The sequence below is a fragment of the Zonotrichia leucophrys genome, chromosome 14 (genome assembly GCF_028769735.1).
Source record: "Zonotrichia leucophrys gambelii isolate GWCS_2022_RI chromosome 14, RI_Zleu_2.0, whole genome shotgun sequence".
NCBI classification, from domain to species: Eukaryota; Metazoa; Chordata; class Aves; order Passeriformes; family Passerellidae; genus Zonotrichia; species Zonotrichia leucophrys.
Genome location: NC_088184.1, coordinates 10,364,752 through 10,436,840, shown reverse-complemented (window position 1 = coordinate 10,436,840; position 72,089 = coordinate 10,364,752). Strand labels below are relative to the sequence as shown.

Genomic DNA, 72,089 nt, shown 5'->3' with positions numbered 1-72,089 from the left:
GGAAGTGACCTTTGCTGAGACCTTGCCTCCTCTCCAGGCTGCAAGGGGGACAGCAGGACTGGAGCAGCTGTGGCTCCTTCAGATCAGGGAATGTGGTGGCAAAGAATGTGGCTGTTTTCTGCAATAGAATCTAAGCTCCAGTCCAGTGGGTTTTTAAAAGTATTATCAGAAGTGAAAGGCTACATTTAAAAATGTATAAGCAGGAACTTTCAGCACTGCATGCCTTCATTCATAATTCACCAGTGCTCGTTTCTAAAGAAGATTTGATATTTTTACAAGGTAAATGTACTTTAAAACCTTTCTTTACTTTGCAGTGAGTGTGCAATTAAGTGAACTTACTGAAAAGGAGAGGGAAGCAAGGTTTAGAATAGACTTGTCCCGATAGCCATGAAATTATTGTAATTTTCATGTAACTCAACCTTGATTGGGAAATGTTGCTGCATTCCTGTTCATAGTAAATGCCATGTTTGGGGCTGGTGAAACACCTTTTCTGACAAGATCTCCAAATCTGTGGCTGGTGGCTGTTATTACCTGCACCTTTATGCCCAAAGATCCGTGGTGGAGAGGACACAATTCTGAACTCACATCTCCCAACCCCACATTTCTGAAACATGTCCAGCAGCCTGGTGTGGCCTGGAAGTTGCACCTGCATGTCCCAACACCCAAAGCAGCTCCCAGGACCTGCTGGTATCTGTGGTGCTTGCCCAGAGCTGAGCTTGAGGAAGGATTGAAATGTTTATTTTGACAAGAGATCCCCACTGCTCCAGTCTCCACAGTAATTATGGGGGACAGAGCACTTTCCAAGCACCTTCCCTGCACCTTTCCTACAGGCACAGCGTGAGCTGCAGCCATTAATCAGACAAAGCTGCTGGAGATAACTGCTAATTAAGAGCAGCAGTGGCTCCCTGAAGTTCCCTCCCTCCTTCCATCCATGCCGAAAGATATTGTTCTTTGTGTTTTTGTTCTTTGTGCTGCTGCTCAGGAGCAGGTTGTGGTTGGACTCCTCTGCTGAGCAGGGTTGGGAGGAGGGACAGTGTTTATATAAAATACAGCCCATGTGTTTGTATCCACAGAGTGAGACCTGGGCATCCCCATTCCAGTTCTGCAAGAAGAGGGAAAATGGTGAGGCTGATAGGAAGCAATTGGAGAATCTCCATGGACATCTGACTGAACATCCAAATGGGTGGCCACCAGCATGAGAAGTGTTTGCAGCTGGTGCTGGAAAACTCAGTGAGGCTGTGTTGCAGTGCCCATCACATCAATGTAAGGAGGATATGTTTTTTGGACTAATTATCCTCTTAAAGCCAGAAAGCCACTGGTGGGGAAAAGTGCAGCTCAGCAGCAGAGCCCCTGAGCAGGACTTGCTGAGTTGACACAAAGCAATGAAGAAAAAACTGTAATCACAAATCTGTCTGGATAAATTAGGTGGAAAATTCATGGAAAACACTGAAGTTCCAGCACAGTGAAACCAGAGTTAAAGGAATCAGCCAAGCTCCATGTCCCAGATGTGCCACACCACACTCAGCAATCTCCAGACAAGGTCACTTTTACTTCAAACACTGTGGAACAGCACCTGCTGCTTTATTTTCTAGCCAAACCCAGCATTTCCACCCTCACTCTCATTTTCTGCTGATGGATCCATTGTTCCCTATCACGTTCAGATAAAAAGGGCTCTATTAAAAACCAGGTTAAGACAGGATGAACTACAAGGTACTTTTGATGTGGCACACCCCTCTTGGGCACTCTTGCCCTTCTCTTTGGGGCTGGCATCAGCAGTTTGGGCCCCTCCAGATGTGCAGGGTGGGACAGGGACAATCCCCTTCTTGCTTCTACAAGGGCATGGGGAACTACCACTGGCTGGATCCCAGAGAACTCTTTGTTCCTGTTGGAATTCAGGACATCCCTCTGGCTGTCCTGGATTGACTGAAACCCTGCCAGGGGGCTCAGAGACCCTGGCACAGAGCCCAAGACACCTGTGATTTTGATGATGACCCATGAAAAAAAAATTACCAACCTTATATGAGGATCTGCAAGCCACAAAAGTCTAAGTAGAATAATAGTTAGTTTGTCACAGGGTGAAAAATAGATTTTTTGGGGTTTTAGAATGGAGGTTCAGGAGTCAAGATAGAGGAATCTGGGCATGTCCAGCCTTTCTCCTTCTTCTTCTTGGCCTCCATCTTCTGCTGTGATGGTGGCACTTTTGGATTGGTTAAAGGTAGAAACTCACTGTCTGACATAGGTGATAGGTATTGGGAAGTTACTATAAATAATGTAAACATAGTTTTTAGTATAAAAAGATAACACCAGTGTGCCTCTGTCTGACCTGCTGAGCAGACCTTGGCAGGCCAGAGAAAGAATTTTATAGATAAAAAACAATAATCAGCCTTGAGAACAAGAATAGAAGAGTTCTGACTCCTTCTTCAACAGCTGGGCTGGGAAAAGAGAATTTCTAACACATCTCGGGGTCACTGTGACCAGCAGAAATCCCAAGATGTTCCTGCTTGGTTTTGTCCCTAACTCAATTTTATTATTGAAAGGAAGTCTTTCCAGGGGAAATGCAGGGGAAAAGTCTCTGTCCCTAACAGGGCCATTTGGGGACAGTCTCTGTCTAAGCTTGTTCCCACGTAACCCTCAGCTGGGTCTGGCTTTTTTCCCTTCACTGCTCTGTTCTTCATCCTTTAAGAGTTTCCCAGGATGTGGGGATGAAAGCCTGCCTCCTTCCCTCAAAGGATCAAATCATTAGGCCTGTTTTCCAACTTGATTGATGTTTATATCTATTAATTGTTTTCCCTCTCATTTTCTGATTTCCTACTGATATCACAGAAAACCCTGAAGAAAACAATCTTTGATGGAGAATAACATATTTCAGAAGACAACTTCCCACCTCCGGTGTTTGTGGGTAATTAGAAGATTGAATATAAATGGCTTGTGAAGCTGTTTATTAACATATTTTTCTTACCTAAAATAGTCCATTCCCCTGTGCATTTTGGACATCCCAGGACCTTTTCCATGCCAAAAGCAAAGGTCACTCCCTCTCTGCCTGTTGTCCATGTTCTGCCAGCTGTAATATGATAAAAATATCATATTTATCATATTTTTAGCATCTGCTGTGAGGTGACTCCTGGTGTTTACATGCTGCTCTATCTTCCACGTGCATTAGCAAGGGGGACCAGGCTTCCACACCCTTCCCAAGGGATGCAGCTCCTGCCAGGCTCCAGAGATGGACAAATGGAGGTGAAAAACCCAGTGACACCATGAGACCACAGGGGCAGTGCAGATGAACTCTGGAAATGGAGATTTTCCTCCGCAGTGACCCTTGGCTCCAGATGAAGGGATGCATTAATGATGGGGTGCGACCTTATCTAAGTAAGGTTAAGATTTTCAACTTTGAACAAAGACCAAGCTGGGAATTCAATGGAAAAATCTTTTGAGTCATAGTATATGGCAAATTCATATTCAGGACAGATGGTATTTTCTAAAAGTAGCTGTTTACTCCTAGAATTACTCTTCTTCCTTCCTGTGGCATTTTTTTCCCTCATTCTGTGGTTCTTCTGCCCACAAACTTGTCTTTTTCAGTAAATTTCTAGTGACAATTTTAACGATCTCCTAAAAAACCCAGCTATAAAAAACATCTCTCCCTGTCCATGTCTTCTAACCTTCATGACCCTCTGGGGCAATATCCTGCCCTAATTATGGATTAAAGTACAATATTTAGCTATTTTGGAAAATGTCTTTTGTCTTCATACAGGAGGTCTAATTAGAAGTTAAGTTCATCTTGCTTTTTTGTCCAGCTAAATGCCACACTCTATTTGTGTCGCTGCTGCTGCTCCCAACTAATTAGGGAAATTAGGAATAGATTGAAAAAAACTGCCAAAAACCAAAAAAACACCTATCTTGCTTTATTTTTTTTTTAGAAAACTGATTTCAGCTGCACTTTTGTTTCCTCCTTTCGCTCTTTGAGAAGGAGAGCAGATTGTTTCAGATTTCTGCCACCTTGATCTCTCCCCTCTGACAAATCCCCTCTGATTTGTGCCCAGGTCCAAATCCAGACAGAGCAGGACTTGGCCCAGCAGCCCCATCAGGAACCAAACACAGGGCCCTGGCACCAAATGGGGCAGAGCTAAATTAAATACCCAATTAATGCCCCAATTAAACACCTTGAAGCTGCAGCCTGTGTCAGCCTCATGGTCCTGTGGCAGGGCTGGGCTCTTGGATTTCCCAGGCACAGTCTTGAACGTTAGGTTTTCTGTTATTTAAGTAGTATTTTCTTTCATTTTGGACTGCAGCGGCTTTCCACTGGCACCACACTCATTAGAAGGCCTCTAAGTCCACAGCTGTATTCAGAAGTGTTGCTCATTAAACCTTGGAAAGCAGACAACCTTCCTCTTGTGTGATGGTGAGGATGAAAGATCTTATAAAAGTCTTCTTTGTAGAAATAAAAATAGTCCCAGAAGCACAGTTTTTGGGTTTTTTCCTTCCCATTCCACACAGGGTTCTCTGTTAACAATTGCAGCTAATTTTGTCTTCTGTTATTTCTGGATATATTTATGATAACCCCAGAATATTCTGACAGAGATTCTTCTCTTCACATAAGTAACCAGCATACTTGCTGTAGTGAATAACTGGTACCCATCACCCTGGTTTCAACACTCATTCCAGATATAAAATTAGAGACACAGATGCTGAATATTGTACTATTCAAAATGCTACATTTTGTTTGGTCTGCTTTTTTCTTTTAAGTTTGCTTCTCATTAAATTAAAGACATTCCAATTCTCAAATTATGGAGCTGCACTTATTTTAGGGATAATTAACAGCAAACATGGTCATTAACTTGTTTGCTTGAGGGAGGGAGAGAAAAGGTAAGAGAATTATTGTTGGACCAGCAAAAGAAATAGGAGAAAAAAATAGCTGGCTTCAGATTACACATAATATGTGACTGACAAAATGGAGCCAAGTGGGAACCTGCAACGCCAAACTCCAATTAATCCTGGCTCACCAAAGCTTGAAAAGCAGATTTTCAGCTGACATGAATTACACAGCACCTAGACTGGGCAGGCAGCAGCTCCCTTAGCTGTCTGCAAGGGCAGAATTTGTGTGTACAGGAGCAGAATTGGTGTGGGCAGGGCAGAATTGGTTTGAGCAGGGGCAGGAAGGGGCTGTGGAGATTCAGCCTGGTTGATGCTGCTGAGGCTCTGCCTGCTCCAGGGGAATCAGGGTAATGGCATCAGTTAAAACCAGATTAAAACAGCAGACAAAATCCACGCTTTGCTCAGTGCACAGTGCAGGGCTGGGTGTGGGATCAGATGTCACCTGTGCAGGGCAGCACCAGAGGGACCCCAAACACCCCAAAAGTGGCAGCAGCATCACTGCCAGGGCACCACAGCTGGGCAGGAGAGAACAGGATTTTCAGTTAAATTATTGTGAGGCCATGTGTTAGGAAAGAGTTCTGTTAATGAGCATTTTCAGCATCATCTTCTTGTTCTTACTAATTTTTCCCCTGTGGAAAAAAAGCTCTTTTCTTTACCATTCATCTGACTTTTGGTCTTTGAAGCCCTGTTTCTTGTAAGTTAAAAAAAAAAAAAAAAAAGAGTTAGGCTTTTCTAGATTGGCATTTAGGGAGATAAATCCTACTTTTACTGTCAATTGGAAAAAAAAATACTGTAGGATAACTCCTGCAGCTGAATTCCCATGGAAGACTTTGTCCATCTTCCTTGCCTGGGTGGGTCCGTTCTCCAGGACTCTTCCCAAAGTCCCTGTCCTTGTTTGGGTTTGGTTTTATACCTCCACCTCTGTTTTATGTTGCTGAATTGGAAGTGTGTACATTATGAAAGCAGCTGCCTTGGACCCAGTCAGGTTTTCCCCACCAGAGCCTGTTCATAAATCTGGGCATGCAGAATCTTTAAAGACAATATTGAATGCTACTGTAAGGGCAGGAAAGAGGAGCTCCTTTCATTGGCAAGCACCAAGCACATTTCTGCAGTCAGACACAGAGCAATGGGCTCATGAGCAACGCTTATTTCCACTATTGTTCATGCCCATGCCAAAGATTAATCTCTTTGCCCACAGCAGACTCCTTGTCTGATTTATTTGTGTGTATGAAAGGGACCCTGCCCGGGGCTCTGGCTCTGGGCAGTCATGGCAAGGACATCCAATTATCAGTTCATCATTTTATTTGGATTAAATGATAGTTGTGATGAACAGCCCCATTTGCATTGTGTCCTCCTTTGTGTGGCTATTAACACATGCCTGGCATGGCTGCACAAGAGAGCAGCCCTTGCCTGCATGCAAAGCCAGCTGGACTCAAAAAGAGCCTTTGTAGTCACTTCAGACAACCTTGGAGCCAGGCTCTGATGTAAAGTATCACAAGCTGGTAGTGATAATAATTTGCTTTTTTCAATCACAGGAAGCTCCATGCTTCTAGATGCAACCAGCTCAAATAAATACATATTCAATAGAGAACACACCATAGGTGGGAAGAGAAATATAATTGCACCCAATTTTGCAATTGCACTTGTCCTACAGGAGCTAAAATGAGATTTTTAATATACTTATTTTGAATATGTGCATCTGCTCTGTCATTTTTGCATAATGAGCACATGCCTGATACTTAAAGAATTAGCTTTCCCTCTTGCTAAGATATAGGCAAAATGAGCCATGCTGTTATTCATGGATTTATTTATTCATTCATTATTTCTTTTGCGTGAAGCACACTGGGCAATCCATCTTGTTCCCAGGAAAACCCCAGGGGCTATGGGGAAGGCTCAGCATTCAGCTCTGAACTCAATTATCACAAATCTCATCCTATAAATTAGAACAGGTTGCAGAGAAAGAAGAAAATGCAGCTCCCTGTAGTACATTCCCTGAAAGAGAGAGAAAGAAAGAAAATGCTTTTGGACAGATGCTTTGAGAAATTCAGGGAGGGAGTTTATCCCGTCACCCCCAGATCCATGCTGCAGCAAGGGAAGGGGCCCTTAGCTCTATTTTCAAATATGTTTTGCCATTTCATAGATGAGCAAAGTCCAAAGCACAGGGGTGGACAGCCCACAGCAGCCTCCACTCCAGGATGCATCCAGAGCTCAGGCATGATCCTTCCCTCAAAGGAAAGCAACTTTTCTTGCTCAAGTGAACCAAATAATGAGCTTTTATTTCCCCTTTTAATGACTCAGAGGATAGTTCTAAAAATACGTTATTTTCCCAGAGTAATTCAGATGCCAGAAACCCATCAGGAGAGCACCTACAGGATATTCCTGTGGTGGTAACTCCATGGTAGGTGACCCATGGAGCTCCCACAGACCCGCTCCACAGCTGCAGGATGTGCACCAACACCTCTGAATGCTGTGATTTAGAGGTGATTTCCAGAAAAAGCATCACCAGCTCCTGGGTTTTGACGTGCTTGTAGCACCAGTCTTGCTAACAGGTTGACAGAGAGGATATTTTCCTCCCAGTGACGTTGGTGAGAAGGTGTGATTCATAACCAGAATAATTGCTGGGGCCCTTCCATTGACTGCACTCCCAGCCAAAGCTGGACACCCACATGTGCCTGGGAACAGGGGAGCAGGGTGTGCCAGGCGTGCTGGTGAAGCTGTGGAAGGAGGAGCTGCTCTTTAAAACTCACTGATACTGGAGCATTGCTGACTTTATTTAAATAGCGCTCCTATTTAAGCATGTTTCCTTCTTTTATGTAACTTTTTAAACTTATTTAGGTTCTGAATTATCCTGAGCAGCTGCCATAGCCTTTGTGGCAGTGGGACATCACTGTCCCTACAGCTTTGCTCTGAAGGTGCCTCAGATGGCCAAGCAGCACAGACAACCCACAGCTCCATGTTGTGCTGGCTTTGTTGAATTGCTGCAAAGGGGCCTGAAGGCTGATGAATGAATAAGAATCTTTTTTGGCTGAAGCAGAGTCTAAACAGCCAGCTCACCACCATTCCTAGCACCAGAGGGGTCTGTGAAGCTCTCTCAGGCTGCTGTGGGATGCTGTCAGACAGGCAGCATCCCTGCAAACTGCCAGCACTCCTCATTGGAATCACTCAGTCTGGGGTGCAAAGTGTGGAGACCCGGTAAAAATAGTGTCTGAACCTCTCAAAATGCTAATCAACCATCACAGGCTTGAGGTAGGATGTCTAATAAGGGTGAGGATGTGTGAGATGTTGTCATAAATATGCAGCAGCCTGCCAGCTGGTTTGGAGACTGCACAGGATGGTGTTGTCCAGATTTTTTCTTTTGACTTCTTACCCTCCCTCCTTGGTAGGGAATATCTATTTTCTCCTGCTGCAAACTGAAACTCAGGTAAACAGCTATGGCATTACTCTTTAACCAGGAACCACATATACCAGCACCAGGTCAAATAAAACACTTGTAATTTTATCATCCCTATTTCCACGGTGTTTCTCAGAAGCTCAGGTGAGCAGCTCTGTATCACTGCAGCTGCTGTAGGCTGGATCCAAAGAAAATTGAAACAGCTGGGAAGGTTTCCATTAACTTCACTAGACTGGGTCCTGTAACAGGAAAATATTCCTAATTTCAGGCTTCATGGTATGGCTCTGCCATTGCCTCTTTAAAAGGTAAAAAAATGAACTGTGGGGACCACACATCCTGAACAGCACAAAACCAATTTTTCCACTAGAGCTATAGAATCACAGGAATGTTTAGGTTGGAAAAGACCTCTGAGATCATTGAGCCCAGCCATTAATGCAGCACTGCCAAGTCCACCAGTAAATCTTGTCCCTCAGAACCTCATCATTAAATCCCTCCAGGGATGGTGACTCAGCCACTGCCCTGCTCAGCCTGTTCCAGTGCTTGGCTATCACTGAAATGTGAGTCATGGCACGTTTTCTGACCTTATCTGAGCTTCTCCTGAAAGAAGAGCTTCCTTCCACCTCCTGCATCAAACCTGAAAAGTCCTGCAGGCTCCTGTGGTTTGCCCTGCTCTGAGGAGCTGCTGGAGCCCTCAGGACAGTGAGGAATCAGGAGAAAACCCCACACAAACTCTGGTGTTTGAGCAGTGATGGAAGTTCAGAACACCGGGTTCAGTGCAAGAGCCAAGACAACTGCTGGAGTCAGGAGGATCTGTGGGTGCTGAATCAATGAAACTGCATTATTTCTTGCACCAGACAAGGGGTTGCTTGTGCCAACAACATTTAAAGTCTCCCTCCTGATAAACTGAGGAAGGAACAAGTGATTTCACAGGAACTACAGAATCCTAGAATGGTTTGGGTTGGAAGGGATGTCCAAGATGATCTCGTTCCAACATCCCTAGACCACATTCCCCCAGACCAGGTTCCTAAAGTCCCATCCAAGCTGGCCTGGAGCACTTCCAGGGATTATCACTCAAGCTCCTGTTTCAGTCCACCAGACATGTCACATAGTGAAGGCACCATCACCATAAGGAAACTTGCTGCAAAATTAGAAACTAAAGTTCACTTCCAGCACTTAAAAAAAGCCCTAATTACAATGAAAAGAGTTGGCTATGGATGCCTCAAGTTATAAATAATGAATGTTGGTGTTTATTCAGGCAAAAACCACAACCATTAAATATGGAAATCCAGTGCAAATCAGTGAAGCAAACACCTAGAAATAGAGGGAAAAGATAAACAATAATAATAAATTATTAAAGCTTATAGCTAAGAAAGCCATGGGAATGTCAGAGAGACCATTCATCGGTAAATGGGGCAGTGAAAGAAGATAATGCACCTTAATTCTACATCTGTGAAACTCTCACTGACTTCACTGATTAGGAAGGAGTTGCTTAAAAAATCAGCAGAAAGGGTTCTGATTTGATCTAGAAAACAATACAAATTTCACTCAATGGATAAGCCAGAAATGCTTTTTATCATTGCTATTTATAAATGCTGCCTGTGACAAGGACTCCTGGTGCAAAAATTTGTTATGGTGAAGGACTACCAGGAAAAGCTACAAGGAAAGCACTTTGCAGTTTTGGATAGCCTGATTTGCTTAGTTTACAATCAATTTGTCCTCCATCTCCAAAGCTCAGACTGATCAGAGGAATAAGTGCTGCTCCTTAGGTGTTGGTGTTCACAAGAATGGATTTGACCATCAGCTTGCCTCTGTAATTTGTGGGTTGTTCCTTTCCCCCAGCTCCCTCAGCTGCATTCCTCACATTTTGCTTTCAGCTTTAGCTCTCATTTCTCACTTATGTGTGCATGAGGAGTCAGAAGATGCTGGCAGATTGTTGTCCTGCCTTGATTTATGGCACCTTCAGCAGCACCCAGGTGCTCCAGTGATCCAGGGTGCACAGGATCACCGTGTTCCAGGGACACAGGGTTGGTTCTGACACAGCCACAGCAGCTGGGGGGCTGAGATTGAAAATTTTCTGTCTTTAGGCACCCTGGGATGTATTTTAAAGTTTTGTCAAGATCAGCTAGCAGATGCTATAGGTGGTTTTGTGTGTGTGTCCATCAGCCAGCACCTTTCCAGAAGTGTCAGAGGAGTTTATGATGAGATCCTAATGAAATTCATGACTGTGGCCAAGGCACAACGCGACCCAGATTCCCACATTCACGGAAATGGAGAGTGCTCTGACCTGACATCTCCAATTTTGGGATGTTCTGCTTTGGTTCCAGCTGCTGATTCCATCTGCAAACTGCTGGGTTTGGGCCCATACCTGAGCAAGATTCAAGGTTTAACACATGTTATTTGTGACAGGGGATGGGGCTGATTGTGTAGTAAGGTCATTTGAAAGAGAGGAGCTGATCTCCCAAATCCTCACAGAGAAGATTGGATACAGATGTGAGCATTCCCCCCATCCTGCTCGCAACCCCCTTAGCTGGTCATCATAATTACATCAGAGTAGCATAAATAGAAAACCATGGAAAGTGTTGAATATGTCTAAAAATGTGGAGCAGCAGGTATTCCAGCAGCTCTTTTCTAGACACAAATCTTTGCCCTGCCCTTGCATTGGGGGAAGAGGAATTGGTGCTGCCAAATCAACAGCCTCCTTTTTGCTGATGCTTCATTCCTAACCATGGCCAGAACTTGGCTGACCTCAATTCTCGAGTCTTTTGACCCACCAAATTGAATTGCTTTTAATTTTTTTCTAGCCAGCCCCCAAAAGCATTGAAGTGGTACTTTACTGATGCAAATGGAGAAGGGAGCAGATAATTGAGTTTGATCTGGTCAGACAGAGTTAGGGCTGGAGGCTACCTATGAAGACTTTAAGCATAAAAATATTATTCTCAAGAAATCCAGCAGCTTCCAACTGGTAATAACTTGAAATTCCATGTGAAAACTCATCCCACAACACTCAAAATTTCCTCCAAACACTCAATTTACTTTCAAAAGAATTTTCCTTGTGCACAATTATTTCTGTGTATTGAGCCCCAAATAAACAACCATGGGCAAGAAACTCTGTGGAAACAACTGATAGCTGGAATAATTTCTGGAAAATGAACTTTGTGGTTATACAGTAAGTGCTAGAAGAAAACTTTTCTCCCTCAGGATGCAAATTATCAGCGCTCTAGTGTGTGTCCAGCTCTGAGCTGGACACTCAGCACTTTCAGGCTGGGGTCACAAGAGCCTTGCTGGCAGTCATTAGGTGTCCCCTGGATGTGCCAAGGGGACAAAGCCATTGCTGGACTCTTCTGTTTGCTAGAAATGCCCCAATGAAGGCAGGAATGATGCATCTGACTCCATGTTCTCAGAAGGCTAATTCATTATTTTATGATACTATATTATATTAAAGAATAATATTTTATATTAAAGAATTCTTTAATTCTTAATTGAAGAATTACTAACTAAAGAATGTTAGTGTAGTATAACATTCTTTAACATAATGTAGTAATACAACTACATTATGTTAAAGAATGTTATACTGTACTAAAAGTATAGTATACTAAAAAGTATACTATACTTTTTGACATTGAGTAAGTACTGTTTCCTATACAGAAAGGAAACTTACTAAATGCTAAAAAGTTAATGAAAACTCCTGACTCTTCCCAGAGTCCTGACAAAGCTTGGCCCCGATTGGCCAAAGAGTGAAAACAACTCACACCAGAATCCAATGAAACAATCACCTGTGGGTAAACAATCTCCAAACACATCCCACATGAGCAAAACACAGGAGAAGCAAATGAGATAAGAATTGTTTTCCTTTTTCTCTGAGTCTTCTCAGCTTCCCAGGAGACAAATTCTGGGCAAAGGAATTTTTCAGAGGATGTGAATGCCACAGTGCAGGGGACAGCAGGGTGTCCCCCTCGGACCTGCACCACGTTCAGGCCCAGCAGATGGAACCAGAACAGCCTTGGGATGCTCCTCCCTGGAACTCCCGCTGAAGTTCATGTTCAGTTCAGTGCCCAAGGGCAGCAGCCAGGCTGAAATCCCAGTTTCCCTCCTCCTACACAGCACATCTTGCTGCTGCTTACACTGCAATCTGCTCCAGGCTTCCAGCTTGTGTGTAAATCACGGCCTCTGCTGATCACAACACTGATACCCACTTCAAACAATGGGAGCTTTCTGCCTGCAATTTCCCTTTGATGCTTAAATAACAGAAAAACCACAAAAACAAATGAAGCTCTCCTCTGAATTACTCAGGAGAATACGGTAAACTATTCTGTGCTGTCAGATACTGTTGTAATTAGGTGCTTTTAGAAATATATTATCTATTTTTATCTGTTATTTATTGTGCATACTGTATTTATTGTGCTGAACACATTATGCCCCTGACAGGCTATCTCAGATTTCTCAGTGTGTTAATTGCCTGGGCCCTGCTGCTACACCAGCTTCTGAGATTCAGAGACAAACCAATTGAATTCTGACATTTATTTATCTTCCTACAGTGAACATTTTTGTCTGGTAAATATGTAGGGCTCCTAAAGAGATGTTACACCACGTCACACTAATCCTCCCCAGCTCCTGATTACTGACCAAACACACAATGACAGCCCTCTCAGAGCCAGACAGCAACATCCTCTGCCTAAAGGCAAACCCACGAGGTTTCCAGAAGGAATTTAGACCAGCTGTGTCTTGGGGCAATGCAGATGCACCCCAAAAGTGGGGGTTTGCCCCTCCCTGGGCTGTACAGAGCCATCCTCAGGGCTGTGTTACCCCAAGAACTGCAAGGCAGAACCCCAAGTTCACTCCCTGGCTGCAGTTTCCTGTCTCTCGTGCCCACTCACCCCTACCCACATAAAACTGGAATAGCAGAACAAGGCAATAATTCTTTTCCCTTCCCAAAATCCTAGAAAATGAACATGAGTCAAAGCTCCAGCTGCCTGGCAGCGGGAATGCAAACACACCAGAGCTTCCTGGTAGATACTGAGGAGTAACTGCACAGACTTTTAATTAATTAATTAATCATCCCTTCCAGCCCTGCAGCATCCTGCAGATGAGCTGTGTCCTCAGCTGCCCTGACCACAGGTGGGGTCTGGGCTCAGCTCTTGGCATCCATCTCCTGAGCAGCCTGCAGTGAATTCAGGCTTGCATGGCCCACGTGGGGCTCATTCACCCCATTTTCTCATCAGAGACACCAGGAAACCTCTCCTCCATGTGAGCCAGGGTCTCCATCCTCCCAAGGTATGTGCATGTCTCATGCCAAAGAAAAGCTTCCCCTTCAGCTTTTCTGTATGCTTGATTTAATACTAGAAATGAGAAGAATTTTCATGAGTCTAGAAAGCTGCAGCACAGAGCTTACAAGGGGGAGCATCAAAGTCCAGGAGAAGGAAACTGGAGGCCCTCAGAACTCTTTACAATGTGACAAGGATTAATGACCTTAAGTTCTTTACACCCTGTACAAACACTACCTATTCCTTACTTAGCAACATTTAATGTATAAAAACCTACTGATTTTGCTTGTAGAAATCCAGAACCAGGTCCATAACAGTAAGTTCATATCCCTGACAGCACCAGGCAGCCTTCTGCAGAGAGAGAAGCTTGAACCACCCTGGCAGCAGCCCCTGACCTACACCCAGCCCCTAAAGAGCCAAGACCTTCACTGATCTGATCCTCTTTGAACAAAGAGGCTGCCAAGTGCTGCTTTCCTAAAGCAAACCAGGTTTGCAGAGCTGAGCCCAGAAGGAGAGAGCAGAGCTGCCCTAGGAAGGTGATTCCATAGCTCCTCTGCTTCATGGTGAGAAGAAGCTGCACCTGCAGGAAAACCCCAGCCAGGCATTGAAGATAGACCAAGGATAATACTGCCCATTTCACCTTTTTATATTCCCATATTTTGATTTTTTTTTCTTTCTTTTTGACTAACGAGAAGGGAACATTGCAGTTCCAGTGCTGTGTTGCAGAGGAATCCTTGTCATTATAGGTGGGTCTTCAAAGGTGAAAAAAAGCCATGGAATAAACCAGAAAATTTCCAAGTTCATGAACAGCTGTACAATTTGAGATATTCTCTTGTCTTTGTATGCCATGTATGTGAGAACCATGGGAATTCGAAATGGGCAATAAAATACAAAATACATGTGTTTTTTAGTGATAATATATCAACCTAAGAAGTGAATGAGCTCATATAGCAGCTTTTTCTCTCATTCATAATTTTAATATGCAGAAATGTCTACATTTTTGTCTACCTGGCTTTTAAAGTATATGGTTATGAATCCCTGGGAAAAAAGACATCAAACGAAATAAATGGCAGCTTTGAATTAAAGTTGTGATGAACACTGTCACAATAAATTCTCTCCTCACCCAGAGGAGTGATGAGGGATTCCTGCTGTACCTCACCATGTTTTCACAAGTCAAATACAGCCACGTGTTCAATTTATAGCTTGCGTTTGGGCTGAGAGTCTCCACAAATCTTAAATGGACACAGCTGAGCATGATTCAAGGCTATTTGGATAAGAATACCATGTTTCCAGCTAATTTAGGCTGGGATTTTCTAGGTTGTGCAAAGGTTTTTGCAGCCCAAGTCAGAGGCAATGGTGTTTCTAAATCCTCTGGGCAGCATGTCAAGGCATAATCTTTGAGAGGTGTTGCTCCACATCTTGTTTCTACAGCCATAATTGCAAGAGGAAGGGATGCTGAAATGACAGTCAAAACAATGCTTTCATAGGAAAGATTTAACCCTTTTCAACACCCCAGCCCTTACTGGCATTGCAGTGTGCATTAATCACCAATTAATCACCAATTCCCTGCTCCAGCTCCATTTGCTGTTCTGCAAAAGGGGATGACAATTTAAACAACCACTTGGCTGGTGCACAGAGCTTTGCTATGAACAAGATGAATTAATCCATTTAGACAAGATGGCTACACATTTTGCATATCTTTATTGCACTTTTACCACGTTGCAAACAATTCCACAAAAATGCTGCAAAAGTAAGCCTAGAGCTGCTGAAAGCAGCTTTTTACCCATATATGTATATATTTACACAAAACTATCAAAAGCAAAATTGAAAAGTAGCAGCTCAGCTATGATAGTCTAGAAAGATAAGAGCTGCCACCTCCTTATGGACAAATAGTACAACTTGTCATTTTACATCACTTTGTAAAACCAACATTCAAGTATTCCTGTCAAAGCACAATTAGTGAAATTCCCTTCTGGTAACCCCTGTATTTATTATCATTATTATCATTATTATTATTATTTTTTGCCTTTAAAAGTTCATAATGCCTTAACCCTTTAAATGCTGAGTAGCTGGGGGGAAAATAAGCATTCAATTTAAATAAGATACAGTGGATTAGAGCACTTAAAGGGTTAACACAAAATACTAAGTGGACTGTCACCACAAATAAAGTGTGAGTCACAAAACTATGCTGTCCCTCTTAGTTAAATTTGGAAGGTAGGTCTGGGGTTTCATAGATATACCATATATAAATACAAAATATTAAGTAAAGGCCTCCTTTCTATACAAAAAGGACAGGAGGTGTTTTGCTATCAGACTGCTGTCTGTCCATGATTGAGTATTTTCTGAATCTTTTCATAATCTCTCTTCAGGAACTAATGAAAAGCATCACATTAGACTTATTTTTTCTTAATGAACTATTCCTTTGCAGAGTCTACACTTTACCTACTTTGGGAACAATTATATCTCATTTCTGAATTCACTGAATTCACAAAGTAGCATACACAGTCTTTTGCAAGACTTTTATTTTTTGTTGTTGTTGTTCTTTTGTTTCTTTTCCTTCTTTGAATCTTCTTGACTCGGCTGGTAAAAACGTAGTCTTGCCATTTCACTACCTCTCAGTGGCAACAGTGTTAACATCAGTGTTAAAGTCATTTTCCACCACGTTGTCATAGCCATCCTTCTCTATGCAGTCACTGACAGCCTTGAGCACAATCCGCAGCCGCCTGTCCATGGCCTCCAAGTGAGGCTGGTACAGGATTGGAGCTATTTTGTCTTTTAGCAAAGATTCTTTCATCAGGAGACTGAGTTTGTACTCCTCCTTGGCTAGCAGCTGTAATCGCAGATAGGTAGATTTCCTGATTCTAAGAAAAGGAGGAAAAAAAAATGCAAATCAGTTATTTCCACCACTGTTGATCTCAACAGTGCTAAAAGGCCAGAATTACAGTAATCGTGTAAGAGCTTATTCTGTGATCTGAACTGAGGAGAGCCAGGCACAGGCACTGTCACAGTCCTAGTGAGCAGCTGGCATTGTCACCTGTCACTGATCTTTGGGGGCCCCCAGAGGTGCAGAGGTTTTGGAGCACAGATCCACGCGGCAGAGCAGGCAGCCCTCACATCCCTCACCTGGAAAGGCACCAAGGGGAGCTGGTGCAGCATTCACAGGGCCGTGTCCACCTTGGAATGACACGTGTGACACACATGGCACTGAGCAGGAATGTGTGTGACAGCAGCAGGGGCTCCTCAGGCTCACCCTGCAAAGCTGAAACTCTGAATGTCACCCTCTGAAAACCCTGAACATGGGCACCAAGGAAAGCTGTTGAGAATCATGAGAACAAGGTAGGATTTTGTCACTTGACTTCCATGGCATCTTATTTTGTCTTAAAGCTTCTCTCCCAACATCTCACAGCCGTGTTCCTACAAGGTCCTGATCCCAAAGAGCATTTAATGTGGCAGTGCCAATGCTCAGGGCTAGCTGGGCAGGATCACTCCATCTCCTTCTCTCCACAGTGTGCAATGAAAGATTCAATCAAAAATTTTCAGTCCTCTTAGTGGAAACCATGGTACTAACCAAGAAATACCTCCAGAGGGAAAACATACCTGCAGCACTGGTTTAAAGGCACCAAAATGGAAAGTTCATCATGGGAATATTTTCCAAACCTATTTAAAGATAAGAGCAAGAATGTAACAAAGGCTGTTTTAAATACTGATTTTTTTTTTCCTTTAACCCCAGAAGGATTATTAAAGGTATTTACCCTCTTCCATTATCTAAGTGGATAATAAAAGTTTCATTTCCAAACTTCTCAAAGGTTTCATAGTGATGTCGATCCATGTTACCTATGGGACAAAGAGAAGAAAAACAACATTCTTACTTTGGCTTGAGCCTGCAGGTCAGGACAATGCAAAAGCCCAGTGCTGCCCAAAAACAGAGCAGAGAAAGCAGCAAACCTGCAGAGCTCCTACAGCAGACACTCCAAAGTGTGTGATACTGGAAGGGCTGTTAAACCTCTGGCAGCTTTTCAAATTCTCTGGGCCTTTTGTACTTGAGCTCTAAAAGGACCATCAGGAGGCAAAGCCAACCTTCCCCTCCTCCAGCAACCCCTCCTGGGGTACAGCAAGGAACCCCCTCTCCATCCCAAGAGATCTCAGCTGCCTGGGGAGCCTGGGCACCTGCAGGGCAGCTGTGCTCCTGCTGCTGCAGCCTGGGCTCAGCAGGGTGTGTGAGGCAGACATGGTACATTTCACACGTGCAAGGGTAGGAGAAAATGCCCCGCACTGAGCAGGGGTGTTAATCCTGATCACTTTGTTAATACTGCATTCAGCTTCCTGAACCCCAACCAAGCATCCTGGTTTTCCTCTGGTAAAAAGTTTGCCCCAGTTGCTGGGGAGCCAGAACAGATTCATGTTTGTGAAATATGGACCAGGATGGTGCTGATCTGCACAGCTGCACAGCTCTCCCTGTGTGAGCTGCTTTTTAAGGCCAATGTGCAGAGCACTGGTGCCAAGCTATGAATTTTGTCTCCCTGGCAGGGGTCTTGAGCTACTTATAGATGCCACATATGGCTCCTGTCACCTGGCCTCTCCTGCTGCAGCCCAGTGCAGCAATCTCAGTGGGGGCAATGGCACAGAATGTGTCCATGCTGGCATATGCCCAAGGATCAAAGATGTAGGTTGGCAACTTAGAGGTGTATTTGCTGCAGCAGCAAAGGTTTCATATGAGAATGAGAATTAGGCTTGGAATGGATCGCTAGTACCTGGCTGTAAATAATTATTTTATTGAGATCAGGTTACATAAACAGAAAAATTCCTGATACAATCCACAGCTGCCTTTGTGATATAGCAATGCCTCTTCCTCCCCAACTCTGACATTTTATAGAGAACACTCCTGCAGGATGAAAACAAAGCACCATAATGAGCAGTCTTTGCATGTGCATCCAGGAGCCATATATTATAGGGGCAAAGCACTCACTAAAGCAAACTGTGAAGCCCTTCACTGTTGTGAAGGAGACTGGCCTGACCTGCATTCATCACCACTCTGCATTTCTGAACATCTTTGTTCCTTTAATCTGCACTGATGGGAATACATAACCATGTAAATCTGCATTTTCCCATAATCATCTAGAAAAGCACATACAGTAAATGCAGCTTCAGCCACGCTTTAGCAAACTGCTGAGCTATGCAGAGCAGTGCAGAAAGAAATGGTTCTTATTCTAATTAAATGTTGCATTTAATTTTTGAAAGAGATGAAACATACCCATTAGGAAATCAAAAACTGTCATATCCATTATATCCAGAATTCTGGTCCCACTGTCATATGGGGGTGTTTGTTTAACCTCTTCACAATAATCTGGATCAACTTCCCATCTGGAAAAGGCAATATTTTGATATTTTATGAGACACACAGAGCTTACTGAAAATGACAAAAAAATGTTATTTTGCAAAGATCTACTTTTATTGTGTTCGATTAAGGGCAGGGTCAGGTAGAGGCAGCAAATTCCAGCAATGCAGGCAAGCAAGGAAGATTGTGACTGATGAAAAAGGGAGAAAAATCACAAGACTGAAAGCTATCTGCTTCAGGATTTAGGAGACTAGCTGCACCATCAGTGATATGGTGCAAACAGCTCAGGGCTGCTGAGATCAGTGCATCTTTATCCCTCTGACAGGACTCAGACAGGTCCCATTGCATCCTGTCCATGCCACTGGAGGTACCTGTCCCATGAGGGAGCTGTGCCACTGAATTTGGGTTCAGGAGCACAAACTGCAGCTCCTGGCATGTGAAATGCTCTGTCCCTTCCCAGGGGCCAGGACTGGGTTATTTCCCTGCCACCCTGTGCAGCTCTGCTCCCCACTACTCACTCTGCTTTCTTGCGCTTGTGGTAGGAACGCCTCCAGGGGTTTCTCCAGGTTTTCCTTTTTGCTAAGGACAAGTCAGGCAGGAAAGCAGCCAGGGACCCCTCGATCTGGTCTGGTTTCCCACACAGGGCGTGCTCTGTTGAGCAGTAGTAGGAGCACTCCCCGTAGAAGCAGATGTTGTTGGCTGGCAAAGAGAGGAAAAGAGCTTTAAAGCCTACACTCAAATTAGTATTGAGAATTCATAAAAGCACTGATGTATGTAGGAGCAGAAATAAATCCAAACCCCTGTTACCACACATAGTTTTCCTCCACTGAAAACACTAGAAAGACATTATTTCAGTGGCTGGGATCACGCCCTGTGCAAAGCTCTTTGTGACTATTTCCAGCCCATTTATATTCCCCAAACCCTCTTTTTTTTTTTTTTTTTTTTTTAATCCTGTCCTTTCTCTTTTGTTTTCCCAGACTGATACATTCCTTGAGAGCTATTTGCTACCCCAGGCTGGAACCCCAAATCCCACAGCTGAACAAGTGGCATGTGCCCAAGATTAAGTCACTTCTCAAAATCTTGGCTTGTTTCTTTAAGACCAGAGAACATTTCATTCATTTCCTTGCTGGTATGAGAAGAACTGGCAGTTTTTGCAAGGAGAATTATTTACCATCCAGAGTCCTGTGGGGGTGTGCATGGAAGGTGGAAATAGCACGGACATAACGCTGTCAGCACACATCTCAAACACTAATTCCTTCCTCCACACCTCACATTACTCCAACAACCACAGAAAAAGAATCTGCAGCAGGTTTTGGACCGTGTGTTACCTTAAAACCTCCCCAAAACTACCACCACATATTTCTGCACCAACAGGAACACCCACATCTTTACAAGAACATCCTGCCCACAGGAATTCACTGAAGGTGAGAGAGAGCAGCTCATCCCCAATGCCCACCAACACCAGACTGTGCACAGGAATAGGAGCACACTGCTGCTCTTGCCAGCATGCTACAACTCTTGTGACATTGCTTTATGCACATAAAATGTCATTAGAGGAAGGCTGTGCCTTTTCCTCATGGTAATGCATGAAGCTGAGAAGTCACATTGCTTCTTGATTCCCCACAAGGCCTCTAAATTCAAATATTGTTTCTGAGCTCCTCTCCCTCTGGGCAGGCTCAGTGCAAATGAGGCAGGAAGGGCTGGGAGTAGCAGGAGGTGATTTTCTGCCTGTCCCAGGAAGGTAGTGTGGGTTTGCATGGCAGTGGTGCCCTGCAGCACACAGCCCTGCATGTCACTGTGACATCCCACACCCAGCACAGTGCCCAGTGCAGATGGCACTGCCAGGGGAGATGGTGAGTCAGGAGGACAGGGACAACTCTGGGGATGACAGGAGGGAGGGAGGAACACAGCAAGGAACTGTGTTTGAGGAAGGAGAGGTAGGGGAACATGGAACAGCAAAAGGTCTCCTGATGCTTTTATTAATCAGCTGCATTGTCTGGGGCTGGCTGTTAAACCATGGAATTATACCAAATAACCACACTACAAGGCTGATGTGTTGCTACTTGACAACCTGTCCCAGCTTCCCACTGATGTCCCAGCTTTCTCTGTTGATAGCCACCTGATTTGCCCATGAAGTTGTGATTCCTTTACCCTAAAACAGCTCTTTTGCATCACCCTGCTCTGGCTGACTCACAAGGGCCACCCATCCATCCATGCTCAGGAACAACTTGCCCAAACTGTATATTTATATTTACAGGGCTGGATCATAGCAGTTAAATATATCCTGGCTAAGTCCATAAATATTTACTCTGTGGCCAAAAGGCTTGTTGACAATTACTCAAGGAAAAGAAAAGTACTTCAGGGAAGAGAAAAGGAAGAACAGAAATTACAAAAGGAAGGAAGGGATCACTCAAACATATCTGTACTTCTGAGTTTGCAATTTAAGTGTTTTAAGAGATATAAATGAAGAATAACCTCTCCTAAAAATTGTGTTTCTGCTGATTTGAAGCTGCAGTGGGCCTTGGGCTTTAATTCAGCTGTGTCAGCATCTCCCCCTCATCTTTGGAGGGAGGGAACCATGCAGATTTATCTTGACTGCCTGAGATAACTTATCTTCCAGGGTTTCTATGACCCGACTTCCACCTGGCAGCAGAAAGCCAGTGCTCATTTATCTCCTTCAGGATCAGTTTTGTAAAGAGCAAAAGTCCCAGCAAACACCCCCCACACCATCACAGCCTCTGCTGCTCACTATGTAAATCTGACCTTTCAAGAAAAAGGAGTTGTATTAAACACAGCATTTTGCTCACTGGGAAGATAAATACTCTGTTTAACAGTTTGCTTCTGCATTCAGCTTGGGGAACAATGAAACCCTGCTCTGTATTGTCAACGAAAGCAACTGGGGCTAATCAGTAATCACACTGGTATCCAGGTAAATCTTGAGGGGAGCTGGGGGCTTTGGTGTTTGCTGCTCTGCAAACAGGGCTGTGCAGTGAGCACATGTGCTGCCTGCCACTCATCCTGTCAGCATCTTCCAGCTATTGATCCTCCACAGAGCCCCATTGCCTGCTCCAGCATCCAGGGCCCTGAGCAATGGCAAGGTGTGTCCTGCCATTAAGACAGTGAACTTGCAGTAAAACCACAAGTGTATTTCTCACTGACAAGTTACATTTAATGGTAAATCCTTTTCTGCCATCAGTTATTCCCCCCATGGGCTCAGACCTGTGGTACCTACTCCCTGCAGCTCCCGTTCAATTTCTGGGGATAGCAGAGGTGAAAGGATGCTGAATCTCAAGCTAAAGAAATTAACTGCCTTGATTGATACAGAACAGACATCTTATTATGTCTGCCCTAGTCCTTACATACCAACAGTAAGACGAAGCAGCCTGAATTATCTGGGGAAACATTCATTTTTAAGGTTTCTTAAAAATGTAAGGAAAAAAAAAAAAAGAGGCACCAAATATAGAAAAGCACAGATCTCATTTAAGACTTCAAGGTGCTGTGGCAAGGCTCTTTGAAACCTAAGTAGGTGACCCACATTCTGCACAGCAGGCTGAGGGTGAAATTCCAGCTAGAGACACAAGCCCAGCGCTTCATGGCAATCCCACGCTGAGAGCAGGGTTTGGCTTCCCGAAGCAAAAACCAGAAAGAAAGGGGAGACGAGCTCCCCACTGGGGCACAGCCCTTCTCCTCTCACTGAAATTGCCCAAACCATATGTTCCTCTCATAGATAAAGGTGTTTCTTGCATAAGTACACCTGCAAAAGGAGCAACAGCCAGGAATTTGTGCTCCTGCAGGGTGGGCAGGAATGGCAACAACAGCAGTGCTGGCAAACCAGACAGGGAGGGATGTTTATACATGCTGGGATGTCCAAGTGCTGAGCATTTCCAACATGCAAAACACTTCTTCACTACAAACCAAAATTGTTTCCCCAAAGCACCAGAGAGACAAGAGAGCCCCGTGTTGCAGTGTCTGATTTTCATTATCTGAGGAGGAATGGATGTGGTTTGTAATGAAATGCAGGCAAAAATCATGGTCTGGTGATCGAAACTCCAACTAATTACAACAATTAAGAACCAGAGTGTCTGTGTACTCATCTGCAAATTCTCTGTGCATCCTCCTGATAGCTGAACAATAATTCTTCTCAGGAAGAAAAGGAACAAGGGGGGATACCTTGAAGCAAATTGCTCGACGGAGCAATTCTTTTATTCAGCTTTGCATGACTGTTAATAGAGAACATTTAGCAAGCATATGCAATTGGAGTACTGGGAAGAAGCCTGAATATTTACTACAGCAATGCATGAAAAGATCTTTCATTTACCTGCTCAAAATAATAGGTAATTCTGAACTCTATTGTATGCTGAGGGGGAAAAAAATCCATAATCCCTTGGAATTGGTTAATATGAACAAAAACATAGTGCTTACTAGCTGTGTAACATTGATTTCTTTAAGCTGCTGCCTCAATTACTTCCAAAATGAAGGCTGACATCATTAATATGTCTCTTTTTTCCTAGCAAATTACCATTCATTTGTAAAAGTAGCAGGGCTACTGCAGTCTGCCTTGCTGCAAAGGACGTAAAATTAATTTAAATAATTACTGACCTAATTCCATTTCTCATGTTTAAGTCCAAACTGCCTGAAAGTGCACTTTTCTGCAATCTGCTTTCTCTCTGAGAGCAGCCTAATGCATCCCCCGACCTGCCTGCTCACGGCCATTGTCACTTTTCCATGGGAGCAGGGATGCTGCTGTGCTCTGAAGCTGCCTGTGGCTCCCTGGCCCTGATTTCCACGCCTGATGGGACAAGGAAGGGGGCCCAGAAGTGGAAATGCAGTGAGGTTTCTTCCAACACATCCCCACACTGGTGTGGGAGATACCACAGTGCTCCTGGTGGGATGCTTGGGGTGCCCTGAGCAGGGCCAGGAGCAGGACTTGATGACCCTGATGGGCCCCCTCCAATTCAGTGAATTCCATGGTCCTGTGATTGATTAATATCATCAATAATCACCCTCTGAGGGTGCAAACCAAGGGCTCCCAGCCCAAGGGGAACATCTTCCTATAAAATCAATTTCACTTAGTGCTCGTTTAATTTTTAGAGCTGTGTATGTGTGCATGGAGAGGAATATTCTGCCAGCAGGCACCAAGTGTCCCCATGGCCATTAATTGGCACTGGTGGGGGTGGAGATGCAGCGACAGAGCCACCTGAAAGGCAGTCCCAGAGGGTCCTCCACGGGCTAATGTTGGTGCACAGCCTGGTTTGTGCATGTACCCAGAGGTCTCACCTCCATCTCTCCCTCAAAACCACCAGGGGTTTGGAGGGTCACACCTCAATTTCTCACATTTTGAGGCATCTCTCCCTCAAAACCAACACCCCCAGCTGCCCTTTATCTGCCAGAGGGACAAGTCAGCCCCTGAGCCTTCCTCAGGCTCCCTATTCCCTCTTCATCCTCACCCCCCAGACCATGAGTCTCTCCCCAGCACCTCCCTCTTCTCTTCCTTCCCTGCCCTCATTCTGCTGCCTGAGCTGCCTGCTGGCCTTGTGGAAGTTGCTCCTAAAAGCTTAATTTAGGTTCTTTGTTATTTTTTCATTAAGCATTAATTAATGCCTGCCTTTTAAGGTCAGTATGAAATACAAGACAGAGGTTGGGCATATGTTAATGAGAATCTGACTAATTAAGCTGGGGACTTGTAGGGAAGAACTCTGACAAGTAACCAACATGATTTAACCAAAGTATATTGATTCAGGAAATGTAAAATGGACAGAAAAATTAATTGCCTGAGCATTTTATTCTCCAGAAAAGCCTGATTCATAGTTAATCAAATATTTTAATTGAATTTATCTGAGACCTCTAAATAAATTTGAATAAAGGATTATGCTTGGATGTCTGGAATTTCATAATGGCAAGATAAAGATCTTCATCCAAACTGGCAGCCTTAACTCTGTATTGCCCTGCTCTGGCTGATTTAAGCTGCTCAGTACTTGAGAACAGTTTTGTAATTCTCAGAAATAATTCAAGTTCATCCCTAAGTCTTGAAATAGGAACACTAGGAACAAACAAAATCAAACAAACCTATTAATCCACATCTTACTTGCCAAAATAGGAATAAAATGGCTTATGTTCAAAATGAGCCAAAGCACCTTGTGCTCAGATAAAATATTTTTTGCCATTTTTTGCACGTATTTACCTACAAAAATCAAGCCAAAACCAAAAAAGAGTATAGAGAAACAAAGAAGGAGGGAAAGCAAGTAAGCAAATGCAGAAATGTTGTGTCCCCCAGGTTTGGTGAACATCTATTGTCACTGTAACTATGCATGTAAAATTGGAATGCTCATAATACTGGGTAGAATGAAACCTTCTGCAATTATGTAATGTAATTTACAAGTGAAGTTCCTGGAATAAATAACTGTCTGCTCAACTGTGTCCTGCAGAGCTGAACATAAATATGAAGCTAAAAGTAGCAGCTGTAATAATGACTTTATTGGGGATCAGAAAAGTGTGATAAACATTTTAAGAGCAAAAGCTCAGCAATGACAGGGCCCCGGTTTCTAGCTAACAGCAAAAAATTACAGTTACATTGGGAGAAACTGTAATTAAGTCTTTGGATCTCGACTTTAGGGATCGGGGATAAACAGCTCCTGGCCAATCACACACAGAGCAAGGGAGAGATCTCCAGAGGTTTCTGCTCCAGATTGCCTCTTACACAAACCACAGCCTCAGATCAGCAAAGCACACTTGCACACAGTTGAAAAAATATGAATTCAACTACTGGAACATGGCACTGTGCTTTAAATTGAACATACAACCTATAAATTCTATATGTAAGAACAAACTTAAATATTTCTGTGCCTTAACTCAGAGCCTTAATTTCTCCATCTCAGCATCCCAGATGTTAAATAAGAGATGCTACCACTTTTGTCCATTTTTCCCTATTCCAGTTGTATATTCTGGTGAGCAGGATAGGGTTTTATCCTGTGCTTGTAAAATTCCCACCCTGTGGAATGGTTGACCTGGTCCACAAAATGTTGTGAAAGGATGAGGAGTGGGTGGTATCACCTTCTGGGTCAGCCCTCGAAGAAAGAGCGAGCACTGGGAGCAATTCAGGTTACTTCAGCCCAACAGAGAATTTGAGCTGCAAGCAGGATATATTACAGATCTATTTCTTGATTTTTTTGTCCAAACTCCTGTTGTAATAAAACCTGAATGGCTCGGAGAAATTAGGTTTGATACTCCAGTCAAACCCACAAATAAATACATCTGACCAACAGAAGTGACAGATCACATTGCAATGGGGAAAAAAAAACCCCAACCTGAATAACTAATGAGCTGAGTAAATAAGCGTTTGGATAAACTGAGTACACCAGAAAAAATTGCATTAGAAACTGTTCTACATAAAACATTTTTTGAATACACTTTGGTGAACATAAAAGCCTCTCTCTGCAGATAATTTTTCAAGGGGAAAAGGCACTCAACTCAAAACAATAAAGTCTTCTTTGTAAGCTATGTCTCCACATTTATTTTTATTCAAAGCTCCAGAAGACAGTTTTATTAGAAATATCTGAGCAATTAAGCAATCTACACATCGTTTCCTTAAGTACGTGTTCAGCGGGATAGAGAGAACAGAGAGTTATTTCCAGGACTACCTGGTGAGATGAAGAATGTTCTCCACAGCTTCTTGTCACGAGTAACATCTCGAATTTCCCTGGTCATGTTCACCAGCCTGCCTGCCACCGGGGGCACGCGCCGGAAATCCAGGATCCTGCAGGAGGCACAGGAGACGCGGGTTATGGAAGGGATTAAAGTGTAATGAGAGTTACAAGTTTTAGGAAGCTTCATTACGCTCTGAAGGCACATTTATCTGTGGGCTTTAAGGAGTATAAAGCCCGTCACTTTAAACTGGATAATTCCTCATGTAGTGTATTATAAAATATGTCCTGAATGTGATGAGCTCTGCATTGCCTATGTAGTGTGGAGTAAAACACAAGAATAGTATGGAGAGCATTGTTCCATGTTAAAAATGAAGATACATGTGATTCCAAAGACCAGAGACAGCAACAATTTATTTTTTCACTTTGTGCTACTTCATGATTGTTATGACATGCATTTTTCTCACCAGTTTTTAAGTGAGTTGGGGAATGGGATTTCAGCCTCTTTCCTTCATAAACACCATGTAATTCTTTTTCTGACAGCCTTAGTATGTGTTTGATTTATTTCCTTCTGCTCCTCTCTGCTTTAATACCCTTATACCAACCTAAACAATCTCCTTGAGACCAAAAATCTTCCCACAGGCAAAGGCTGGGAGAAGAGCCTCTCCCTACCCCAAACTCCCCCTCCTTCATAGATCATAAAACCTCCCTGTGAAGCACTGCTATGAGATACAGGAAAAGAGCAAAGACCCCATACAAAGTCTCCCCATAGGCAGGATTTTTATATCCACTGTCTGCTGTTCAGATTTCCTTCATTGGGTAGCAACTGTTTTTCCTGCTTAGTGTGTGGATATTTAACACACCCCCCGCAGGAACTCCACTGATGTTTTTTTTCTACAGCACCATCTGCTTAAAATGGCAATATAAAATATAAAGCAGAAGGGATCAACACCAAGGTCAACAACAATGAAATAGAGAAGACCCTTGAAGGATATAGTCAGGATTGGAAAACCTACCCTGTGGCACCCAGTGACATGCTCCCATATCCCAGCCATCATTCCAGAAGGCAGCAATGCTACACAAACCCACAAATAATTTGTGGCCCCAAAGCTTTGTGCTTTTGAAGTGATGTTTCTTTGCCTTTCAGTGTGAAAGATGCTTCAGTGAAATGCCACAGTTTTCAGACATTCTGTTAATCACTAATTAGTAAATAAATCACTAATTCCACCCTTAATCTGGGCAGGCAGGGAGGGCTGCAGTCTTGGGGCATCCACCATGCTCTGCACTGACTCTGGAGGGGGGACATTTTCAGCAACAGGAGCATGAGATGACCCCCGCTGCCCTGTCCTTCCCACTAACTTGTGGCACAAATATGCTGCTGATGTGGGGCAGTCCCAGCTTTTTGCTGTGAATCCAGAACTCCCTTCCATCTCAAGGACTCCTCTCTGAATGCACCATTCCCCCTTTGGATCTCTGTGCCCTGGGGCTAATTGGGGTGAGCCAGGCTCCTGTCACACTAAAGTGACACATTCCCTGGGAGATGGGTCCTCTCCACATCTACTGCAAGATCACAAGGGAAATTAATTTCTCAGCTTCTCTTCAATATAAATTCTCTTTCTTTTTGAGAATTACTTATTGCCAGGTTTCTCATTCCCAGAGTAAGTCGCATTGCCTAATTATTAACTTACTCTTTCATCATCTGCCATTTCATTTATTCATGGCACTTGCCCACCTTTGTTCCACTTTCCCCTTTTAAAAAGTAATTCAGTTTCAGGAATGGCCAAGTGCAGCAACTTATCACAATATTTCCCCTTTTAATGTAAATCAGTTCCACTTGCCTGTCGAGATGAAATGCTGCTATTTCTGCATTATGTCTCTCATAGTCTGAGAAGTAAAAAAAGTCAGGCGGGGTTTCTTGTTCTCTGGTTTGCCTGCAAAGGAAAACAAGGGAAGTGTTTTAATGAAGGGTTAGCATTCCTAAGGAGCAGTGCTCAGTCATCAACATGCTGTTCAGGAGTTCAGTATTGTTTGCCTAATGGAAGACCTTTAAATACCTCATTTGTGCATTATTTGCCATGCAGCCTTCATTTAATCTTCTTTTTTGAGCTACTCTAACAAAAAAATAGGAATTCAAGACTTGTGCAGGCAGTGTGCTGTCACAAAGCTGTTCCACTCAAAACTCTCGCTCTATTTAACAAGATCTGTTTTATCACTCTCAAACATTTCATTAGCGATAGCGGTGAAGACAATGTCATTTCATTAAATTATCATTAACTGTAATTATGAAATTTCCAAAAGTAATAACATTTTTCTTTCATCTTTGGCAGCCATGCAGCTCCCATCTAGAATATGCCTCTCCCTTTGTATTACTTAGAGACAAAAGTGACATGTTTTTCTCATTTCAGAAGGAACAGGATCATTGCAGTTTGATGGCCACAACACTTGTCATGTTTCAAAGAACATTAACAAGAGTGTTCTTGAGAGAGGATGCAGAATTTGGTGTTTCTTCAGTTTAGGAACAAATAAAAAATGTCATTCTGATAGGAAGGCTAAAGCTTCCACACCACAGAACATGAAAAATACAAATCTCTGTGTAAGAGAGGATCAAATCTCTGTCTCACTTCAAGCACCTTCCAGTCCTTTTGGATGGAGCACAGCTCAAGAAGCTGACCAATGCAACCTCTACCTGTTCTGAAATCCTCAGAGGGAGATAGGCACAGCAAAGCTGCCTGCAGAGCATCTGCAAGGGAGGACAGCTCTCCAGAAGAGGAAAACAAAGCTCTTTCTCATTCCCTGCTGCCACAGGTGGCCCAGCTGACAGCTCGTGTGTCACTCGTGCTGCCTGCTGGCAAATAAAATACAGCTCCTGCATGGGACCTTGGTGCATGGGAGGCTTTGGGATCATGCTGGTGCAGAGCTCAAACCTCCCCTGAAGTCCTAATTTTGGGGTTGTTGGGGACCTGAAGCTGTGTCTGCCCACCACTGTGACTACCAGAGCTGCTGTCTGCCCACAAACCCACCTGGGGCTCTCCAAGCTGCTGGAGAAACCAGATAAGTGCTGTGGTTTTTGGCTGTATGAAGATTTTGCTGTGCACCCAGCAGGGTCTGAAAGCCTGACATCCTTCCTCAGACATTAACATCTTAGCAAGGTACTCTATCTTGCCCTAAATGATGAACAACATCAAGGTACTTGCGTCCAACAGAACCCAAGGTGAGAGTGACCTTAAACACCCCAGTGACGCTCTGGCAAAATGGCACTGACCATTGTCACAGCAGTGGCCATGGAGGTGACCAACACTTGGCAGAAGTCCTGCCAAGGACACAAAGAGTTCACAAGGACACAAGCTAAAAGAGAGCCTGGCATAAAATAAAAAATAGTATTTTGCTTGGAATAATAGTATTTTCCATAAGAAATGCAAAAGGGGAAGGAGCACACCCACAAAGAGGAATAGGGGAGAGCAGAACTTCTCGCTAAGCAGTCAAGACAAGAGTTAGGAGAGCTGCAAGTTCATTGTGCATATTCCCTTAAAAAATGAAGGAATGAGCCCTGAATATTATTTCAAAGAAAAAAGATTAACATATTTCTTCTGGCCTTAAAATTATACATTTGTATGTAACCTTCCCTCTCCAGGTTTTAAAAGAGTTGATTTCTTCAACAAATCCTCACCCCAAGATTTTGCAAACTTCACGCACATCAAGAACAACAGAGAAGGTGCAGAAAATATTACTAATTAGCTAATCAATGCCATCTGCTTTTTATCTCCTGGACACTTTAGAAGAAACCATGGCTGTTCCTTTATGAGAAAATCTTGCTGCAGAAAATCAGACTGAGCTGGGGGTTGGATCTCAGCCTGGCAAGCACAGCCCTGCCCTGCTCACTATGCTCCCTGCCACCCCAGCAAGGGCTGAGGATATTTTTCATTTGAGAATAAGTACAGCTGTCCTGCAGGCTCAGGCTTGTGTGTACATATTTTCCTACTGTCATAATGTATTATTAAGTGGTTGCACACCCTCCTAAGGAAATAATGGAAATTATTGCCCTAAAACCTTCAAAAAAATGGGCACCGAATCCACAGTGCAATACAGACAATGGAAATACCAGTGTTTTTTGAACCTGATGACACATCATGAAACAACTCCCAAGTTTCTTCAGTGCTTAAGGTGCTTCCCTCTACAAAAAGCCACTTTTCACATGGTCCATGCCCATGTCCAACACGTGGTACCCACTTCTCTGCCTCTTGAAAATACCATGTTATTCAGAATGTAGACGGCAAGGAGGATTTGCCAGCTCCCCAAGATGCTTTACATTCCTTATATTTCCCTGCAGAGCTCTCCAGAACTAAGATGCAGCAGATCCAAACATGAAACCCTCCCCTGAAACAACCTTGAAAAATCCTTTGTGCTGACTTACGCCAGTCTTCCACGGATATAACAGAAACCTGGTTTCTTGGATCTAATATTAACTAGGCAGGTTTTTACTCAAGCAGACATTTATTTTTAATTTGATGTCTGCAGCAGTACCTGAAGAGGTTCCTTGGGAATCCCCCAGGCAGAGCAAGCTGCCACAGCACCAGCAAACACTAACGTGTGTGTGGGTTGGAGCCCAAGAAACACAAGTGAACTCACAAAGCCACATCAGTCTGACAGAGCTCTGAACCAATTAACAGAGAATATGAGAATGGCTTCAAGTGTCAAAGGGCACCTACATCATAATCTAGAATGTTTACTTTGTCCAACTGCATTGATATATAATTTTATTTTATCCATGTTAAAAATTGCCTTTTTTTTTTAAATTGTGCACAATCTAATCAAGTCTGGTTTTTGCCTATTCTAATGATTTATTCTGATGGAAAAATATAGAGAGGTGGAAGATTAAACTTCTCTCAGCAAGTCCATTCAGTTAGATCATGGTAACTAGTCTTCAGCCCCTAAGTGACAGGCTGGGAAAGGGGAATGAACTCCCAGACCCTTCCAGGTCAAGTAAAACATCTTTTAAAACAACACTGGAACTGATCCACACCAATGCATGTTTTAAATCAGAATTGCATTTTAAAAGGGAAAAAACGCCTACCCCTACATACAAGTTAGTTTGATTTTATCTGATGGTTATTGAAGGTTATTGTCTAATAAAATGACACATATGATGAGATACTTGAGCCAAGAGACCACCACAACTTCTGAGGGACAATGAATTCCATTCTGAACTCCCCAGTGCCAGCAGTGCCATCCCACCCCGAGCAGGGACAGGTTCTGCACAGGTTGCAGACGGTGGGAGAGGATTTCTGGCAGTAGCTCTTATTTTGCAAACAGTTGGAATCTGGTGATCCTCTCTGTGGAGAAGGATTTGGCAGATATTTATAACGGCAGGCTGGAAAGCTCTGGAGGAGAGACAGATGGAGGTCTGTTGATACTGCACACAGTTAAAAATTACACGGTGGCACCAGCCCAATTACAGCATGAGGAAAAGACAAATCAGCACGGGAACACGTGTAGGGAAGAAGGAAGAACTAAGGGGAATCAAAGCCCATGAAGATTTTCCCACCATGGCACAACTCAGAGAACACATAGGAAGCAAAGAATGATTTTAAACAGGACAGGGACACGTTTGTGTTGACACAAGACAAGATGCAACTGTGATCTGATCTGGTGGCTATAGAAGTGAGTCATGCTTACAAACAGAAGAGAGAAAGCTGCTCTGATAAATGAACAGTCATGAATAAATCTGGTGAGTCAGCTCCTTTCTAGCAATGGTTGGGACCTGGTTGGGTGTTCAGTAGTATTTGGATAAATCAACATAGTCATTTGTGTTCAGAAATAATTGGAAATTATTTCTCAATCTTGAGAAATAATTATTCATATTTATATTTCAAGCTTCTCTTCAATGCCTCTGTAATTTTTTTTTTCTTTTATTTTTGCCAATTACTTGGTCCCCCAGCCTCAACATTAATAACTTCTCAGGAGTTTTCTTTTTGCTGTTCACGAACCAAATCACCACAGGGCAACTGCAGGCTCTGCAGACACTCTGGTATTTCAGAAAATAGCATTATAAAAACTAAACCTCTGCCATGGAAATCTGTATTTAGTTTCTAGGATCACTAACATACACCTGCCTAAACTACCAGGATTAATACCCACCAGGGCCGTGCATTACTCGAAAGAATCCTGCTCAGTGCCAGACTTCTTCTGCTCTGGAGGGGTTCTATTATCTGTACAGCAGCCAGAAAGCCAGAAAATAGGGCAAAGAGCCCAAAGTGAGCTAAGTGCTATCCTGACAGACACATGCTGTCCTCCCATGCTGCAGTCCAGAGCCATCTCTGAGACACCTCTTGTGTCAAACCCACATCCCTGAGCTGAGGAGAGGAAGTGCTGCTGCTTGGAAAACAGCTCCTTTTAAACAGGCTGCCCTCGTGTTCTGACACATAATCAGGGGAATCAGCTGCTGGGATTAGGGATGATTAGGGAGCACGACAAGGAGCTTTGCAGCGGCAGGGAGCAGGTTTGCTTGGGTCAGGCCATTTTGCAGACAGAGCCCCTGCCTGACCCAGCCAGGGGAATTGGGCAGCAGCAAACTCACTAAGAGATATAAACCAGTGAGGCTTTGTAATTGCATTGGCAGGGACAGGACTAACACTGATAGGAGCATAATTTGGCTATGGGAACAGATAACAGGAGATTAACTGGGTCCACCCACAGCTATAGGTTGCTATTCTTCTCCTTTGGAAAGCAGCTTTCCTCTCTTCCTGTGGAGCACTTAAATACCTGTCCTGAAGCCCAGTTGCAGGCTTAACATTTCATACACAGTGTTACCTAAATGATAAAACATAGCTAATACCAGACTAAAAGGATAGTTACTGCAAGGCTCAAAGGTGGCCACTCAGCAGTTTGCTGCAGTTTCAATGATTTTATGGCCTGGAATGGACTTGGGAAGTCACAAGCAGCCCCTTGATCCAGCACAGATGCTCCATCAATTCCAGAGAGCCTTTCTTCCAGCACAGACAGGCATGAAATCTCCCAAGCCCCCACTGATGAACTTCTTCTTTGTACTAATGGGAAACTCAGACTGAAAGTCCGGTGTCTGCTTGCAAGATTTTTTTCCCTCCCTCCCCTCCCCTCCATGCAACACTTATGTCAAATTGGATTGTGCAGCAGGGGGATCTAGAGTGCCCTGAGATCATCTAAAGCTTATTATTCTAAGTAAAGGAGGCAGCCCATGGGAAAAAAAAAAAAAAAAAGAAAAAAGAAATAAAAAGGTGTCTCTGAGGCAGCTGCAGTCCTTAGGAGGGCACTGAGATTTTGCATGCAGAGTTGTATCCTCTGGGAGGGTTTTCAATGCACTTGGCACCAGTTAGAACAGGTGGGAAAAACACCATTTAATTTTACAATACATTTTAATGGCTTAGAAAGTCCTTAGGACGAGAAATGATACGGCTAATGCAGCTACATCTCCAGCAGCAGAGATATCTGGTGCCTATTTCTGCCTCCTTATGGAGCCTTGGCAGCTGATGGCTCTGGCTTTATCAAAGCATTGTGCTACAAAGAGCACTCCCAGGGACCATAGGAGCTGTTTACAAGAGCAGAATATGGGCCAGAAAATGAGTGGCCAACGCAGGAATGCAAAGACATGCAATTTGAGTGGTACAGAAAGGATGTTTGGCCCCTTTCACTGCTATCAACCAAATGACAATATGGGCCCCTGCAGGATATTCAGGCTTCTCCAGTTTAAGTAGCAGCTCTGCAGCTTGGAAAAATGAGAGAATATTTACTGTGGCAGAGAGACAGAAATTCGAGCAGGGATGTGATAGCAATAGGAATAATTAGCAAACTGCCAAAAGGATAAATACCCAGATCATGCTCTTGTGTGCCAGCCCCAGAGCACTTTTCTCCTGAGCAGACGGAGAGAGCTTGACAACAGCACATGCTCAAGGACCAGTTAGCTTAATATAAACCATAAACTTATGCAGAGAATAACAATAAGCTTCTGAAAGCACATTTGTATGTATAAATATCTTGTTACCTGGCACAGAAGGACAGTGGGGAGAAGAGGGTATGAAAATCCACAGGGACACAGTGTATTGAGGTGGGTTTTCTTTCTGTTTCCAGTGGAAAAGCAAAAGGAGGCTCAGGAGGTCACCTAGCCCATCCCCTGGCCCCAGGGTGAGATCAGCTAGAGCTAAACCATTCTTGACAGACATTGCTTTAACATGATATTCAAAATGCACTTTTGTGATCACACAGCCACAGCCCTCCTGCGTGCTGGCCTCCCTCCCTGCTTATTTCCAGCCTTGCTCTTTCCCCTCATTCCATGATCAAGGCAAAACCACCCCAGGGACACCTGCTGCAGCTGATGTGAGTCCCTTTCTGAGGGGGGATCCATGTGACAAACACACCAAGGCAAATGGCTCCATTCCTGAAAAGAGCATCCCCAAGCCAGGACCTGGGAATGAACACCCTGCAGATTCCTCAGCTTAGAAGCCACTTCTTTACTAAGCACAATTAATTCATTTTTAACTCATTAAAAATCCAACCAACCCAGAGCCCTGAAAGCCTATTTTAGGCTTTACCATTAAAACCAGCACTGTTGCTAAAAGACCAAGAAGCAACTTCTAATTCCTCTACACTGGTCAGGACATTTGTAAAAAGGTTGTGAAAAGTCTGTCCCTTGCTAGGAGCAGCACCAGTGGAAGGTTCCCATGCACTAGATGTCTACATATAAAAATAAAATAAATAAATAAATAAATAAAAAAGGAGATTTTCACCTGAGCAAAACATTGAGTTACCACTCCTGCCTATACAGGCAGACACGATATGAAGGGAAGAATAATCCAGGCAAATAATGTGATCCAAGAATACGAAAAATTCATTTTATTCTCCACTAAAGTATAAAAATAATAACACACCTAGACATTTTCCTCTTTTTGGGGGCTTTTCTGTTTCTTTTAGTGGCATTAATATCTCAAAATGCACCTTCTCTATACTGCTGCCTTTACTGACATTGTGCTGACAGTAAAGTCAAGGCATAATCTCACCAATCATCATTTCATTGTCTACCAGCTCAGAAGAATAGCTCTTTTCTCATTCATTCTTTTGTGCTTTCAAATGCATGAGACATGAAGAGAATCTCTGATCAGCACAAAACACGTAAGAGTTTGATCAACTGGGAAAATTTCCCTCAGCAATTCAGAATATCACTTCCAGCTCTGCCCAGTAAGTAGGTGACTGTCACCAGGGGAAAAGCAAATGGAAAAAAATCTATTAGTGTAAGCACATTTGTCAGGATGTGTTCCCCACCTGTGCTTTTTGGTGTCACTGATCCCCTTCCTGTCCCCTGGGATGGTGGCTGAGGAGATGGGGTGAGATGGGTGCTGAGCTCAGATTCACAGGCTGTTGTGATTCTTATTCTTATTTATTCTAATTCTTATTCTTTTATTCTTTTTCTTGTTGTTGTTATTGTTTAGGAGGTGGCTGTAAATAAAGCCACATTAATGAAATGCTGTTACAGGGCAGGGAAGCCCTACAAAACCAGCGGGATGAGTTCTAGTGCTACCTAGCACTGGATGTACAGAGAGGCATTTAATGTATAATCCAGCACATACAGCAGTATCTCAGGGAGCTCAGCAGGAGGGTTTCACTCCATACTGGAGTGAATTGCACAGGAGGCAGCACACAGCCCCAGGAATCACAGGGGTGCAAAGGTGGGACTCACTGAAATTCATCTTTGTCTCCCTCCTTGAGATGCTGATGGGGAATAGGGAATGTAGAGAGCAGATGAACACTGATGCACAGTGGCTAAGTGGCAGTGCTTGTTGGGCAGAAATGTTTTTGCATCATCCAGAACAAGCAGGGCTTGCACAGAAAAACAAATGAGTCACGGTGTGAAAAGAGAGGCAAGCTCTGGGAAGCTCCTGTCACTAATTTACACTGCAGATAAAACAAAATTCTTGACCCAGAAATAAGGTTTGGTTCATCCTCGAGGTAGAAACCTGACTTGACATACAAGAATTGAAAGATTAAAAGGTACTTGACAGCACAACAAAAGAGTTCCCAGTGCCAATGTTAACATGGTCAATGCTGTTGTCACAGCAGGGAGAAAAAATCCTCACAGCAATTAAAAAAGCAGGAGATGTCCTTAATGAGGTGTTGCAGTGATATTTTGTGTCTTTTTAAAGATATCTTCATTAAGAAATTATACCACCATGAATATTTTCTGTCCCTGCATGGCCTAGATTCCTTTGTGCTCTTAAGCAAGTGGTGTGAGCATTTTTGCCATGCCAAGCCCATGCTATCTGTCATGTTTTATCCCTTTGAGGCTCCACTGTGCATTGTCTGCTCACCACAAATTGCAAACATGAAAAATGATACAGCTGCAAAAACTATTTTTGAAAAACTGTCAAGAGCAAACAGAGCTCCATGTGAGCCCAGTTACCTGCAGCCTCCCTTCAGGAAAAAGACTGCAGAGTATTTTCTACAGAGGTTTTTCAATATATAACACATCTAGAGGTCTGAGAGCACAGGAGGAAAAAAATATGTGTAAAATTAGAAGTCTGAAGCATTTCTTCAGCCCTGAGAATGTTATTTAATATGTCTGGGGTCATGAAGGGTAGGGATTTAATGGAACAATAACATTAAACATATTAGAAGCATAGCAGAGCTCAAGTTTCTTTCAGCTTTTTGTATTTTTTCTTCTCACTGTACGTGATGTATGTGCCCATTGAAATTCCTGGGTTCACAATAGGTTTATAGGTTGGAAAAAGTAATTATTGTGAGTCTGATATATTGATACATAATTTCTTCCTTTTTATTCATGAGTTTCCTTGCTATCATTATGAGAACCATGAATACTAGTAAGTTTGTCCTCAAAATCTCCCAGGAAAATCTTAGCCCCGTTTTTCAGCAAAAGCTGCAAAACCAAGGAGCTATTAAGGATTCAGCCCTGCCCTGAGCGAAGCACTCGAGCCTCATTAAGCACATGCTTAACTTTGGGCACACATCTAGCCAGTGAACTGTGTGTGTCCTTGACAGCCAAGCACAGAATTAATCCTTCCTCAGAGCTGTTTGTGCTCAGCACTTTGCAGGAAGGAGCCAGAGATCAGCACCAGATCCCTGCAGCAGCCCTGGCCACACAGCCCAGCCACTGCCACACTCAGAACTGATTCTCCTTCTCCTTCTCCTTCTCCTTCTCCTTCTCCTTCTCCTTCTCCTTCTCCTTCTCCTTCTCCTTCTCCTTCTCCTTCTCCTTCTCCTTCTCCTTCTCCTTCTCCTTCTCCTCCTTCTCCTCCTCCTTTCCACCCATGACAACAATTTCTTTGGGGAAAAATTCATTCCCCAAAAAGCTTTCTGCCAAAAGCACAAGTCAGTTTGGCCACAGGCTTTGGTAGGCCCCAAAGTCACCTTTGAGATTGGCCCTGAGGCCTGCAGTTCCCTGGTGGGATCAAGACTCCTTAAAAGTGAAAAAAGAGGCTCAAATCAAAGTTACAGTACAAAATGAGAAAACGGGATCAGAGCATCTTGTGCAACCTCCTGCTGCAAATCCCAGACCTTGTGAGTGCCAGCAGACAGCTCAGCCCCATTCTGATTTCCCTTGAGAATTGCCCCACAGAGGGGCCAGAGGATGCACTGGTGCCCCATCCTTCTGCCCATCAGAGGAGACTTTCACCCAGTTTTGCTTTTCAAGCTTGCTCCAATCCCAGATCCTGAGACTTTTCCATAATTGTGCCACTGAGGATGGCAGGCATGTGGTTCCTGCGAGATAATTGCTCCACAGGATTGTATCCAATTCCTGGGAGCTGTGAGTTCCCAGTAAAGCACACACACCCCTGAACTCGCCTTCCTGCTGCTGTTAACATTCCTTAACCTATGGCAAAGGGTGATGTGCCTCTCTGAGCTGGAAAGGAGGTGTAATTGCCTGCCTCAGACTCCTCCATGGTTCCAAAAGAAAAGGGAGCTGCTTTGATATAGTGTGGTTATTTCGTTGCTCTAATAAAGCAAACCATGCAACCTCTCTGTTTCCTCATTTATTTTATTTTAACTCCTGCCTCATTACCACTCCTGCCAGCAAACACAATCTCTGTGAAGAGTGCCCAACTTATTCTCTGCCCTCAGCTGCTTCTGCAGTTCGTGGGTAACCCCTCATTTTCTCATGTGTTTTCTTCCCAACCAGAATTTTGTCTAAACAAGGAATATGGGGCCATTTTGCTGCTGGCCATGCCCCAGCTGAGCTCTGGCACTGGCCCCATCCCACTGCAAAGCCCTGCAGGTGCTCAGTGCACCTCTGAGGCTGATTTCCCCTCACCCACACACCTCCCACCTGGGTTATTTCCATCTGCAGAGGGTTACATGTTTGGCAATGTGCTGATATCACCACTTTGAGCATTTCTCAGGGAGTTACTGCCTGCAGGCTGCCAAGGTGACTTACAAGTGCAAATATTCCTGGGTGCTCCTAAACCTCTCAACAATTTGGGAACAGCATTCCTCAGCCTCAGTCAGAGGATGCCTTAGCTTCTCAAGTAGAACAGAGTAGAAGTAGTGGATAATCTTGGTATTAACCCAAATGTTTCACTTCCTGGCTAAATTTGATGCAGTTAACTCCATCTTTCTCAGCCTTGGTTGTTCATTTATTGCATGAGAAAGAGCATACTGGGTTGGAAGGTTTTTCAGTAGCCTTTTCACAGAATAATCACACTGTTTTACAGACCTATAAAAAAAACCCTTTTCTTTCTCTCTAAACTTCTCCTTTTCCAGGCTGGAAACCTTCCCTGCTAATCCACACTTTATATTAAGGGCACCACATGAGTCACAAATTACTCTGGAAATTACACATCAGGGTCCTTTAAGCTTACAACTGTCTGCATGAAGTGTGGGTTCATGCTCTGCAGCCCACAGGGAGTCACCGGGTTATTCCCAGGGGAAAATCAAACCATATTAGCATCTCTTCCCTCTTCTCCACCTCCACTGAAAAGGAGGATTTTAACCTCCTGGCCTCCATGTGGGCCCTGCTGCTGGGGAGCTGCAAATATAGTCCCTTCTTGCCACAGAGCATCATCCTTCTCCTCCTTTTATCCTAGTACGACACAACATTTTAGGGAAAAAATGGAGGTGCAGCTTTGGAGGAGAATCACTTAAAATGACAGAGGATGCAGGATTTCAGAAGGGCTCAGTATTGGCCTAAATTCCTCTTAAAAATAATTTTAAAAAAGACCTATTGAAACCTCTGAAAAATATTCCATATGAAAAGATAAAGAGCAAAAGGATGTTAGGGGAAGATCTCTGTGGCCCTGCAAGGGAAGGAAGGCTGTGGTTGGCTTGGCTGCTCAGGGCAATCACTGTTTTATATAAACATCTCCCATCAAGGGCAATCACTCGGTGAACTCCCACGCTCGAGGTGCAGACCAATATTCACGCTCGGTGGGTTGCAAAAATGCACCCACTCAGAGCTGGAGTGGAGATAAAGAGAGGATCTGTGTGTGTGTGTGTGCAGGCAGACACAGGGAACACTTCCCTCTGCTGTGCTGAGCCAGCGCTCAATGTGAAACAGGTGTGCCCCACTCTTAGACATTCATTTCAGCTGATTTAAACTTTAAAGTCTACCTATGTTGAGGTTATTTGGTAAGATAAGGGGAGATTTTAATAAAGTGTGAGAGAGTTCATAAAAAAAAGCAGAGCTCAGAAAAAACAACACATGAAAAAAACAGGCAAGAGTAGAGGACAAGAGAGGGGAGGAAAATTATGCAAAAGATGAGGAGTAAAAGCTTTAGTGAAATGATATTGTTGCCAGATTTTTTTCTTTTTTTATGGAGCTGATTTATGACATGCAGCTGCTTTTCTCTAACAGTGAATGTCTGGTTACCTCTCCTTGCATTTTAAACTGTGTTTAAATGTCTACAAAATGTGAAGCTTATCTACTGTATGTACAGTGTGATAGCTGTGTGTGTGCACAGCCCACAGCAGTTTGGTTTCAAAGACAGAATGATGTTTTTCCCAAAGCCAAGGACACTTGTATTTCAGTTTTCCTACTGTGTGGATAAGTAAATGGCAGAGCAAAGCAATTGTGTGCTTTAACCATTGGACTTCATTGTCCCATTCCTGCAGCACATACTGCTTTTCCTCTGGGTTTGATCCAACTTTCCTTCCACTCAGTGAAAGGTTTCCCATGAGTTCAAGGTGAATTAGATCAGGAAAGACTGAGCCAGTTCATAAACTGGGACCTGACCTGCATGCACTCAAATATAAAGAACAGTGAATTCATGGGAAAAGCTCCCTGTTGACTCCAGGGGATTGTGGAGCAGATGCAGACTCTACCAAATAACTGAATGAGCCACCTGTGACAGCAAACACCCTGTTCTCATCCATGCCTGGATGAGGGGGACAGAAGACATAACCTCTGTTTTTAGCATTTAGTTTGAATACACTCATGATATCCTCCACAGCTCTTGCCAATATCAAGGAGGATAATGCAGGATTAAGCAAGAGCAGGAGCTGAAGAATATTAAATTAATATTGGAATTTCCACTCTGTCTAGAGCACAGTGAGTGTCTGACACTTTCAGGACCTAAGATCTCAGACAGCAAAGAATACACAAACCATCTTTTTGTGTTTGATTACAGGTCCCTCAAGTTCCCTCCTTAAGCAATCTCCAATAGTCTGCTCTTACCAAATGCTTGAGTAGATTCCAATAAAGTTGAGTGAAGATCTTCATTTTATCACAAATATTGGCAAGAATTATACCTGGGTTTTTTTTCTTTTTTTTTCCCTGTGTGCTGTTTTCCATGCAGCTCACAGGCAGTGATTGTATTGACAGGACTGCTCAACATCAATATGAATGTCAGGGAAGTATTACAGGATTAGTTACAGACAGCCAGGGCACCTCTGGACTGAATCAGCTTAGTGGTTCAAACAGGTGGAAGAAGAAACCAAAAGAAATAAAATAAAGTGGGTTCCTTGATCACCTCCAGGAAAATGAGGAAAATGACCCAAAGTTGTAAAGATTAAATTTGACATTTCATTTTTTATACATATACAGATCTTTTTAGTCACCTCTTTAAAAATATTAGCTCTAGCCTTTGATTTCCAGCATCACAAATGCTGGTGCTACGATGTCACAATGTTTTCAATGTCCCCACTGCTCTGGCAGGGGCAGAGGCCAGAGCAATGGGGACACTGAAAACAAGAAAAACCAAAAACCCAATGTTTGCATAAAATCCTATAAGAATTAAACACTAAGTTGTTCTTAATCCTTTTCACCCAGAGGAGAAAATAAGAGGACAAATCAAGTGAAGTCTTTTAGGGCATATTTCCAGCTACACCTTTTCTTCCCAGAACATGCAATAAGTCTTTAAATGACATCCTAAATCTGATTGCCTCTGCAGCTGACCAGTAAGCCCCGTGGACAAATAGCAGATCTATTTTTGATATGACCTTAATAGTTTAAACCCTGCCATTAGGTACATGCACACAGCTCCCAGGGACATAGCAAGAGTTCTCCTTCATCTTGCAGTGCTGGTTTTGCTAATGATTAATATTCAGCTCTGTAAGCTTAATGAAGACATTGTTTCCACTTATCTACAGGTCAGATGGCAACTGCAAAGCAACTGAGTTGTTAGATGGCTGTGGATTCCCTGCTGATATGTCTGATTATTTATGCACAGTGTGCATTTTTAATAGATGACCATATTAAATTATATGCTTCTCCCTTATTATTTCATGATTTTTAATGGTTTTCAATTTGTAAGAAGGAAGGAACAGTGACTCAATCCTGCTAATGAAGTACCTATGTACCATATCTGCATCTTTAAAATTATTGGAATTTCTTCCTTGAGAAATATCAGACCATTAGCTTGAAATTGTTGATTTTTCATGAAAATAAAGATGAGAAATAAGATTGAGCCCCCCCTTTTTTTTTTTTTTCTGAAAAGTGAGATTTTTCTTCTTTCTGAACTATTCTGAGATCCAGCCAAAACTTTTCACAGCAAGCCTCGTGCCCAGCTGAATTCCCTCCTGCACAAAGCTCCTTTGTGCCAATTCCACCCAACTCCAGCTCTGAAAACTGATCTTCTCCAACACCACTGGGCAAACACCTGCACTCCATGCAGGTATCACCTCAGAGGGATGGGAAAACCTGTCCTGGGGTGCCAAAGAACAGCCATGGCCCACCTCCAGAGCAGAGCATGTGGCTCAAGCAGGCTGGGAGGGAAGGAGGAAAGGCACAAAGACCCACAAAGCTGCTTTATTTAGTTTAAATCCATGTCTGAGCTGCCACTCCTTGACCTGCAATCACACAGGCACGTGGCACTCAGCTTCTCCTCTGGGACACAGAGTGTGGGGACACTGAGGGTGGAAATGAGATCCAGAGAGAAGGGTCTGTCAATGGCAGGAGAATTTTCTCACTTCTTTATAAATGTGACTACTACTGTAACGTTATTGAACTAAAAATAACCGAGCCGGTTCTGGCTCCAAATGTGATCAGCCCATAAATAGTGGGATAAACTCCTTCCAGGCACATCATGTACTTGATTTCCATTTGCAACACGTACTAAAGCTCTGCTTGTGCATAAGTAATGCCCACGGATGGGAGATGGCAAATTTTCCTTTTCCCACCACACAAACCACTCTCACCTTAGTGAGCACAGACATGATGCTGCTTTCACACACTGAGTGATCTTTGAGCACTGCAAGAGCCACTGCTGGTTTTGTACAGGGGAGGTTTTAACACCAGAATTGCAGATTTCAAAAAGCAACATATGCTCACAGACAAAAGCAAGGCTGTGAGGAATTTATGGGGACCTTGCATTTCCAGAGCTGCTTAAAAGAAATTCCATTTTCACCACGCTCATTGACTGTGTGTGTTTGGGGTGGCTCCAGAGCTCTTCATTTCCCTTCACCTTGTTTTGCACTTCCAAGTCCTAACCCTGGGTTACAAATTCAGAGCCACTTTGATGGATCACAGTTTGGCTGCCATGATGTTAAGTTAAACAACAGTGTCATTCCACACAACAATTACTGCAAACAATTTCATTGTCTAAGGGGTGCTTTGCAAGGTTATGCATTAGCTAATGCTGCTTCTGTCACTGTTCATCACATGAATATTCCCTTTACCTGCTGTGTCTGTGTGTGCCTGAAAGAACTGTGGCATTTTTAATGGCATAATTTCCCGGGATGAACTGAAAATCAGCACAGCATGGCCTGCATTATTTATGTGCTGAGTCCTACAAATGGCAAGGAAAATACTCCAGTTTTCCTGGAAATAAATATATTCATTATTCTGAAGCCTTGTGCACAGTAGACTTTATGTCACTGAAAGAATTTAATTGCTACCTGAAAAGCATCTTCATTTTGCTAGATTTGTAACAAAAATAGAATGTCTAGACACATTATAATTCAAAGACAAAAGACTCCTTACCCGCCCAAAAATACCCAATGCTGATAAATGTTGAAGCATGTCCTACTGTTGCTGCTAATCAGTAGAAAATTCTTAGCATTTTTTACAGCATGAGATAAATTGTAGATTGAGCCAATTGGGAATACTAATGACAGAAGCCATAAAATATTTTGTAACATCAATTATGACTAAAGGAAAAGGACTTGCACCACAGATCCGCAGAATATTTTGCAGCCGTGCCTCATTTAAGACTGTGATTTCTGAACACGATTTGGGAGTTGATTTGCCAAGAAGAATGTTCAGGAATATATAATTGGCAGCTCTGCAACTGTGGTGCTTCTGCAGTTCAGCTGTAGATGCAGAATTGCCTTCGATGGGAGGCTGCAGGTCTGTGGAGCCTGACAGATCACCAGACTCCAGCTGAGTTGTTCAAATCATACAGGACTCAATAATTAATGATCTGATATCAGTTAGAGCCTTAAAATGGTTCTATTACATTCAATCCTAAACTAAAAAGCAATCTGAGAACTAAAAAAGCACTTTTCCTTAAACTCAGATTTGTTTTCACATGTTCCTTCTTGTTATGCCCAGATTACATCCCTGACCATGCTCCACAGTCAGATTCCAAGGAAATGCCAATTTCTGCCTTTTGACATGCAGGTCTTATCAGAGGAGGCCACTATTTTCTGCTTTACATTCTGTCACATATTTCAAAACATCATTGTAACTTCACCAGCTTGTTTTTAAAAATCTACTTATAGGGATCCTTCCATCCTGATGGAATTGCCATTTTAAAACCAGAGATGATAACCAGAGAAATAAATTGAAACGGGGACTGTGACAAGGAGAAAAGTTACATAGCAAAGAGGAAAAGCCAGGCTCATATTTTCTTTTTCTCTTTGACACAAAAATTATTTCCTTGCCCCAAAATAAACCAACCAGTAGTTTCTGAGCCAACAAATTTAAAAGCAGCTGTCCTCCTCCTGCTGCAGAATGAATTCCCAATAGTTATACAGCACAGGAAAATAACTTCCCACCCAGATACCTCTTGCACTCCTCAAACCAGCCTTGCTGCAGCTCCCCATTAAACACAGACAATATTTGGTCACAAGGTGGTTAAATTAAATCTTTCCTCAATACAGAGGAGTTATCCACGTTCAGCCTACAGTGTTCCAGCCAAATAATGCTTTGCTAATGATGTCTGCAGTTAGATGACAAATCAGGCTATTTAAATTGCCTCAGCACATACATCCTTTACAGGCAGGGTATCCAGGTAACCATCCTAGCACGGCTTCGAGGTGGGAGGGAGAAGGCAAGAGCTAATTTCTTCAGCTACGTGGAAAATTAATCCTGAAGAGATCTGTCTGGTTTGTTATGGTCAATTTAAAGGCAAAACAATTTAAAAGTAATTGTTTAAAAAGTATTTTTAAGATAGGTGGTTAGGCAAGAAAGGACAAAATTACTGTGTTTCAAAAATACAATAATGGCTAGTTTTGTTCCTGAAAATAATTAAAAGTATTTAAAGGCCCTCAATAGGAAGCTTCAAATGCCATGAAAATACCAGGGAGGAATGTCAGATGCTGCAACCAAACACCTTCTTGTAAATGTAATGCTAAATAAAATATAAAATACTGGATTATCTTGTTTTGTTTTGTTTTCCCTGAAACAAGTTCAGCAACATTTTCCATCCCTGGTCAAGGAAATGTTATTTCTGTGTTAGATGCTGCTGTGGCCCCACTTGAGCCATGTCTGTTGATGTCCTTGAACACCTTTGAGAAGGTTCAGCTCATCAGTGATTTTTGCTTTGGGGGGACATGGGGGATATGGAAACTTTTCTGTGCCCTCATTCAGGGTCTCAGCCTCCACTGTGGTCTCCAGCCTGGGTGTTCTGGATATCTTTGGACATCCTAAATATTTTAGGGAGGGGAAGGGAACTCCTCCAGCTGATTCACACACAGAAATGCTGGGATGGGACAAGAGAGCAGATTTTATTTCCTCCAAGGCAAAGGAACCACTCACACCCTGGTGCTGCTCCTCTCCTGATGCACACCAGATTTTAAGTGTTCACTAAGTCTATTAAACAGGAAAATACAAACAACTTCTGATATCCCTTTCCTTGAAAACTATTTTGGAAAATATGACTCATTTACTGCTCTTCTAAACAGGAGAAGTAATATTTTCCAGCACTCCCTGAGGATGCATGTAACTAGAAGCTAAGCCAGATGTAGAAATGTCTGCAAAGGTTTTCATTCCTTTCATTGAAAAAAAAAAAAAAAAGAGAGGAAAAAAAAAAGAAAGGAAAACTGTAAAAGAAGAGTTAAGGTATTATTGGGTTTTAAAGCACTGTTGGTCTTTTGATTACCCTTAAATCAGATCAGATCACAAAGAAACACAGCATATGACCAGCTAGAGAAGGTCACATTGCAAGAGGATGCAGGTGGTCTCATTTTTTAACAGTGAATGCAACAGAAGCACAAATCTTCCAGCCACCAAACAGCCTCTCCTGGCTTGGCAATTGCCATGTATAATATCTGATGAACTCTGATGTCTCACTGCTCAAGGATAAAATCCCAGCAGGCAGAGGCTGTAGGAACAGCTACACAGTCAGAGGGGAAAAAAAATCCTCTATTATTCCAGCAACCACTTATTTTATTCGCCAGAATTAAAACCTCTTCACAGACAAAAATCGGGATTTTTTTTCATCCCATAAAGCAATTTTAGATTTCTACAGAATCATTCAAAAGCAATTAAAATCCTGCTCCTGTTGATGGATTTGTATTCCTTGCTCACAGTGATGTCAGGCTTTGAAATTCAGGGCTGTTGAGTGTAATTCTTTGGGGCTTTGGAGTCACTGCTGAGTGCCAGAAAATACATTCCTTAAGTTCACAGATATTAAATAGCTTTGGTAACACCAAAATAGTTTCAATGCATGTAGCTTTTAAATCTAGAAGATATTGCAATAAAGAATCTGTGCAATATCAGGCAATTCAATACATTTTTTAGGAGAAGGAAAAGATAAGAGAATCCAATGTCATAATAAGAGTACAATTAGCTAAGAGGGATCAGGGAGCTTTTCTAAACTGTCCTACTGCAAGAGTGACAGGCTTACATTGTCAGGGAAAATTATAAAAAATAAAAAAATCCTTCAAAAACAGGCAAGTAAACAACACAAACCCAGGATCTACATTAAAATTATTCATAGTCCTCATCCATTTAAAGGTCTGTGCTATTCAAACCAGACAGTGAGCCTCCAACACCACTGTTTGCTTTGGCATCATTTCGTGTAACAAAGGAAATTGTTGTTAAAAATGTGATTCAGATGTCAGCAACAGGAGGCTGTTCCCAATTGCAGAGACACAAAATGGCAGGATTCATGCTGCTGGGGCTGGAACTGAGGGATGAGCACTGAGTTACAGCCCTGAGCAAAAGGAGCCAGCCATGCCAAGAATAACAGGGGTCTGGGCACCTCCTGCAGCCCAGGTACCATCCTGACCACTGAGAAGGTTTTTCTCCTGCCAAAGGATGCAGCACAGAACAGCAGAAGTGTAGGGTGAGCAATATTGCACACAGAACAGAACATCAGCAAAGCACTGATCAGTGGTTATGGTTATTGGCTAATCAGCACCACTGGTGTCTTCCTGAGACTGGCATCACCCCAGGAATCTGGTGTTTGTGGGCAAACAGGGCAATTTCTGCCCTTAGGCCACATTTAGACTTCAGAATCGCTGCTTTGTTGCTCCTTGAAAAGGCAAATGCAGACAAAATGAGTGAAATAAAGCTATAATCATGCTGCTGCCTGACAGGGACATTGTTAGTGGCCACTAGGCAGAGCTGGCACAAGATATGGGCTGGCTCAAGATGATGACAGCAAAAAAAAGCCTTCAAGGACACCAGCAAGGCCCAGCTGAAGTCAGCAGGAGAAGAACTGTCCCTTGTGCTGCTGTTCTGGATGCAGCTCAGCCCTTCAGCACAGTTTGGGGCTGGAGAGCTGTGGGGATGGAGGGAATCAGGATGGAATAAACAAAGAGAGGCAGGACTGTCTTCCTGTCCTAATTTTGAGCTTATGTAGCACAACCATCCCAACAGGAGGGATGGGACATTGGAACCTGTGTTGTATCAGGGACAGATCCTTTATCCCTCACAACATCACACTCTACACAGCAGGGAACAAGGGGAGTCAGAAAGGCAACAACTAGTTCTTCAATTTTTTTTTTCCATTTTCCGCCTCCTCTAAACTGCGAGTAATAGATACAAAGAGCTGCTCTCCTGCAAAACTTGTTTGAACTGCGACTGCCAGGAAATGAAGGCAGTTGATGGGAGCCTGTAAAAGGCTGTTCATTAGTCCTGCCCTCTTTATGAGCTTCTTCAGTCCCAAAGCCAGATGGGTGTGGGAATGCAGCAGAGCAGGGGACTCCAGTGTTCAAAGAAATGACAGAATCCAGCCCTGCGAGGAATTCCTTCCCATCCCTTCAGATGATGGGGTTAATTAATAACAGTTAATTAATGATGTGTCAATCATCATGCAGTGCATGCCTGTGTGAGGAGAGCTGCCCCTCAGGATGATGAGCATTAAGGCCTTCCCTGGAGAAAGTGCTTGTGACAATTTCCGAAGCCTCCAAGAGGATGTTTTAATCCCTTTATCTCAGGATTCACTTCTCACAGGAAACCACCTAGCAGAGGTAGTTAAAGAAATAATTGCAATGCTGTTGCCTTCAAGGTGAGTGTCTGGAGGACACAGGATGGTGGCAGGTGCCAGCTGTCCCCAGAGGGGAACTCAGGCTGAAAGCACCTCAGAAACTGCCTCATGCTCAGTGATGGAGGAGCAGGAGCCCAGGGCAGGATGTGGGGTGTCATCTCTGCTGTGAAATACCCCATGCCCATGCCAGAAGCCCCTGGGCCTGCTCTTCCCAGGGTAACTTCAGCAGGGACAGGCATTTGGACAGGAGCAGCGAGGAGCTCAGCTCCCATTCCCCTCTGCCAGCTGAGCATCCCAGGCTCTTGGCTGCCAGGCCAGCCAGCCCATCTGCTCACATGGCACCCTGCCCGCTCACAACTTGTCAGACAATTTCACGGGTGCCAAAGGAACCTGGACTTGAATAGGTGGCCTGGATCTGCTGCAGAATCCATCTCTGAGTGACTGCAAACAGAGCAGGGCCTGTCTGTGCTCACAGAGCCCGGGGCTGTGGGCTCACCCTGGACTGGCACTGCCCTCCACGCTGCAGCATGAGAGCTTTGCATTGCTTCAGGCAAATCAGTGTGCTACTGAAGCACAGCAAAACCAGCTTCTGAACCAAAATACCCAGAGTATGCCAAGATAACTCCAAGGCACCATGATAGCACTGGGCACAAAAGCCTGACTCTTGGAAGAGAAGCACAAGTGGAGCAGAAACCCCCGCGGCTCCCCACGGGCTGTGACAAGTAGGTCAGGCAGAGCATAAAAGGGCAAGGTTTGGGCTAAAATTCCAGTTACCCAGCTCCTGTACCTGAGAGGCTGCAAAAAAATTGGAGCTGGCTCTGGGAATGGGAAAATTAGGTAATGGGAAAAGCAGGCTCTGCCCTCGTGGTGGCACTGGGGCAAGCTGAAAGGAGAGGTGTTGTCCCCACCTTTTCCAGAAATGCTTCTTGCTGCACCCCATCCTTGCACTGTCAACAACCCCTAGCCCCACATTTCAATCCTATGGAGAAAACCACGATTTTGCTGTCAATTGTCTGCCATTGCCAGCCCACAAGGCAGAGCTGGCTCAGAACTACAGCACTGCTCTCCCTCCTCTTGGCTGGGGCTCACTCAGGGCCCTGACACAAAACCTGGGTTTGCAACATGAAAGGCTGAAAAATCTCTGGGTTTTATGCCCTGGGAATCAGATTTTCTGCCTAATAAACCCCCTAAAGAATCAGATGCAAAAGAGGTTTGTTTGAAATTTTTGGCTGGGTTGTCTTAGAGTGGTGATTCAAACAGGCACAGAATACAGAAAAACACAAATATACTGGGTCAAAATTCCCTTTTTGTGTATCATGAGATAGACTCAACCTAAATACAAGTCAGTCATACTGGAAACCAAAGAAAATTATACCAATTATTGCCAGATTTCCCATTAAACCTACAGATTTGTTTAACATCTCCATTTCTTTTGCTGCTGGCGCCAGCTAAACAAAGCAGTTTAAAATCCATATACAGCCTGTGTATAGCTGAGATCTGTGTGCAATATTTCTGCTATCACGGGTCTCCATGGCCAGCCATACATGTCCTCTGGCCAGGTGAACACCCTGGCAGGAAGAATTTGGACAATTAATTAGCAAGGTTTACCAAAAGGTCTTTGAAGTGCAAACAGGATCACTTGGATGCTGCTGCTGAGAACAGTATCTGGCTCATGTGCTGGCTTGGGGTGTTTTATTATCCACAGCACATAATCCTGCACTTTAAGCTGCTTCTATTTACAACAGTTTTGCTGTCCCCCTGCTACTCTCCAGCTCCCACACGTTTGCAGATGCTACTTACTCTGTGTTTCTGCTACTTCTTCACATGCAAATGAGTCTTTCAGGCTTTCTCACTTGTATTTACCCATATGCAGAACACTACAGCAGGGTGAAAAATTATAAATTAAGAAGAAAAGTACTAAGACTATTGAAAAGGAAAAAAATTAAAACACAGGAACTTCCAATGTGCCCTAAATCTGTGTTATTAACAGCTATTATGGCCATTTGAAATACACTTTTTTTGTTGTTTTACAGCAGTGAGTCACCCTCAGCACCATGCCAAGGGCATAATTTGGATTTGTCCTGTGCCCTCTCTCCTAAGTTTTGCCAAACCCTTCCTGTCCAGACCTGCAGGACAGGCTGTGGGTCTGTCCTAAATGCCACAGCATTTTTGCACTGTCACAGACCACAGATCTGTGCTGCCTGAACTGGTGACCTCTAAGAAGCTGAGCACGGGTCCTCAGCCCTACACTTGCTGTTTCATCAGATCCATTTCACTGCTGCTTATCTCCTGCCCCTTTGGATGGCCAGCAGCCCTAACTCAAAAACCTGTAGAAATGTTGAGGCTTAAATGAGCTGACAAACTTCAAACAAATCTTGGAGCAAGTGGCCAAATCCCCAATTGCCTCCTCCAAAGCGCTGGTGATCCCCAGAGCTATCTCTGTGTGAGATAAAGACCAGGGGCAGAGAAAGAGCAATTTAGCTCCATAAAACATCCAAAAATAACTCCTCCCAAAGGGCAAGATGAGGATGGTGCAACTCATCCTCAGGACAAAGCCGTGTGTGCTGCTCCAGAGAGAAAACAGCCTGTGGTTTATGCCACAAGTCTTGCACAAATCATTTTCCCCTCCCTGAATTTCGGCCTCTGGAGACTACTTTAAGGATTATAAATTGTAGAGAAACAGAGACAAATTCCCATGGAATGTTTCAGGGTAGCAGTATCTGCATATCCCACTGAAAACATTGTGGACACATTTTTTGTTTTTGCCTAGATTTATTAGGACATCTTACCTCAGTGCTCCACCAGTCCCCTGTGTGCCAAGCTCTGATATTCACCAGTAAATTACAGACTGTGCATTTCATGCCAGCTCTCTGCTTTTCTGCACCATTGATACATGGTAAACTGTGTGAAGTAAGGAACTGAGGAGCTAAAGTGCCTCTCTGATTAAAAGACAAAGCCACAGGACTGCACTTCTTGGTATGCAGAAAATTAAAGTGAAGAAGTGGCTTGATTAAAATCAGACACTGAAGACGCTTCTTTCCTAATATACTGTGGTAAAAAAAAAAAAAAGAGTTAGCTGCTGCAATAACTGGCTTTTAAAGAAAAAATAAACACCAGCATACCTTTGTTCCCAAAGACTAATTAGCAAGATTCTGTGAGTACCTAGAAGGCAGCTAATCAAGCAGAGACAATCCTGTACTGTAAAATGTGACTGCAGACTCAGGTCTCCCTTCAAACAGGGTTAAGGGGCAGGTACAGGCAGCACATGTGCCCATTTGTGTCAGTGTAAGACAAGAACAAAAAGAGATATTGAGCATCCTGTTATCATCTGCCAAAAACAGCCCAACAAATGAGATGAGGGAAAATGGAAGGCTGTGCAAAAAGCCCCAGACAGAGATTGTGGTGTTGGCATTTCTGTGAGCTACAGGGCAAAGCCTTCTCTGTCAGGAGCTGAAGATGCCATGGGGGAGTCAGGAGAGAAGGATTTTGGGGATAATTCACCAGGAGTGGTGGATGGCAGCTTCCCAGTGCTGGGATGGAGCTGAACCCCATGGAGATGGTGATTTCCAGCACACAGCCCTGGTTTGCTGGAAGAAGGTCTGGTCCCTCCCAGCCCTGGGACCCACATTGCCCAGCCCTGGCTCTGAGAAGATCCTGCCCTGCTCCAGGAGGGGATAATCCAGGGCCAGCACAGCGCAGCTGCTGCCCACAGAGGGAAGGAGATTTATCTTCCCTTCCTGGCACAGTGAAATCTGCTGTCACAGGTCCCTGCAGACCCTGATCTGAACAGACAACCTTTGAGCTACCTGGGCTTGCAGACATTGACTCTGGGGTCATTCCATCAACTTGTTTGCAGAATTCAAGAACAAATTGCTCCTGAGCTGGATGGGATTGATCAATATTCCAACCAGCAGCTGCTGAGCTGTGGCAAGGGGAAATGCAGAGCAGAGTGGTGGACAGAGATTGCATTTCACTGCTGTCCAGGGCCATCAGTCAGTCTCAATCCTGATCCAGCTCCCCTTGAAGTCACCACAAATTTTCCAATCTGCATAAATGAGATTTGGACCAGAGGCACTGCTGAGTCCTGAAACACAATTGGCACTGAAATACTGAAGAAGTCTGATCTGATGAACAGGATTAGTTATAAAAGAGAAAAACAATTCATGCATAATATATCAAAAGTTAAAGAGCTAAAATACTACACAGCATCCTACACTGTCCTTATTTAGGACCACATTCAGATCTCATGCACTTTAAATATCAAAGGATATAATTCATCCAGTTAACTCTAGATGTATTCCTGATATAAGTACAATCAAATGTGCCTATCAGTCTCATTCAGGTAAACATTTCAGCAGGGACTTGGCTGGCAAGGATTTGAATGCCCTTAAAAAGCCCCAAATCTCATGGATGAGGTCCATAGAATACCTGATTACTGATTATTCCTTGCAGCAGCAATGAAAGCACTTCCTCTTCGTGACATAACGAGAGCATTCCTGGCAATTTTAAAATACTCCTACATGAACTGAAGGCTGGGATTGCCACTTTCAACCCTTCCAAGCAGTTCATTGAGCCCCAGCTCTCCAATAACCCACCTTGCACAGAGGCAGTGACTGGCACAGCAGCACTGCCCATCCCAGGGACAGACCCCAGTGGCTGGGCTGTACCTTGACCAGTGACCATCAGCTGGGTGTCACACAGCACACTGCAGAGTGCCAGAGTGCTCATCCTGCAAGGCTCCTAGCAAGGCAGCCACTGGATGCACATCTCACTTCTCTAGCAGCTCAGAGAAAACACTGCAATTTGATTTAATTGCTATGTTGACTTATAACAGTGTGTTTATACTGGATGCCTGCCAGCTCACATGTAACAGGTTGGCAAAACGTATTTCCTCAAAACAGCATGAGATGCAATGTAATAAGGAAAGCAATCTTTCAGCAGCCTCCATCCTGGAGTTCATTTCAACTCCTCTGCCTTGGAAGCAGTGCCACCAGTGCAGAAGGATTACAGCACCCTAATTGATATGATAATCAAGCCTGGAGGCTGCACTTCCCAGGTACAACAGCCACGACTTCAGACAGGGAATAGAACTGAGGGAAATGAAAGTGATTAACAGTTGTTTGTTTTACAGGGATTGTTTGAACTGTTTAATATTCCTATCAAAGGATGCATTATTTGTTGAACAGTCCCAAAAGCAAATCAAAGAGAAACTTGAAGAATGTTGCTAATCCTTTGTCACTCTAAGGATGACATCTAAAAGCCAGTGAAAAGCTGTGCTTTGCCAATTGAAACAAAAAGTCACAGAATCATATTCTCATTTACACTGGGAGAGACCCCTAAGATCATTGAGTCCAACCACTAACACAGCACTGCCAAGCCCAACTCCCAAATCAACACCCAGCACACAACTACATCCCCAGGTGTCACATCCATACCCCTGAGGGACAACATTAGCTTTTCCATGACCTTTCCATGCTTGATGTCAGCCCAGCTGTGTCTTTGAGCCATGACACAGCTACAGGAACATTACAGCACTGAAGGTGAGTGTGCTTGTTTCAGCAGAGAAGCAGTTTGCCCCAGTCTGTGGCTACCAGCCACTTTTGTGGGATGGGTCAGGGCTCTGAAGGCTGCAGGAACTTGGAGATGCTCCCATGGGCAGCATTATTTCCACAGCAGCAAGTTTCAGGAGGGACAGTGAGAGTCAAAGTTTCAAATAATACAGTCAGCAGTGTTTGATCAGTTAATGAATGCTCATGATTCCAGGGGACTGCATTTCACCACCCCAAAATCCTCTTCTGGCCTGTTATCCCCCTGAGACTAATTGGCTCTACTTTATTAAAGACTTGAACTGCAAACTTCATCTACTGGAAGAAAAGTCATGTGGCTCTTTCTAATCCTGTACTGTGACTTGCAAAATCAGAAGAAAAGAAAGAAGATGTTAAAAATATCAAGTAAAATCTTAAGTTGGAACAGAACTGGCTTTTATGTGTTCAGTCAAAACTGAGTTCACTAGATACAGTAGTATTTCTTTGAATGGAACAAATAAGCCTCAAAGATTTTATAATGAATACCCCTTGCACACATTTGTACAATGCAGTCTATAAAAATGGGAATGAGAGATGTCATTCCTAAACACAGACCACAAGACACTTTTCTCTCAACTCCAATAACAAGGTATAATTTTCTATCTGATCCTATTTGGCTTTTCCATAAGGAACTGTAAAAACCTCTTTCAAAATCCTGGCACCAGTGTGTGCAATAGGAATCCTAACGCTGGCTCTGCTGGAGCAGAATTTCCCTCTTCAAGAATAAAGCCTTGGGAGGAAAAAAATGGTGTGTTGGTTTTGTGGCTGAGCCAGCTATTTAACTCCACAAGCCAGCAGAAACAAAGGGAAACCAAATAAAACTACAAAGCTACAAATGCTCCTTTTGGACAAGTGAGGCAAAAATCTTTTGACATTTATGGCTCTACCCATCCCTATCTGATAAGTCATACAGAAAGCTGCAACTGCAGATATCAGCAGTCATGGAAATAAATTTTATTATGTTGTATGTACAGTACTAGTACAGTTAGATACACTAATCATGGGAGGAGGGGAGGTTGCTATTTTTTTCCTGTCCCATATGGTAATAATTTTGTATGATTGAACTGTTAGGAGCTAAATAAAAGTACACATTAACTGTAAGATACATTGCAAATACATTAAATCTTCCCTGGAGTTTTAGCAAATACGTGCTTTTTCTATCATGCATTTGGAATTATTATTACTGGGCCATAGGATTTATAAATAGATTTGGCTTCTTCTGCAATACTTTATGGGCAATTATTTCAGAAATGAAGATGCAGAGCCATGGATAAATAAAATAATTGCAGCTGATCAGGCTTTATTTACTGCTATCACATTTCCCTGACTGCTACACTTCCCTCATTTGCTCCACTAGCCTGAATCAATGACCAGCAGATGAAGAGCTGTCAGTTAATGTCAGACACAGAGCACAAAAGATGCCAAAGGCTGATTCTCATCTCCCCATTTCCAAATTCTGCCTGGGCTCTTCCGGAGCTGGCTTGCTCCGTGGATAAATTCAGAGTGGAATTGGGAGGCTGGGAAAGGGCAGAGGAGCTCTGCAGTGTGTTCAGCAGTTTTCCAGGGAGCACATTTTGCTGTGGCTGCCCTGTGGAAGGCACTGCCAAAGGTCTGGAGGGCTCCCCTCCTGTGAGCAGATGCCCAGCTCTGTCAGGGAAGGGCTGGCATGGTCTCTGCTATCTGCTGCAGTGCCACTCCAACAGGTATTAATTCAGTTTGGAAGGCACTGAGTGCAGCTTTGTGTGGCAAAAACAGCTTTCCAGGCAATTCCAGCAAACCAAATCCAAGCAGAGCCTGGGACTGGCATCATGTCTACAGAATAGCCTCCATGTACCTCACAGCATCAGCTTTCAGTATTTGAGATCTCAGACAGGATGGGAAACTCTGGATTATCAATATTCCTTGGGATCAGGCTTGAAATCCCACACTCAGCCCTACCTAATAATTGTGTTACCTGGGGTTCAGGAAGGAGGTTGCTTGTCTGAAGAGGTTTATGAAGTCATGAGGAAAAAAAAGTGTAATTTCTGCTGCTTTGAAAATCCATGGAGCTGATAACACAGAAACAAGTGAAATGTAGGGATGCACCAGGTGGAGACAAACGGAGTGCCCACCAATGGGTTCCTTCAATGAGCTCATCTCAGGAGTAGCCACCAGGATGACATTTTATGGCTCTCAAATTAAACTATTTAGAAAAAAATTGTCTGCCAGCCCTGATGAGCAGAAATGTCTCTGAGCTACCTACAGCCTCCTGTCCTGGGAAGGAACATCCAGCTTTGTGAAGTCTGGATAAAAAGGATACCCTATAGAAAAGGGGAAGCACAAGAAGCACACACAAGAAACATCATGGAAAAATGTGGAGGGTCTTAGGAAGATCCTACAAGCATAAGTCTCATAGATTTAAAGCCTTTTAATTTTTTTTTTAAATTTCATTCTAGGCTGCTTATTTCTGCACAACGAAATGATGCTGCAAACCTCTCCAAGAACTTCATCAACCACAGTCCATAAGGTGGAGAAAGAGGCCAGGGGGACCAGATGCCAAAGGAGCTGTGAAGATTTATGCCAGCTGAGCATCTGGCTCCCTGTTCCCTGTTATCAGAGTGAAGACAAATGCCTGCAAACACCCTCATTCCAAACCACTAATGCGCTCAGCCCCACTCAGCACAATTGCAGCAGTGCTGCTCCTGGAAGGTGTGCTGCCTGGAAAAGCAGCTGCTGAATGCTCCTTCCAGGCAGTGCAGAGAGCAGTGAGAAAAGAGGGGGTTGCTGCCCCTCAAATCAAGCCAAGGGAATGAATAAGACATCATCATTTTCTGGTTTTGTTCTAGTGGGTGGTAGTAATTGCTTCTCCACAGGAACATGGCTACACCTCTGTTGTCATCCATCACCTTGCTGGGGCTGTGCAGTGTGCAGTATTTTGATTTGACCTCATTAGCACTCCCAGAATCACAATGTCACAGCAATGACAAAGGCTGAGATTATCTGCATCTGAGGAGATGCACACAAGGATCATAGCACACACTGTGAAAAGCCAACAGTGCAACCACGACTCTGCCAAATACTCAAAGGCAGCCTGAATAATCCCCCTGGCTCTTGATTTTGCATGTGGGACAAGTCGTGATTAGGAATTGTGCCTATATGCATCAAACCTGCAGATAAAGGGGATGGGCTCATGCCCTGGTGATCTAAAAACTCAGGGAGAGCACAAGGAGAGGAAGGGCAGGTGCTGGAGCAGATGCTCTCTGCTACCACCTTCCCTCTGAGCTGCCAGTATCATCTGTGCTTCCTCCAGCCTCTCCCAGGCAGCCAGCAATCCCCTAGAAATGTGGAGATTTGTGTGTCATTTGGGAAATGACACAGAGGCACTTGGCCTTTGCAGAAATGCCTTGTGCTCTCTGGAAGGTCACAGGGTTTTCTTGTGATTCCCAGGATAGAGGCACACAGGGAGGGTTCCTGCTCAAACTTGGGTTGAAGGAAGGTCAGACCAATTTTTTGACCCTTCTGGCAGTCAAATAAAATCAAGTCAAATCTGTATTTGTCTGAAGTCAATCTACAGCAAAATCTGTTGTGGAACAGGGAATCTCTCAGCCTTTAACTAGCAGTTCCCCCCTGAGCTGTGCTCCCCACTGCAGCTCTAACACATATTCCAAACCTCCCATTCTCAGTTACTTTAGTCTTCTATGGATCTTCTTAGAGGAAATTAACTGAACTTCCCTACAGTGGGAATGGGAAAAGGAAATGAATTGATGATTCCAGTGGTACCCTTGACACAGATCCTGAATAGCTCCATTAAACACTTTGCAGCCCTGGGTGTCTTTGCTAAACCCTCTACAATGAGCACAGAGTCATTTTCCTCCTTACAACACAAACATACAGGTCAGGATTCAGGAGTCTGTTTTGTATCTGAATAATTTCTCTCATCTCAATGGGATCCAGGCAGGCACAAATCAAGGCTGCATAATCCTGGTCCCTCCCTTTCTCTCCAGAGTCATTACCTTGCAGTACCACTCTTGGATAAACTCATTTTCACAGACTCAGCATAGACCCAATGAAATGACTAATACAACTCTTTAATGCAAACAACAATAAATCAACTGATTAAATTCTAATATATCGGACAAATACTCTTTAGCTCTTCCCAAAGCTGTTCTGAATCATCTCTCTTGTCTGGCCATGCTCCAGAGGAGCACTGACACTAGATAAAGCTCAGACCTGTGGAATAAGTTTACATAAGACAGAAATGCTGAAAACATCCTGTATTTATGACAGGAGATTTCACAGAGATCACAGTGAATAACATTCCTGAGAAGACTGTAATGTCTCTGAAGGATCCTCAGCATTTCTTCCCAAGACCAGCCTAGAAGGACAAGGGATCACCAGACCCTGGAGCTCCAGGCTCAGCAGCAAGGCTCAGGAAGCAGACACATTAACCTTAGGAGATCCTACAGCAAACTTTAACAGCTGAGAAAATGGCTGCTCCACCACAATTCCACTTTAAATCATAGGCTTTTTAAACTTACTTCATTGGTTTGAACAACGCTTGTCCATAGTTCTGGAATGTCATGATCAGCTTCAGCTGGGTGCCTCCTGATTTCATTGCTGTGGGGGAAAAACACAAAACAGCTTTAAAATGAGACATGTGGATCTACTGACACTCATTTTCCTGGAAACCAAACCATATCTGGTTTTCTCTGTATCAGTTCAGCACTGTGGCATCAGAGTGATCAGGTTCATCCCAGCTGGGCAGTAGATTATTCAGCAGAGTGCAGTGAAGGGCTTTGAGTGCTGACCAGGACTAAACATGGATTGTATTTCCTGACAATTTTTGCCTTTTTCTGGCCACCGTGGGCTCCATCAGCACCCCAGATGAACAGTACCCATAGGAGCAGAGAATTGGAATCTTGTTTTCTCCATCTCTTGCTTTTGGAGTCCCTTTTAAGAAGGGATTCACACTGGGAAGGGAGATGGGCTGCTCTCAGAGGCAGCTGCAGCTGGGATGTACAGCCCAGTGCACAGCAGACAGCTCCTTAATTAAAAGTATGAGCAGACACTGTAGCAATCTCTGATCTCTGCTGTGATTTTAATAACTGTTCCTGAGCAGCAGAGATATGTAAATTCCCCTCCTCTGTGCACAATGGAAATGAAGCCCAGCCACCACCTTCCAGGGATCCCAAGGTGGTTCATACATGAGAGCCTGGCCTGGCTGGGAGGGCACAAGAGGACAGTGAAGGTGACAAGGACAGTGACTTTGCTCATTTCCCAGCTGGGAGATAATGGGAATTTGATACTCATTCATACCATTCTGAAAAACTTGGACAATGCCAAAGTAACAGCTGGATTATAGTGTTTTTAAAATTTGGATTTTTTAAATAACATATATAAGAATTCATAAAAATGCATTTTACTTGATGATAAGGCTGCTTAAAAAAGATAAACATAAGCTTCAGAAAACAGCTGCTTTTCTGCTGTCTCAATCACAAGCTTCCTAACAAATGAAGTGACCTATAGCCTGACTCTTAAATGCACCTTTGTGCTGGGGAGGCCAGCAGGGCTGGGTGGATGAGTCAGTCTTTTAAAGATGCTGTCTAGGAATCATCAGATAATCAATCCCTTTCTTTGCAGTTCTGACAAAAGCCATGTCAACTGGAGAACTACATAAATGTCAAGTTATCTTGCTCTGTAAATTCTGGCTGAGGGTTGCCCTTGTTCCACCTATGCAGCTGTACATGTTTTTTCTCTAACCAATGCCATTAGCTGCACATCCTTTTAATTACTCATCTCTGTGCCTTATCACTGATAGGTCATCAGCTCTCTTTCAGCACTTGTAACCTATATTTTTGCAACAAAATGCTATGCAAATCTGGTCAGTGTAATTACACTTCTCCTAGAATAAAATCCCTCCTCTCCTGCTGTTTTGCTGATCCCAGCCTTCTCTTGCCTTTCCACTTTATCCCAAAGGAACAAATAAATAATTAGAAATTAAAGGGCATTAAGCAATTTGCACTGAGCAGGTAAAGCAGAAGCAGAGGGATTTCCTGGATTAAACTCCCCCCTCTGTGCAGGACAGGTCAGTTGAGCTGCACCTGAGGGCAGGAGGAGCACAAGGCATTTTTCATGCCCAGCTCAGGGCCTGAGGACAATGAGAAGCAGAAACTTTCCAGCCCAAACCCTGCCTGTGGTGCCATTTGTGCACTCTGGAAACAGCCCTGGTTAGTGTGGGCAGATGGAGCTAGAAAAATGGAATCACACAATGGTCTGGGTTGGAAAGGACCTTAAAATCCACTCTAACCCCCCTGCCACCACAGCAACGCAAAGAAAGAAAAAAAAAAGGAAGTTCCAGCACACCCTTCTCTAGGCACAGAGCTTCATATACTCAAAGGACTGGTTTCTCAGCTAATTAAAGCCACTCAACAGATAATGATTTTGTTAGCAGCCAAACTCAACAGCGAGGATGTCATCACCAAGCAGGGAGAAGCATGAAGAAGATTAACAATTCAGAATAATTCTTCCATGAGACACAAAAGCCTGCTTTCCTGTCAGAAGGAACTGAGCTGAAGTAAGACAAAAGCATCTCCCTCATCTTTTTAGATCCATCTTATTGTATTGCCTTAACTGCTTGCACCAGTGGTCTCACCCCAACACAAGTTTTGCTGGCTCCTCTAGTGATGCTTTGGAGCTCTGAAAGCAGAGGGGGACACTGGTGGGGACTGTGTCCCATTGTGCTTTAGGGCAGGGCAGGGCAGGGCAGGGTGGAACCCACATGGAGCATGGAAAATGTCCCAGTGCCAGAGCTGCCCCTTGGCTTCCTCAGTGCCAGAGCTGCCCCTTGGCTTCCCCCATTGCCCAGACTCACTGCAGCTGTTCCCACTTTGTCTGCTCTTCCAGTGTCACATCTGTGCTGGCCAGGCTGGGGCTGAAGCAAGGCCACTCTCCACATCCAAGCTGGATTTTAACATTGTAATCCCTGCAGAGAGGGGAACACCTAAGCCTGGACCATTCCTTTGAGCTGAACAAGACCCTTGCTGTACCTGCACACCTTGCTGTACCTTGCTGTACCTGTAAACTCCAGCCTTGGAGCAGCCCAGGGTGCCCAAATTTTGGGGGTGGGCAATGCCAGACAAGAGAAGATCTCTCTCCACTCCAGGTCAGATCACTTCCCCTGTCCTAATTTAGCATCACATCTGCACACTGGCTCCCCTCTGCTTTTCTGAGCTGTGCTCCTCCCTTTCCTAAACATGTCCCTCTGGCCACTGTGGCCTGTCATCTTCCGGGGGTTTGTCCCAAACAAACATCATTTGCTCATCTGGAGATGTCCTGGTGCCTTTATCTGCTGCCCACAGGCCCATTCCTGAGGAATGCACAGCACCCAGGAGCAGCACATCCCATTCTCCAAGGAGTGCAGGGTGCTGCACCACTGCAGTCTGTCACATCTGTGATCAGCAGCTCCAGGGATTTTTACAAAAGCCTCGCAACACAAGGCTGTGCTGGCTCCAAAGGAACCACTAGTCACACTCTAAATTCAACTTTTATTTTTTTTGAAGTATTTTAATATACTGTAACACCATAGGTCACAAACAGCTCTGAAAAGGCTTTATAAACCTGCTAGCTCACAGCAGGTACTTCAAATCAAGTCTCACACAGCTCCTGGATGTACTGGCACACTGCTAAAAACAAATCCCAATGCCATCATTACTTTTCATCTTCAGGCAATTCAAAGCCTCTCTTTTCCCTCCAAATAGAAGGAAATGGAAAGCAGCATTAACCTTTCCTGTTAACCCAGTGTAAGGGCTCTAGGGTGTGATCAGAAATCTTCCTAACTTCAGGAGGCTTTGCAAAAAATTCCCTGAGATATCTTTTTGCTTGAATGTTTGAGATTAGAGTCTTGTCCAAAGATTAGTGAGATTGGGGGGATTCCTTCTGTTTTCTCTGGCAGACTTTGGATCAACCTGCAAAAATCCCCACTCCATTTCCATTTCTGGCTTTCCAACTCCTCTGCTTTGCTCCATGGCAGCCCTGATGCTACCAGCCTGTCCAAACCACATGGTTTTCTGGTGGAGAGAGAGAGTCCCAACAGGATCTCTGAACTTTTCCTGATTCTTTTGGTCAGCATCCAACAAACGTTTCAAAATGTATTTAATTATGCAGAGCTAATGCCTGAGAGGTGAGATGCAGTCACAGCCTGGGATGCAGTTAACATCTGAAACAGAGGATGCTCAGATCCATTTTGGATTCCTATTTATAGATCAAGCTTAAATCTAACATAAACATGTTGATTGGCTTTAACAAGCAATGCTCTGCCCCAGGCTGGAGACATGGCCCTGTACAAGCTGTAAAGAACATATTTAAAAATAAATTCAAGCCCTCATCATCTCTTAGTTTGTCCTTGCTCAGCCAATTCTGCTAACTTGTTTTTTTGGTTTTTTTTTTTTTTAAAGCTTTTTGGACTTTTAGTGGAGAAAGTAAAAGATTTCTGCAGGGGAAGAGATCTGTGAAATTATTCTACGGCTTTGCTGTACATTTTAAGTCCTCTCCTTTCATCTGGAATTGTACATTAAATCAATCTGTTGACTCTGGCAGATTCATTGTTTCCCTAAGCAGTAAATCAAAGATGCTACATTTCATTGTTTCTCACAAGTTCTCAAAAGCCCTTCTTCCTTTCCTTTGGATGAGATGCTCACGATTTTCTTTAGAGCCAGAATTTATGTTCAATATTTAGAGTCTTGTCATTCCCTTTTCTCTTTTCTTTCCCTTCCTTGAAGCAGAGTCCACCTCAGGTAATTGCAGCTTTTATTCCCAGTGTGAGTAATCTCACACACTTGCTTTCTAATTACTGCCTGCACAAACTGAAGGCATCACAGATTCACAAATTACCTCAGCCAGGTAGTCAGCTCTCTTTACAACCACAGAATTAAAGAATCAAAAAAGAATAAAAAAAAAAAAAGTCCTAGCTCCTCAGAGGAATTACAAAGTCTATAAAAATCTCCTCTGGACAGCAAGATCAAGTCCACAGTGCCCCTTCAATGCCCCATGCCAGAGCTGGTGCTAAACTGCTGATAGTGCTGCCACAATTATGCACAGACATCTTGTAAATATGCAAGAAAATAGCTAACTATGGTTATTTATGCATGCAATAAGCAGCTATGAAAGGCAAAGGAAATGTGCAATTGCCTGTGCATGTGCTTCTGAAAGCCAGGCTTCAGTGCTCAGTGGAAAAACAATTCTCTCTAGGCTCCTATTTATGGCAAGAGGAAATTTTCGGTGAATTAAATCAAATTAAGAGCTATCCCTTTATGCTGAACGAAATGAATAGGAAATATGTGTATATATAGATTCAGGGCACAGAAACAATCCCAGCCCATGCCTGGGTAACCCTGTCCTTTCCCGGGCCAGCTCTAGGTGTCACTGTGGGAGCTGCATGGCATGGCATGGGATGGGATGCTCCCTCCCATCCAGGGATTTGTTCCATTTAAACTTCAACATCAAGGAAATGTCACCTTGGTGCTCCCTGCTCCTGGGAATTGCTCCTGTCACCGTTTTCATTTTAAAACCCCATGGCACACGGCAGAGTGGTGTGAGTGGTGCTGGCAGATGTGGGGGATCAGCCTGCTCCCCACTCCCACCCATAAATAATGCAGGGTGAGCAGAGAAATCACAGCATGGCCAAGAATGCTGCTCTGCTGCAGTTTGGATCTAATTACTGCAGGTATCAGGCAAATCATCTAATTCTATTAGAGCCAAAGTAAATCTGAACACTGGGAAGAAACTGGATAAAGCTATATCCCATTTCACCTAATGCATGTAACCCTGTATATTTAATTGTCCTGCTTGCTAAAAGGAGCCTGAAGACCAGGCATTATCAAGGTTTCAATTTATTTTATACTCCTAACTTGACATCTTTCCAGCTGCCTTGAAAAGAAAAAAAAAACAACCCAGCAAAAATTGACCATAAGGAAAAAACCACCAAGGCTAATTAGAAGATAAGCAGGAATATGCAAAGAATGTAACAGCCCTATAAATGTCCTTTGGTCAAATATATTACTCTTTATTAATCAGCTTACATGCTTTTGAATCCCTCTGCTGCTCTGCAGTAAAGCTGAAAACTGGCAGGAATTACTTTAAAACATGTATTTTTAAACATCCAAAGAATTTGCAACATAAGAGAAGTTGCATTGTGCAAAAAATAATTTAAAAAGCATATTAGCAATATGCTCTTTATTTCTTTGCAAGCTGACAAAGCTCCTGGACCCCCACAGGGTCAGGCAGAGTATGCTAACACCAAAACTCAGTGTATGCTAACACCAAAATTCAGATCCTGGCATCTCCATATTGGCAAAAGTCCCCTTCCATTTCCATATACTTGATTTTAGACTGGGATTTATGTGTAGGAATCATTCTCTGTCCGTTCCCATAGTGGCCAACAACACCACCAAATACACCTTGTGGTTTAATTTATGGAAATTATCCTGATTCATTGCTAGAAACCATGGCTCTGTGTTTTTGTTAGAGGCATAAGAGGCCCTACCATGCTCTTAAGAGCCTTGTTCAAACATTCACAGAGACAATCCCAAAGGGACTTGCTAATAGCAACCATAAATCTTCCTCTGTGCTCCCATGGCCCTTTCCCCCCATTGATCAGAAAGCTCCATCAAGATCAGAATTAATGGAAAGCCCATGGTACATCTGTATGACACATTAGGTGAAATCATGGCCCAAGGGAAGCCAATGGCAGAAACTTCCACTGTCGTCACCAGGGTCAGCATCTCACTCCCATTTTTTATGATAGTAACTCTTTGCTGCTGGGCCAGCTGAAGCAGGGAGAGGTGAAGCCACGTGTCCAGAAGCACAAGTGAACACCAAGTCCAGAAGATCAAATGAAGAGTAAGCACTAAACTACTATTTTTGCTTGTACCTCCCTTTTTTCCAGCTTCTATGTCCCTAATCCACCTCAGCCACCCCCTGCTCTGCAGGATGGACAGACTCCATGGCTCGAGCACTGCTGGGTTTGCTGCAGACCTCTCCTCCTGCACAGACAGTGCAGCTGAGCTCTGGACTGCTGGGGAGGTGAGCAAAGATCAATACTCAGCAGCCATGTGGTACAAACTGCTGCAGACAGTGCTCTTTGTGCAAACCTCAAGGGATGGCTCTGTTGGCATCACCTCTGCCCTCTGGGGACAGCCTGGGCACTGCTCTGTGTGGGGACAGGGACGGGCACTGGCTGCATCTGTCCCTCCCCAGTGGATGTGCCCAAGGAACAATGTACACTCACGTGTTACCAAGGGCTGGCTCAATCCCCATTTGCATGTACCACTAATATTCCAAAAACTGGTGGGTATTGAGGTGCAAGGTCAGGAAAGGTGAGGGCTGTGTCTGGGGGAAAACCACCCAGGTTGTGTCCATACAGTGCCCTCATCACCCTCCAGTGCAGAACAAAAGAGTATGGACAGTCGGCTGCTACCTGCAGTGTCACCTCTGAGCTGGGGAAGGGAAAACACATAGCTTAATGGGCAAACATGACCCCCTAATGAACCTGATCCAGACTTTTGGAGACAGAAAACCATCACAGGTTAATAAACAAGCCCATGTTTGTCCTCTTTCCTGAGCTACAAGTCCACTGGACCCTTGAATCCAGCATGTGGGATGGCACTGGGTACCACAAAGTGCTTTATTCAAAGGGCTGCTGCAGCAGAGCAATGCACTGAGCACAGCCAAGATTCACTGGGATGAAGGTCTCCTGTGGCATCCTGCACTTTACACCTACTCCATCCCAACCAGCTAAATCAGCCCACTGCTGATGACCAAGGATCTCCTTTATTCCTGCTCAGCAGCTGCTGTGATTCACACAATGGAAACTGTAAACCTTAGGGCTGCTTGAGCTATTCTTGCCCAGACCATTTCCTGCTGAAGCCAGGGGAATTTTTGCCTTGCAGGGTTAAAGACCTGCTGACCTCATCCCACGGTGCCAGCACACCATCAGCACTTTCACAGAGCTCCTGCTATTTCATCCCTCTGAAAGGGACTTTGCAACTTTGTGGTCAGCACAAGTAACTCCATTTTCTGCCTGCTGGATGGAAACCACTGCCTGTGCTGCAACTCCCTGCCTCTGGAAACCACGGGGTGTGCACTTGTTTAGTATCCCAGGGCTTTCATCTGAGGTTGTGACATTTCTTCCCCTGTGCAGCTACGCAGCTAAATTCAAGAAGACACACGGTGCCATTAAACAACCCTGCAGAAAAGCCCCGAACGGTGTCACCTTGTTTAACCAGAGCCACAGGCTGACATGGGCACATCCCTGTTGAGTATTTAGAGGCAGAGCAAACAGATCTGAGCTCTGCTCATCAGGAGGCTGCCCTGCCTGGAGCTGCCTGCCATGCCTGGGGAAGCTGCAGCTCCTGCAGCCGCAGAGCCCGCGGTGCCACCGCAGCCACTGCAGGGCAGCCTCTCCTCCCCTGGCAAGGCAGGGCTGCCAGCCACAGCCTTTTAAATAATAATAATCAGCCAGAAATACAAATCTAGCTGCTGTCTGCTTCCTGCCATCCCCCCCCGCTTTTTTTTTTTTTTTGTCAGCGTATTTATTTTAAATAACTGAAGAGGGCACTTTCAGCCTGGTCGTGACTAAAGGATCTCTGACACAAATGGGGTTTGCCTTGCTGGCAGACTTGGCAATTATTCAGGTAATACAGAGCTGGAATTATCTCTTTTTGTTTAACAGGGAAAATGAGCAGGGAAGTCGGAAAGCAAAGTTGCAGGGATGCTGGAGAGAAGCCATGCAAAATATTAATACTCAAACAGCAGTGAGATCCTGAACAAAGAGCAAATAATGATAAAAAAATAGCATATATCCAAACATACCAACACTGGTTATCTTTTGGGAGACAAGGTCTTGCAGTAAAGCCTCAATTGCAGGATTATGTCTGGAATACAGCTCGTACCGATTAATGCCAATGTGGAATTTTAACCAGTTTGGGTAGGAGTCTATGGAGGTCTCTCCAGTTGGTAAAAATTCTTCATGATGATCTTCATTTTGCCTACCACCAAAAAAAAAAAAAAAAAAAAAAAGAACAAGAGAAAAACCCAAAGTTGAGGAGAAAGAAATAATGTTACAGTCTGTAGCACTCATCAAGAAACAGGGCTTCAAAATGTGACAACTTGGAAAGGCAAAGCACTGCAGAAGGGAGAGAGATCCCGGGTTCCTCCCTGCACCAGGAGCCTTCTCTCACCTGGGACCAGTGGGGAGATGGATTCCCACTTCCCCTCATCCTGCCTGACTTAACACCCATGAAAGTCAAAATTCAGAGAGGCATCACTGAGCATTGGCAGAGGCTCTTCCATAGCAGAAACACAGAGCTCAAGTTTTACCTTGTGTTTAGGTTACATTATGCTGCACACAGCTTTTACAGGTCTGACTCAAATATCAGCATCATCCTGAACCTTTATTTAACTGGGGACATGGGGCAGAAAACCAAGATTTCAGCAGAACATGAGCTGTGGTGCCCAATGCACCCCTCCCTGCTCCTTCTTAAAGAGGGAGAATGAGAGAAGCTGCATCACTCTGAACTGGCTGCTAAAGATGAATTGGCTGATCTTGCCCCTTCCCGAGCAGCAGGAACCAACTACAGCAAAGAATTAACTAAAATTATCACTACCTTCTGAAATTCACTTTGGTTCTGTGAATCTTGGCTGCAGCCACTAAGGAAAATATGTACAACAGGCAGCTGCATTGTGGATATCATGTTGATTTCACTCTTCGCCTACTGAACAGACTAACCCATATTTTGATCCAGAGTTCTCTGTGTTTACAGTCATCTCCAGATGTTCAGGCATTTGTGACATTTTTTTTGTTTTCTTTCTTTTTCTTTCAGAGAACCCAAAACTTTCCAGGTTATTTCCTTTCACAGTCAGTTAGGATTATTAGATGGAACGGGCCTGGACAATTCACATGCTCATAGGGCGGAAATCAGAATTATTTATCCTCTCTTTCTAAAGGTTTAGATCATGCTGGCTGCTCTGCAGCTTGACAGAGCTTTTGCACGGTACAATGCAGCTGTTTAAACATTACAATGTCAGTGTGCTTGGAAGAGGGTGCTGTTGTATTAGACAACCCTTTTGATTTTTCAGTCATTGAATTTCTCAGCATTTCTTAGGAGCCAACAGGGCATACGATTCACAGAGGCAACTGACTGCTTTGAAGGCTTGAGAGCAGCGGAGGTGCAGGGCACTGGGAATTAATTGAGGATGAAAAATGTAGCCCAGATCAGATTCTGAAAGCGGAAATACCTGCCAGCATGAATGCCTTTGTGGCACTCGAGCCTGCTTTGGACAAAAGTTAATGTATTACTGTCTGGCCTCACTGCTCAGCCCCTTCACCTCTGGGTGGGAGACTGGGAAGGTGCTGGAGAGGAAGGCTCGCTGCGAGCTCACCCTCTTCCTCACACCGTTCTGGCAGCATCTTCCCTGGCTGCAGCTGCAGATGGGGCAGACCGACCCCTTGGCCTCAGAGCTCCAGCGCTGCCGTGCTCCCGTGTTTATTCTGTAATTTGGGGCATTTATTTTCCGAAGGAACAGGACAGGACGAGCATGTGAAGGGTTGCTCTTTTTCCCGGTGACCCCGAAACGCTCCGTGCTTAGTCTGTATTTTGGAGCATTTATTTTCCCAAGGAACACAACCAGGCGAGCATGTGAACGGTTGCTATTTTTCCCGGTGACCCCGAAACGCTCCGTTCACCCCTCTGCCCACTTCCTAAAGCCACGACACCCTAAATCCCGCATTCCCACGGAAGGGGGACACGCCACGTCCGCACCCGCGGTCCCACTCACCACTCGGGCTGCTCGGCCGCCCGCGGGTTGAACCTGATGTCGCTGTTGACATTGAAGAGGAGGTCGCCGTCGGCCAGCGGGGGCAGGGCGGCGCGGTACAGCGGGTGCTCGAAGAGCGCGGCCAGCGGGGCGGCGTTGCCGGCGGGGGGCGGCGGGCGCGGCGCCCCGGGGCCGATCAAGCGCCGCGCCCTCCCCGCCGCCGCCGCCGCCGCGCCCCCGCCGCCCGCGCCGCCCGCACCGCCCGCCGCCCGCTCCGCCGCCGCCTCCCGCGACTGCGACGAGAGGTTGGAGGCCGGCTCGGCGCTGAAGTCCTGCAGGATCCGCAGCGTGTGCTTGCTGGGCCAGCGCGGCGCGGCGGCGCGGGGCGGCGCGGCGGCGGGCGGCGGGCAGGAGCAGCCCGGGCGGCTCTCGGGGCCGCGGCGCTCCAGGCGCGGCAGCAGGTCGATCATGATGTGCATGGTGCAGGCGACGAGGAAAACCATCAGGATGAGCACCCGGAACTTGCGGACCAGGAGCATTTTCATGGCCGGGGCGGCTGATGAATTACCGGGGGAGGGGGAGGGAGGGGAGGCGGCGGACAGAGCCCCCCCGGGTCGGGAAGCGAGCGATCAAGTCAATAAAGTTACCTCCATAGGCGCCGGGAAATAAACAGGCTAAACCCGATAGGTCCTCATGTCTCAGTATCATCAAGAACTTGGGAGGGGGAGGGAAAAAAAATATAAAAGGGGAAAAAAATTAAAAAAAAAAAAGAAAAAGGAGCTCCGGACCGAGCCTTTAAAATCAACAGGAAAACAATGCCAGCGGCATGGTAATATAGAAAGCCATCTGTTCACGATTTCTCCCTCTTTTTATTACAGGGATCACAACAAACAGGGAAAACTGGCTCTCGGAGAGAAACCGGCATCAGACACAGGCGCTGATTAAATAAAATTTAAAAAAAAATGGGGAGGAGGAGGGGGAAAAGAAAAATATTAAGAAAACCTGTGCAGAAAGGCGACAGAAGAAAAAAAATCATCCATAATATTTGGCTGTGCTGGAAACGCAGACTCCTTTCCCTTGGATTTGAGCAGTGATGCAGCAGAAGCGCTCCCCGCTCGCTCTCGCTCCCTCTCTTCTCTCAGACTCTTTAAGAACATTGGCTGGAAAATCATTTTCTTAGAGCGGTTCCAGTTTCTTCATCCATCGCGTCCAGTGCTTGGGAGAGATTAGTAAGTTCAACTGAGATCGAGTCTGGGTGGCTGCTGTATCCGAGCTGGGCTTGTGCTTTGGCTTGGGTTGGTTTTTTTTGGCTGCAAAACTGTCTGATGGCACAACTGCAACATAAAGGTTAAATATGGCACAGAAAAAAAAAAAGAGGGGGGAGAAGGCAGGATTAGAGGAAAGAAACTAATAAAAATCAGTAGAGGTTCTTTTTAGCGAAGAGGTCTTTGATCTCTGCTGGGTCTTACAGATCTTTCTTTTAAAGAGCGAGAGAATGGAAGAGAGAAGGGGGGAGAGAAGGAAAAGGGGGGAGAGATCTTTGGCAGGTGCAGAGTGAAAACCTCTTTCAGCTACACTGAATTCTGGAGACTGGTTGGACTAGTAGCTCTGCAGCTCCAGCTTTCAGTGGGTGTGTTAAATATTATGAGCGAGCCATGATTCCTGCCTTCCTCACGTCATAGTTAGGAGATTGGCTAAATAAACGCTACAGTGATAGTAACAGGAAAACCTCAACCAAAAGAGGGTTTTTTTCCCTCCTCTCCTCCCTCCTTCCCACCCCCCCCTCCTTTTCATTCTACTGCAGCTCCAACTGGGGCAAGGAGAGGGCGTCTGTTCCACAAAGGTTTGGGGGGAAAAAAAATAAAAATATAAAGGGGAAAAGGAGAGAAGCGGTAGAGGAGAGAGGGATCGGCAGGAGCAGCACAGCGGAGCAGCAGCGCGGTGTGTGTGTGTGTGTGCCCGGGCTGGCATCGCCAGTGGCGCATTCATTGCCCGCTACGCTCTGCCCCGCCCGGCAAGGGCAGCCCGGGCAGCCGCTCCGCTGCCCCTCTGTGCCCACCCCGAGATCCCCCAAGCGGGGGTGATAACCCGGCAGCGAGCTGCCGTCCCTCCTGCTGGCTCCGTGCCTGGTGGCACAGCGGGCTGATGGAAGGGGTGGCCGTGGGGCCAGCACAGTCCGGAGAGCGCTGCTGGCAGCGCTCCGACAGCGAGGCACTCTGGAGGAAGGAACGAGCTGTTCCTGCTTCTTCAGGTAATCAGGCAGGATGCTCAGAACTGGCAGAATCAGGCAGGAACTCGGATTTCTGTCTTTGGCCAGCGTTGTCCTGGATTCTGTGGTCCATAGCAGGGCTCCAAGAGCTGCAGAGTTGGGCTGTAGGACTAAGAAAGATGAAGTGCTTACCTCGACCCACCACCACCACCTTTCCACAAAATCATCTCAATGCTGAATGTGGCAGTCCATTTTTCCCTGAATTAAACCACATCAGAGTATTTCCTTTCCTCAAAAACTCTTTCCTCCGTCCAGCACTGGCACTTTCCTCCATTCCCTTACTGGCACTTCTGCAGAGCTCCGTGTGCTTTGCACTCCTCTGGAGCACATCCGTGCAATGTTAGTGTCACCCTCTTTTGCACAAGGGAAATCACTGACTTTCCAGCAGGAAAAAACAGATTGATGAACCAAAAAAAAAAAAAAAAAAAAAAAAAAAAAAAAAAAAAAAAAAAACAAAAAAAACCCCACCACCAAAAATAAAACCCCAAAACCCCATAAAACCCCAAAAAACAAAGCACCTAACAGGACCATGATCCTATAGACTGCTCTGCGCCTTTGTGGAGAGACAAAACTTGCTGTCCTAGAGAGACCTGGTGGTCCCAGGGTTCAGAGGTACAACTGGATCCTTCAAGTACAGGTGTACTCAGTCACAGAAAAACATTTTGCTACAAAGCCAGAAACAAGGCTTTCTGTCTTTTCCCACCTTTTTTCACCAAGATCAGCTTGGGTAAAGGCTGTCTGGACTTTGACTATGTGGCTGATGGAGGAGGGCAGCAGAAGGCAACGAGGGGTGAGCGCAGGGTAAGTGGTTCCCTGTGTATCACTTAAGTTACACTCTACTGTGGTTTATTAAGGAGTTCTGGCGGAGCTGTTTGCAGCACT

At 44.3% G+C, this 72,089-nt stretch overlaps 1 protein-coding gene across 1 annotated transcript; it reads right to left on the bottom strand.

The window, feature by feature from the left end:
• Positions 1 to 15,203: 15,203 nt before the first annotated feature.
• On the bottom strand, positions 15,204 to 69,608 carry FAM20C (FAM20C golgi associated secretory pathway kinase). Its single transcript, XM_064725874.1, has 10 exons — positions 68,960 to 69,608; positions 66,995 to 67,170; positions 58,666 to 58,744; positions 28,335 to 28,427; positions 26,494 to 26,609; positions 19,375 to 19,555; positions 18,773 to 18,882; positions 17,274 to 17,355; positions 17,119 to 17,178; positions 15,204 to 16,382 (listed from the first exon to the last, which is right to left on the bottom strand). The coding sequence occupies exons 1-10, from the start codon at positions 69,481 to 69,483 to the stop codon at positions 16,130 to 16,132; spliced, it is 1,674 nt and encodes a 557-aa protein (XP_064581944.1). The 5' UTR covers positions 69,484 to 69,608; the 3' UTR covers positions 15,204 to 16,129.
• Between the last annotated feature and the right edge of the window lie 2,481 nt (positions 69,609 to 72,089).

Coding starts and splice junctions, on each gene's coding strand:
- FAM20C (XM_064725874.1), bottom strand. CDS start 69,483: ATGAAAATGCTCCTGGTCCGCAAGTTCCGGGTGCTCATCCTGATGGTT. Junction 17,356..18,772: donor AGTTTTTGATTTCCTAATGG/GTATGTTTCATC, acceptor TTTGTCCCATAG/GTAACATGGATCGACATCAC. Junction 16,383..17,118: donor CCTTTAAACCAGTGCTGCAG/GTATGTTTTCCC, acceptor TCCTTTTCTTAG/AATCAGGAAATCTACCTATC.